The 72,089-nt window shown below is 46.6% G+C and overlaps 1 protein-coding gene, 1 long non-coding RNA gene and 1 pseudogene across 2 annotated transcripts in view; 2 read left to right on the forward strand and 1 right to left on the reverse strand.

Annotated features, from left to right (window-relative positions):
- LOC135915908 (putative nuclease HARBI1) overlaps positions 1-1,443 on the forward strand; it is a 4,062-nt gene extending 2,619 nt beyond the window's left edge. Inside the window, exons 3-4 of the mRNA XM_065449098.1 lie at positions 1-19; positions 525-1,443. The exon at positions 1-19 is cut by the window's left edge and continues 95 nt beyond it. Of these exons, the coding sequence (XP_065305170.1) occupies positions 1-19; positions 525-1,443 (938 nt within the window). The remainder of the gene's footprint in view (positions 20-524) is intronic.
- Positions 1,444-37,881: 36,438 nt separating this feature from the next.
- Positions 37,882-42,229, reverse strand: LOC135915952 (uncharacterized). The gene is made up of 5 exons (XR_010568795.1): positions 42,128-42,229; positions 41,802-41,851; positions 41,402-41,489; positions 38,818-39,020; positions 37,882-38,198 (listed from the first exon to the last, which is right to left on the reverse strand). It is a non-coding gene; the product is annotated as an uncharacterized lncRNA (long non-coding RNA).
- A 13,743-nt stretch (positions 42,230-55,972) lies between these two features.
- On the forward strand, positions 55,973-59,017 carry LOC135915909 (putative nuclease HARBI1; annotated as a pseudogene).
- The last annotated feature ends 13,072 nt before the right edge of the window (positions 59,018-72,089 follow it).

Here is a 72,089-nt window from a genome sequence, read left to right on the forward strand (position 1 = left end):
GGCTCGCGGTGACGTTGAGGTAAAGTATATGTTGATCATATTTCCTAGAATTTAGCCAGTTCGGCCTCGAGCCGACGTGCATCCATGTGCACTGTAGCTTTAGAAAATTACTGTTTTGGTAACATTCGCAACAATTCGTTCCCTAGAAAATATGTTTTTTTTTCGTGTTCCCAACTTTTCCTAATTTCAGAAATACGGAACCTACGTATTCACCTCCCTGAACTTCCCCATGCATGAGAATAAAGAAAATACTGGTTCGTGTTAAGTTTTCTTTCTTTTTTAAGTGATCGCTTATATTTCCGAAAATCTTCTCCGCGTTTAATAATAGTGCTTTCTAGGTTATGCTTATACTGAGTCACCGACGAGCCATTCTTGCTACTATTCGTGGCCCTATGGTGTCTGTAAAACGCGATGCAGGCATTAACGAATAGAATTATGCTGATAACAAATTGGTTCAGTGTAAACATAGATGTCGAAATATTGGAACCATAATTTTACGGACTGCTCTTTTAGCATCTTTGCAGATTTTTGGCCACAGGAGGGTCCATGGAGGACATTGCATTGAGCTACCGAATGCATGCATCTACTGTAGCTAACGTACTGAAGGAGACATTACCAGCGATCTGGGACTGCTTGAGGCCCCTGGTACTCGCACGCCCAAGCACACTGAGGGGGCGCGACATAGCAGAGGAATACTATGACAAACGGGATTTTCCAAACACAATAGGGAGCATTGACGGCAAGCATTTTGCGATCAAATGTCCTAACAAGAGCGGCTCAGACTTCTACAATTACAAAGGTTTCTATTCACTAATTGTGCTGGCTTTAGCAGACGCAAACTATAGATTGATAATGGTGGACATGGGAGCCCAAGGCCGATATTCAGACGCCTCTTTTTTTAAGAGAAGTCTCCTCCAGGCAGTATTTGAAGAGGGTGCTCTGGGGCTGCCTTCAAGTATTTCGAAGTGGCCACCTTGTTTCGTTGGCGATGCAGCCTTCCCTTTGCGGACTTACCTGATGCGGCCCTACCCTGGGAGGAAGCTGGATGATAGGAAAAAGGTCTTCCATTACCGCTTTTCGAGGGCACGCAGGTGCATTGAAAATGCTTTCGGCATTCTAGTCTCCCGTTGGCGGGTGTTTCTTGGAACGGTGGAAGGCGCACCAGAGCTCCTCAACAACATGATTCAGGCTGCCGTGTGCTTGCACAATTTTCTTAAGGCAGACGCTGCCTACTGCCCTGATGAGTACAGCGACACGCTGTGCGGCAAGACGGTGTATGACGGAGAATGGCGCCGCACTGTCACTGAAATCGGCACAAAGACAGTGCCGTCAAACAACTGCCCCACTTCAGCTGCCATGGTAATGAGGGACGAATTAGCAGACTATTTTATGTCTGCAGAAGGCTCACTGCCGTGGCAGCGGAGGCTTGTCAGGCGATGCTAAAACATCCTGTAAATATGCATGCATAGTTTTTACCCTTAATGTTCTCTTTATTCCTAGCAGAACACAGCCCGTTCGAGTGCTGTGTTTTGTAAGACTGTATTATATGTAATATTTTTTTTTATTTTTGCCGCATTTCTCTTAAGTTTAGCACTGCCTTACAAGCTGATTTTTTGTAGCTTATTGATTGCTGTTTGTTTATGTATTTTAACTACGTGCACATTTCGCTGGTTTTATACGCATGTAATCCACCGCTTCTTATGTTACCAAGAATTGTATTTTTCATTCTTTTTCTGAGTAATGTTATTTTTTCTTCATTCAGTTGTATTTGTAACACTCTTCTTCAAGCGCGTTATTACTGCAAGCATTTTTGGCTCTCATGTGTTTTTCTGTGGTGCCCCCCTTATTAAAGTATCTTGAAATAAACAAATAAAGCGTTTACTTTTTTTTCGTCTTTGAACTAATCAATCCCCCTCCCCTACGTTGGGCTGCGAGTATCGTCCCCTGATGTCCTCCTCTTTTCACCTGCAAGCTGCGAGAATGTTCCCATATGAAACCACGGCTCAGTACTGGCTGCCCAGCCAGTACTGATAAAACTGTCTCCCATGCAGCTGTGTGCCGGTTCGCTTGAAATCCAAACACCATAATTGGGAACCGACGGCGATCGCACATAAAAGCATAGATAGGTCGTAGCCGGCCAAGTGGTATTAAAGCTACCGCCGTTTTCACCGGCATTCTCAGAAGGCGCACGCGGATACCAAACATCAAACCGGCTGGGCAGTGTCGCGTCGCCCAATTTCCGTGACCGAGAATGTCTACGGGACACTTGGGAAGCGCCCCTACCTTTCCATTTCACGCTCGTCTACTCTTTTGCTCCGAGCGAGCGTGCAGATCTAGTGCCTTTTCTACGGCGAAGCCATTATTCCGTTTGCTCTGCACGCGTGGCTGTTTCCCGCGTCCCCTCTTCGCAGAACCCACATGCGTGCTTCGTTTCCGGTTATTGGCCGATGCAGCAGGTGCGAACTCGTCCTGCGCGTTGCTGTAGTCGCCTGAACTGGGTCACAGCAAGGCCAAGTCCCTAATCTCAAACTGACTCCTTTTTACGTAGGATTTGCCAGCAATGTACGCCAGTAAGTGCAAATGAATGAGCAACAAGCTGTTATTTTGTTATGTAGAAGCACGCTGTAGCCAATTTTTGAACCACGAGGCAATTGCGTGTCTTTTTATATCAAGTGTACATTGCAGTGGTCTGTGAGCACATTGTTTAAAAACATTCACTGCATGCATAGATAACACAGAGAGCACCACGTAGAAAAAATGGTCTTTAATGATAAGGTTCAAATGAAGTGCACAAACAACCAAGAGCAGTTACAGTTACGTATGTAATACCATTATATATTTGTGTGCAACACAAAGATAAAAATGCAGCAAGTGTAATAAAAAATGCAGATATTCAGATATTCACACACACACACGTGTGTGTGTGTTATCTCAACTGTCAGCCTGTGTGCTCCTTTTCCTTGTTCTGGTATGTTGCATTGGAATAATCTGATCAAACCTCTGAAGTGTGTAGGAAAAACACCTGAGAATAACATATTTATCGTCACAGTGCAATTGAGCGTTTTGTTTGATGCGGCATGCAAATTGTTGCGTATGTATTAGACTGATGTTGAACTGTTGTACTACTGTATACGGTGCTCAATATACCTTGCGCGTGGCAAAAATGAAACTTTCTATAAGGTTCACAATGACATTAAAATACGTAAGAATATATATCACATATTGTAACATATTCCCACATTAATAAGACCGACAAGAAATGCAAAACAAGTGCACTTTCTGAAGCATGTCATGCTGAAAATTGTTGCACCTCAGGGCGATCCCTCCGTTAGCAACCAGTTTGTTGCATTTGTAGGTGATCCCACTGCTAGCGACCTGTCTCTCGAAGCTCCACCGACATTACTTATTGGGTAGCGCGGCGCTGTCGGCGAGCTGCAGGCATCCGGTAGACCATGGCGACCGAGCAAGGGCGACACGACGTTTTGCTAGTGCGAAACTTGCACTGCTTATCCCAAGGTAGTTGAAAGAAAATAAGAAGAGAATGAAGTATGAAGTCTATCACAAGTACATTTCGGAACCCCTTAAATAGGCTCTCTTTCAATCGCGTGGGTGGGATCTTTCTTTCGTCGATGACACGTGCGGCACTACTTACAGAGGAAAAATATCACAGAATTATCACAAGCAAAGTTTAATTAATGCTGATGGTTTGCACATTGTCTTCATCCTCCATTTGTGCAATTAGTGCCATTATCTGCGCTTTGCATTTCAGTGCCACCTTACGGGGCATCTTGTCCAGGCTGAGGCCGATAGATACTCCAAATCCCTCATTTTCTGACATCTTGCTGTCAAGTCTACACAACAGCTGCTCTTCAAAGTGGTCATTTTTTTTTTTCACTTTCTTGTGATTCGCTGCAGCCTCGTGTTTACCGGCTACCGACGGTCGTTCTGCCAATGGTGGCGGCGTTGCTGCCATTGGTAGCTCCTGTGGGGATTCCTCGAAACTTTCAACGCCTGAGGGTGATGGCGGCGTATTAGCCATAGATGCGAAGATGGTCTCAGCGGTCTCGCCATCATCACCACAAATGGCTGGCTCCAGGCTGCATGTCGTTCTGCAGAGAAAAAGCCTACATTGTTGCAAAGGGAAGCAGGTGCACGACTGTAAACTAACTGTAAACTATAGAGACATGCTTCTGTCCCCTTTACATTTGGATTTATCGCTCGCTCAGAATGCCGAAGGATTTTTTGGGCCAATAGTATCATATGTAAACTATACTACCGCTCTACTCACTTTTAAAAGAAAGCGGGTTTAAGAAGTCGCGTGCAAGTCATAGACGCCGTCCACACGCGGATAACTCCATTGAGACCGGAAATTAGTCGAAGTACACAGTGTTCATTTGATATTTCGTGCAAGGATTAAAGGGACAGTTGCATAGTACCCTGAACAGTCTGTGGAGGAAGAAATAAATGGCCGCAGGAGGAGGCAAGCACAACAAACTTGTATATCTTCAGTGAAAACACACTCAAAATGTTAATGATGCGCACTCGGAAAACGCAAAACGAATCACGATCGCGTAAAAGGCCAAGCAAACTCCGTCTGCTTCACTGCATGGCATAATTGTCGTGAGCAACAAACCAAGTCATCAAAACATAGTCATCTAAGTGAACGCAATACTAAGCAGGTATGAATGTGATCACACAACTTCGAAAATGCATAACTTACCTCCTCGGACGGCCGCAATGTTTGTAAAAGGCCATGCACTCCGTGAATTCCTAGGCCCGCCGAGACACGTAGCCGCTGCCACTCCTTTTTGCAGCTTCAATGGCTTTCAACTCGCGGGTATAGCGGTCCCTCAGCCGCTTCCATAATTTCAGGCGCTCTTCGACTGAAACAGGGAAAACAAGACAAACAAACCGGCGCTGAGTGCATAGCACGTCCGGAGACGTATACACACACGTGCGAAGCATTTACACACCTGTCGAGAGGCCAGAGTACAGGCGTATCTGCTGCCACGCGTTGTTTTTCCGCTGTGCATCCCGGTAATCCATTCTTTTCGTGTCCTAGACGCACAGGTATTGCTGGACGGCGTCCAGAAACCTTTCAATTTCGGAGCCGCACAGGTCGGGCACGCTGTCTTGGGAAGAGGCCATCTCGTTCTTGCCCAGCCCGGCGACATAGCGAAGGAAATTTTAACAAGAGCGGGCACTCCCATAAAGCCCAGCGGCCGAATTGACTGTAGCACACCAAGCGGATGTTGTTCACTCCTTCCGATTTCGGTTTTGGGCGCGCGCGTTTTGCACACCAGTTGGTACACGCCGCGCCGGCTCCGCTGCTCGGCGCGGCATTCATTTTTTTTTTTTTTGCTTCTGCTGAACCTTGCGTAGCCTTGGCGTGGAATCGTTTCATTATTAAGTAGAAATTATTGCGATTGACCTTTGCGAGACTGCGCCGAATCTGTCAGGTGCAATTTCATAAAGAAAACGAAAGACGTCTTCTGAAATGATGAAATGTTTATTTTGCTCTATGTAAATGCTCGTTCCGGGCTTCTTGTGCATTCATGCAAAATTGTGGCACCAGGTAAGCAGCAGTCGTTGCCGTAAGATGCTACACCGGATACCATCAGCTGAAAGAAAGTAAATTACAAGCATGTATCATTTCGGTATATTGACCTAACAGGAGTATTGCGTGTAGAGGCGAAACGTGCGTAAGTGGTGAATGAGCGGCATTGCAGATAATTTCACTTTTACGTACATTTCGCAGCAAACGCTCCTCCCAAACAAAGCCATAAAATCTGAACATCCGATTTTCAAGCACCTCACCTTTCCCGGACATTATTTCCTGCACTTTAGGTGCATAAATACACGGGTGACTGCGCGTTTCCAAAACAACTTGGCCTCAGTCAACACGATGGTACGCCAAGTACTATCGGCCAAAAAAGTAAACGGACCACGGCACAGCTGGCCGGAGCGGCTGCGGGGCCACACCGGGGCGCTGTTATCTCGCTCCACGCGCTGACGGCGAGAGTGCCCCGAGTGACGCCAGACTTCGCCCTCTCTCTCGCGCGGATCCTTGTCTCGCTTGATAAATTTCTAGTGCGCCGTTCGGTTGCTCTGCTGCTGACGGTCGCGACGAAGGGGACTGTGCATCGCCGGTAGTTTAGAACACGGCGCTGTCGAACAGTATTGGACGGCCACGGGGAGTCAAACCGCGCCACTGAGGAGGAACAAAGACTCGTTCTTAATGTTGTTTTGCTTATATTCACCATACCTCTCATATTAGTGCATTTCGCTGGCGTCCACCGCTGCTCGATTTTAGGCAACACAACGAAAGCAGCCGCAACGGCGGCTACGGTGACGCGCGATCGGCACCCGAGATGGCATTTTTGCTCGTTCTTAAACATTTCCTAGTCTTCCAGTGTCCGATGGCTGGACAGAATATATCTGGATAGCAGCGCGCACTGCAAAGCGCGTCGCCGACACCGTTCCAGAGAATAAAAAGGAAATATTGAACGCCGGTGTCCTATTGGCACCTTGGCTGTGGCACCGCGGATCAGCTTTGGCATGCCGTGAAGGAAGAGTGGGAAGCGCTGCGCAGACGACCGGAGCTAGTAGCAGCGCTCTATGACTCGATGCCAAGGCGAGTAGGCCAAGTAATAGCGGTCGACGGCGAATTTTCATCCCATTGAGGACCTCTTCCACGCATGGAACCCCATTTTTTATTTTCTTCCGTGAATAAACTTTCACGAGCGACTTGTTTTTCCGATTAATTCTTTCCAATCATCTCTTTCTGACGGTACTTTTGTAAAGAAAGTTTCATAACGGACTCTGTATTCTAGTAGCGAATTAAAGCAGTGTGGAGAGGCGCACTGCTATAGTTAATAAACCCACTGCTGGAGACAATGCCGGAAAAGTAATATCGACAGAGAACCCGCGCCGGCAGTAAACCTTGGCACCTGCAAGCGCGCGTCCCCGTAGCCGCCATTGCGGCTGCTTTCGTTGTGTTGCCTAAAATCGAGCAGCGGTGGACGCCAGCGAAATGCACTAATATGAGAGGTATGGTGAATATAAGCAAAACAACATTAAGAACGAGTCTTCGTTCCTTCTCAGTGGCGCGGTTTGACTCCCCGTGGCCGTCCACTACTGTTCGACAGCGCCATGTTCTAAACTACCGGCGATGAACAGTCCCCTTCGTCGCGACCGTCAGCAGCAGAGCAACGGAACGGCGCACTAGAAATTTATCAAGAGTGACAAGGATCCGCGCGAGAGAGAGGGCGAAGTCTGGCGTCACTCGGGGCACTCTCGCCGTCAGCGCGCGGAGCTAAAGCCCCTCAGTTTTCCAAAAGTAGCGCCATTCTTAGATCTTTCCGCCACCCCGCTCACCCAGGCGCTTCCTCCTCCACTCCTCCTGTCGCCCCAGCCTCCTCCGCTCCCCCATTGGCCAATCTGTGTCACGTGAAAGCGGGCCCCGCGCTTTTGTATATTTTTTTCTTTCCGGCGCAGAGCAGGCGCCGCGCTTTTGTATATCTTTTCTTTCCAGCGCGCTGCGACCCCCAATCTTGGGCCTGCGACCCCCATTTTTGGGCCTCCGCGACGAAGTACGGCAGGCGGTTTGAAGGAGCGCGGTAGTTTTATACAATGTGTTAGGGCCGAGTGCTTAATTGCGATGCCGTGCTGCTGCGCCTACGGTTGCCACAACAGACCCAGTGACGGCAAAAAGCTTTTTGTTTTACCATCCGCCGGGCGCAACGCAAAACGAAGAAAAGTGTGGATTCACAAGATCGGGCGGGCTGACTTCGAGCAAGTGGCAAAGAACGCGCGGCTTTGTTAAGTGACACGGCTCCTCCAACCTCTTCTTTTGACGCCCGTGTCAAAACGGGCCCGTGTCCAGTGCATTGGGGGTGCGTTAAAGAACCCCAGCTGCAAAAAAAATTAATCCAGAGCCCCCATTATGGCGTGCCTTATGAGATCGTGGTGTTGGGATGTAAAACCCAAGAATCAACTTTTCTTCTGTCTTGTGTGCCTTGACTGTTCCAGTTAACGCAACACTGCTTCCTTGTGAAAACTTACAACGCAAAGGAATACAGACGCACGTAGTATACAGAGATAAAATTAGCACTTCAACAAAAGTGTTGCTGGTGCCAATGAGGGAGGGGGATAATTATTTTCTGAACCTCTTTCCAGTTGTCCCATCAAGTTCCTTCTTTCTTTTCTATCAAATTCTAACCATTTGCACTGTAATAAATAAATAACGATTTCATATGCTGGTAAGTTGTTAAAATTATCTATACCGCCTATGTGTGAAAACGTTGCTCATGGCCACCACAACCTGTGCATGAGCTACGTACATCTGTAAAAGGCGCGGAACAGAAACGGCCCTGCTGCCAGGCATTGCTGACCGCAGACAGTCGGAATCTCTCACGCGCCGGCCGAACAAAAGCATCCTGCAGGTACGTAAATTAACCTACGAAACCACGTGCACATACTTTCGCGCTGTCAAAACCTGAAACTCTGGTAATTACTCGCGTGTCTGAGCACACCGCGTGCTTGTGTCGTGTTTCAGCAACACGAACTTTCAACGTGCGCGCGCTTTACGCCTTAAATACGCCTTGAATAATGGTGCTTTTCTCTATTTCTTCCGCAAATCCGACACGACATTCTTAAGGCCAGTTACCGACTGACAAAGCAAGATCTAGATTGAAAAAACTGCTCCGCAGGACTCGAACGAACTTTTCCGCGGATTTCCTCCCGTAGCGTGTTAGCCGTCGTCTGCTACGGCAGGCCCACTGCCGGCGGCGCCACCGTCGAGGCCGCGCCGAGCGGAGGAGGAGAGAAGTGAATGGCGCTACTTTGGGAGATTGAGGGGCTTTACGCGGAGCGACATAGCAGCGCCCCGGTGCGGCCCCGCAGCCGCTCCGGCCAGCTGTGCCGTGGTCCGTTTACTTTTTTGGCCGATAGTACACAAAAGTAGCTACAACACAGGCTCAGCCAGACCCTGTTACACGCTCGCAGAATGCCTTCTAATCGCACCTAAGCCAGACTCGTGGGTGCAAAGCCTGTTTTCAGTCGCTCAGAATACATAAATGTCATGTTCTTGAGCTCCTCCGTGTTATCTTATACGCGTCCTGCCGGCTCATGCAACCCTCCAGTGTTATCACTCTCGGCAATCGCTCGTCGCGTTTTCGAGAAGCGTGAGTACCGAAATAAGGTATATGTTGTTGCGGCGCTATAAAATGCGTCACAAACTTGTCACACTAAAATTTAATACACGCAAAACTAACTCACTATGGCCGGCTTGCTTTTTTTGCTAACAGCTTCACAACCCCAGGCGCGGCGAGCAATCCTCAATATATCCCAAAAAGTTACCAAATAAATTACTATACTTTTTCGGGTCAGAGAATGCACCACGAACTTCTACCAGTAAGATTCAGTACACGCGAAACTAACTGCGGCATACAGCCGAGCTTCTTTTCGCTAACTGCGTCAAAAGCCGGGCGCGGCAACCGTCCTTCTAAACTACCCCAAATATAATGACGTTAGTTACAATATTGTTGGGGGCTACAGAATGCGCGAAAACTTGTCTGTCTTAGGCGCTACGACGTAGTAAACGCATGTAGTACACACGCAAATGCGTCACACGGCCGAGCCGGTTTTCGCTTACTGCGTCAATAAGCCGGGCGCGGCAAGCCTGGCCAAAAACTACCGAAATAAGTTATAGTAATGTTCGGGCTCATAGAAAGCGTCGCAAACATCCCCCAGGACGAGGCATTAACACCAATTAACTGCGCCAGGACGGCGGAGCTGTTTTTCGCTAACTGCACCACTCGAACTAAGCCTAAATGTCAAACACAATTTCTCACCTTGCCGTAGTCCAGTGGTGCCGTGTCGAAATGCAGACGATACGCAAGAGAAGCATAGAGAACGCCGAGAGCCCAAAAAATGGGCTGTATCTAAAACAGACGGGTCGCCGAGCACGCGAGCTTCGCACGTATACGAACGGCCTCGCTCACTCCTGCGGCTTGTCTGGCGCATGACGTATGCACGCGGGTCTGGCGTGCCGCTAGCTTGTTGCTAGGCAACGCAACAAAATTTGCAAAATATACGTTCATTTACACGAAAAACTTTTTCACTTTTAGTGTGAAGGAATAAAAAAAGAAAACGTTGTCTGGAAGTTCATTTTACATTCTTTTTTTCTGATGCTCGCGTCAACTAACGGTTGGTGTTGAAACTAGGTGTGACGTGTTTCCTGTTGTCAGTTTTTGAAGAGTGTCCCCTCTTGTTGAAGTTCTTTCTTTATGCCGGTGACGAGGTAGTGAGTCTCTACCTCGACGAGAGAGGGCGCTAGGCGCTAACTTGCTCGGCGCGGTCGGCGCGAAATGCAGTCGGTCGCATTCGGCGCCAGACGACGTCCGAGCGCGCTGGATGCTGCGAGTCGTGTCGGCGCCGGATGCCGCCGGACTGTAGAGGGTCGTGTTTTCGCCAACGTAACGTCGTCATGACGCGCGCGCTCGCGTGCACGGAAACTCTCCGTTTGCCGTTCGCGGGCCCCCGTGCGGCGGCGGTTTTGCTCGCGAACGGCGAGATTTCCTTGCCGTAGAGAGGACGGGCCCGGGACCCATTTGTGCGGCAGCCGTGCGGCGAAACGGCCAATCAGCGACCGAGGATGGTCACTCTGGCACTGGCGGCAGCTTCCCCGCCCCTGATCGTTCGGCGCCGCCGATATCGTCGCTAGGCCTTTTCCGGTTCACTTCAAAGCTACAGCTTACGGCGCTTCGGAATGAATCACCGACTCTCACAAGCCGCAATATTTTCTTACCGTTGTTGCCGCTCTTCGCAATAATTATAATAATCGCGACATGCACTTCGAATCGCCAGTTGTTCACCTCTGCTGGCAGAGCACGCGTATGCGCGCGCAGACGACACAGCATAGTTTTACGTCACTATTTCTTGTGGCCCACGTGACCAGGCCATGTTACGTTTCCTTCTCTGTGACGTCATCGAATCCCCCGGAGCCCAGAAACCGAAATCGCTTGGTATAATAATGCTAATATTAAATTATTTTTCGGGTATATATTAATCCCGCTGTGTGTATCGTGCTCCCTGAAGCATGACGCAACGTTTGAATCAACAAACGCATGAACTAAAATGTTGATGTCCCTACCCCTTTAACATTTGTCCCCCATACGACCTAGTAGCATAGTGTAAAAATTTGTCAGTGTGTGTGAACATGTTGGTAAAAGGCAGTATGCAACCTAGAAGGTGCATGCAATGGAAAACAAATGCAAGTTTGCACTGAAAGAAGTTTATTCACATAAAAATATTTACACAGATTTGTGAGAGAAGTAATACAGCAATTAATAAAAATAATAAATTAATGATTATTTGGTTGATTACGGCATGGCAGCTGTCACATAATCTCTAGAAAGCATCGATCATAATGTACTGTTTACATTTAGAGCTGGTCTCGCAGTATGTTTGCAGGATGAACCAACCCTGCACAGAAACAAGATGGTCACTGTTAACATCATGTTTAGGTTAGCATGTCACATATATAGAACAGCTTTTTAACAAGGTTCACACAAATGCTAAAATTGTAACCGTCATTGCTGTTTACTTGCAAAAGAAATGGCAAGGATGGGGCCCATTTTGCAATGCATATCCTTTACTGCGCTGTATTTACTACGTGTTATTAAAATTAGAAAGGTGTCCAAAATGTTTTCTTAACCAGTTATCTGCATAAATAATTTGCTCACTCAAGCAGTCAATTATATGGTTTATTCATAGTGAAATTTGTAGCGCGTACAATAGACACGGACGGAGACAAGGTGGACACGCGAGCGCTTACTCACAACTGTTTATTTTTCGAAAGAGAGAACGTCACAGCGCCAGCTAGCTGCACCGAGCATGCGCAAAACATGTCATCCATTTTTATATAAGCAGATTACAGAACTTGAGCAGTATTCATGAATACAAATGCTTTGTCAGTGAGAGCAGCCAATGGCTGACTGACGTATTTTTAAGCACTCCTTGTTATACGGAACGCTTTTGTAATTTGACCTGTTCGTTTCTTTTTACTCGAAAACAAAATATCAGTGTCAGAAAAAACCGGTTCGCAATCACAGCGGTTGCAGGGGTCAGACAAGGGCAAATGACATTCTTTCACATTCGCACTTGTCTAACCAGTGAAACCTATGTCATGGTGAACCGTGAAACTATACGCTCAATATTTCACTATCTCTCATCCTGTGCAGCCAGAGTAGGAAAGAGCAAAGAATGACTTCATAATCAGACAATATTTATCAGAGAGTAAGTCACTGTGGACGCTTTGAAAACGAAGTATTTGTACGCTTCTTGTTTATGGCAACTTCAAGCGAATCGCATGATGCGGGACATCTGAAAAATGTAAGAAAATTGTTCTTAAAACATTTCACGTCTTTACAGTTCACGCTATAATAACCTGCCAAAATGCGGCATAAGAAACTGAAATAAAATAACATAAAAATAATATGTTTATGAAAAATGACGGAAAAGAACGTACCTTTTATTATAATGTGGAGAAAGGGAAAACTTCGGCGCATAGCAGTCTTGAAGGACAGCTGTTCGCTATTTGTGCAGTGTGCAGTTTAAAACAAGGACAGTACCAATATTTAATTACTTCACACTTGACTGCATCGCAGCTTGAAGCGAAGTTCCAGAAACGTTCACATCACGGAACGAAGAAAGCACCGTGGGCTTCGCAAACACGTTGTTGGTTGGCTTGCATCGATGAATTTGCCATAACACAGCATAAGCATAAACAGTAGCGAAAGCAGATAGATTACATCGCTCCGACCATATCATGCCGGCGTCTCAAAGAAACTGATGGCGATTGTGATGGTCTCCCTCTTTAGCCGCGTTTACATGAATGCGACAGTGTCGCATCGCATCGCATTTCTAGCGCATCACATTCATGTAAACAGCAGTAATGCGCTAGAAAGGCGCATCGCATTAATGCGCCAGGCGAGGGTAGATTTACGGGCGCGAGTCGACTCTCGCGGAGCATGTAAACGCAGGATCGTCGCATAAGGAATGATGGGAAGGAATTGCCAAACAACATGGCGGCGGTCCCGGCTGCCCGCTTCGAAATGACTTTGGCGTTGCTTTTGTAAAATGCACTTCGTTCGCAGCAAATGAATGTGTAAACGGCTTTCGCTTAGTCTCAGGCCGCTTCGACGACAGGGTATTATGGATAACCTTGTGGTGTTTTCGAGATCGCTTCTCGATTCGAACGAGGCGAAGCCTAATGAAAGAAACATTCTAGATGTCAGCGCTACCTATCGCTATAGTCGGAAAGTAGCCGCAACGACGACTAATGGCCTCCGAGATCCGAAGATCTCGCTGGCCAGCTAAAGCTGCAAAAAACGTGCGCTGCTTCGCGTCCGCTACACTATAGCGTATAGCGTACGCTATAAGTTGCGTACGCTAAACTAAAACTGTCTATTTCTCGGCACTCAACCACCAACGTGCACTCGGCCCACAACCGGAAACCAGTTGCACCGGAAGTCGGGTTGCACTTCACTTATACGACGCCATGTGGCGCTACGTTTTTGCGAGAGTTAAGGCGCTACATGTAAACGGCGTCGCATCACCTTTCCCAAATGCGCTTGGAAATGCGATGCGGCATTCTTTCCATCCACCCGCTTCGCCTTGAGCGCCGCGGAACTAAAGCCCTTCTTTACGCCGAAACAGCCCCCCCCCCCTCCCTCTACCTTGCGATGGTTGACTCACACCTAGACATTTGTCGCATCTCGGTGAAAGCTGTGGCCGGCCTTTATGTGCGCATCCCTTTCTGGGAACTTCACTTCGAGGAATTTACCTCGTGGCCGAGGTTGAAAAAAAAATCTTGGCAAGACAGCCGGCTCAATTTTGTTGTGCATTAGGGGCTGTATAGCTTTCTTTCGAGACAATTACTGTTATGAAAACCGGCTCTTTTCTCCAAATGTAATAAACATAGAACAATAAAATCATATTGGGTAAATTATGTGGTTATTCTATTTTGCGCAAGAACATCCTTTAGCACTTCTCGCTTTAAAAAACTAAACTTAGCTCCATGGCGCCCAGCGCAAAATGTAGCTAAGCTTATTGTAGTAGTATTTTTATGGTCAAATACATGTCCAAACTGTGGCGCCTATGGCGTTAGCGGTTTTCAGACGTCCGAAGAACGACAAAATCATGGCCTTTGATATCCTGGCTCTTGGTATCCGGATTGCCATGATAACCCCTTGTCCGAGCTCAAAACTTTGTCGCCATGTTGTGAAGCAAGTTCACTGAATATTAAGAGTGCTTATTATTTCTTTTCAATCTGTTTTTACACACAGCAAGCTACCATGACCTTAAAGTACATCAGTTGACATAGTTACTTTGCCGTCACTTTGATGCAACGTTCTATTAGTTTCCTTTAATGTGCAGAAGCCGTCGGTAAGAGGCAGGGACTAAAGCGCGCGAATAGGGACCTGTACAAAGCTTCATTTTTTATACAGTAAGGGTAATTTTATTCTTTTCTCACAGAAAGGTGTTATACTTGCACAGAGTTCAGCTTGTCTTTCTATTCGACCTGTGCGCCTCTCAGTTCAATACTCCCTCTCTCTCAGCAGCAGCTGTATTTTGCAGCCTTTTGGACATTTGAGCGGCAACGTTCCAGCGCCGTGTTACCCTGAGTTTCGGCTCTTTTTTTTATTTTTGTCAAATATCGTGACGCTACTATGCTGACACGTTCTAGCTTAGGCCGTACTATTTATATCGCGGAGTGCACTGAGCTCATTATTTCGCTGCAAAGCTAATTGCTGGCATTGCAATAGCAGTGCGTGGTAATGGCAAATTTACGCTCGAATTTTCACATTTCGCAGACGGGTACACACATTTCGGTTTACACTGCATGTGCAAGCCCAGTGTATACCAAAATTTGTGAGCCAGTGTGCGAAATGTGGAGTTTTCTGCACGACCGCACGCGTCACGGCTCAAGGGTAAATCGGCCTTTAATTAACCAGCCCCAATGCCGGGATAAAGCTGTGCAACCGGTGCGCGGCCTGCGCAGTATTCCGCTGTCACAGCAGTCAGGTGGTGTAGCGCAAGCAGATTTTCTCGGAGTGTGCTGACGTTACCACACGCTCACGTAGTCCAGTAGTACCATTAAAGAGATTTGTGCTAACAGTTTACGAACATCTTTCTTAAAACATTTTAGTAGTACTCCGTGTAAGAGTTGTCGGACGATCCCACCGCTGTCAACCAGATGTAGGAGTCGTTGGACGATCTCGCCGCTGCCACCATTTGAAGGAGTTGAAGGTCGTAGAGAGGAACTCGGTGAACATGATTTATTTGCAGTATTTACAGTTGAAACATGAGGTACATCGACATTCTAGCGTGACTCCCATATGGAGCCCGCGTGACAACCATACAGCAAACAGCTCACGAGCACACAGCTCACGAGTACATCTCGAGCACGACAACGAGCACTCACCTCCCGACGACGAGCACACACTAGCAGCCGACAATCGCTGCTTCAATCCTCTCCGCTCAACGTCATAGTTCGATGTCATTGAAGATGACCCGCCCTTTTGGAGGAGGCGGCCTCACATACACGTGTTGCACAGGTTTCAGTGCCGCGCACACACACAGGTGTAAAGGTCCGGAGCCGACGTCAGAGGCGCTTCGTAGAACTCTGCTCCGTCCCGGGTGGCACGCCGGGTAGCACATTCCTGAGCTGACATCGCGCCACGTGGCTGCCGGTTATTCGCAGTTCTCTGAAGTGCGCCCCGTCTGGTTGGATTGGAACACGTGCAGCGGGCTGAAATAGCTGGCACGTTGTCACCCCGTACGACCATTCCTAACATCCGTCAAATATTCGCTACCGACTTGGATTGCGACTATGAGTTAAAAAAAGAGCTTGATTCCTGTGTATGTCATATATCTGCATTAATGTGTTTTAGAAAAATTTATCAAAAACTCTCAAGTTACTTCCCATTCTAAATATTTTTCGGCAAACAGTGCGAGCTGTGGACGTACTGAGGATACATGGCCTTCAGAAAAAAAAAAACTTTGACGATGTATAGGAAAACATTCTTTACACTTAAGGAACGAGTCTTTTGACACAGTACTAAAGTTGTTATGCACACAATAGCTAGAAAAAGACATGTTGATGGGGCACTTAAGATATTCTATGTGCAAAAGTAAGAAGGAAGTCTTTTAACGGCGTACTTAAAATATTCTTTATACAAAAGTAAGATGGAAGTCTGTTAACGGTCTATTTAAACAATTGTTTACGCAAAAGTAAGAAGGAAGTGTTTTAACGGTGCATTTAAAATATTCTTTATACAAACTAAGAAGGAAGTCTTTTAACGGTGTATTTAAGATATTCGTTATACAAAAGTAAGAAGGAAGTTTTTTAACAGTGTATGAACGAATGGTAATAGAATGTAAATGTAAATAGACTGTCAATAAAGTAAATAGAAAGTCAATAGAAGTTCTAAATAATGTTAATAGGCATTTTTGTAAGGGTGTGGTCAAAGCTCACACATGTCTGCAGACGTCAGGAGTCCTGAGCACTGCTCTTTCTGCGCCAAAGGTCCGCATTTAAAACGTTCTTCTTCCCTAGTTCCCTATAGAAGGGAAATCGATGACCTCGTTTCGGCTATTCAGAGGTGTAAGATAGTTCGCAGGACTCCGCCTCCGATATCCAACCTTCAAAGCAATGACGAGGCAATCCGGAACCAGATATCGTTCGCGCTCTTTCCACGAGACAGTTCACGCTCGCTACTCGGTCGCTTCTAAGAGAGCAGCTTGTTTGTCCATCACGGTTGTTGTCGGTCAGTGCTGTCCGGGCGGTGCCGCTGCCTCGGGGGGAAACACCCAAAGAATGCGCACTGCAGATTTGGGGCGCTACGTTACCTAAATTTAAGTACTAGCTTGCTTTTACATTTCGCCGTATTGACAATGCAGCTGATCAAGCGAAATTGCGATGTAGCTAATGCAGTGACGAGGCCTCACGCGAGTCCAGTCACGGTTAAATTAAGTCGAGCATTTTCGGCACAGACAATACGCATGCATCTCTCCGGCATATTGTGTCATCGCGTGCCCGTAGTCTCTGAAATGACATCAAATTTCCACGTTGATCTGTCTAGTTCATGAAGACTGACAGTACCTCGCTACTAGCAAAAAAAAAAATTAAGAATTTACCGGGTATCAGTGGAGGACCCTGGATTAAGCATAGATTTTGACTACCTGGCGTTATTTAGTGTGCACGTTAATGAAAATATACGACGGTTTTCGCATTTCGCCCTCATTGAAAGGTGGCTGCTGCAGCATGACCCAGTAGCCAAAAAGAGAATATTGGATCATATCTTTGCGGAGAACTTGATACGCCAACTGGCTCGTAGGTACTATTAGATTTGTCGGACGATCCTACCGCTGTCATGCAGATGTAGGACTCGTCGGACTACCTCCCGCTGCCACCATTTGAAGGAGTCGAAGGTCGTAGAGATGAATTCAGTGAACAGGATTTATTTACATATTAACATATTTTAAGACAAGACATACATCGGCAGTCTAGCGCGACTCCCATATGGAGCCCGCAAGATTAACATTCAGCAAACAGCATTCGAGCGCACAGCTCACTACTACATTTTGAGCATAAGAACGAGCACTCAGCTCCCAACGACGAGCACGACACGAGCACGCTCTAGCAGCCGGCAAATGCTGTTTATAAGCTCTCCGCTTGACGTCGTAGTTCGACGTCATCGTTCGGCGTGGACGGAGTCCGAGTGGTCGGGAATGTTCGTCCAATCATTGTAAACTTGCCGCCGCCCTGCAGTACGGCCCACACACACCAAGGCACACAAGTTCGAGTGCCCACACACAAAGGCTCCGGAGTCGACGGCCGAGGGCTTCGTAGAACTGTGCTCCGTCTCGGGTGGCGCGACGGAGTACCACATTCCTGAGCTGACCGCGCGCCACGTGGCTGCCGGTCATCCGCAGTTCTCGGAAGGGCGCCTCGTCTGGTGGGCTTGGAACACATGCAGCGGGCTGAGAGCTGGCACGTTGCCACCCCGTACGGCCATTCCTAACAGTACAGGCGCCGTAAATAGTTGGCGTAAGGTGACTGTCAGCCGGTGACATGCAGCTTCCCCACGAGTGGGGCATTCGAATAAACTTTATTTCTTATGCTACAGAAAATCTTTTTTTTTACAGTGCCACCTCTTAACATTATTTGTAATGCCACGTTTTGTAAGTTATCCACAAGGGAAATGCGTGTTGACATGCCAGACGGAAAAAACAAATCCAGAATACCCCACACCGTTGGATTCGACATCGTTTACAAAAAAACAAGCTGCTGGTCTTTTTTCCAAACTCACTATACAATTCCTACACAGCGCGCATGTTACTTCATTAAACTAGGTTACCTCGGCAGCAGCGCCACCTTTCGAAAGCGCCCGTGCCGTATTCGTGTGGCATGTGTGACTCTCAGGCCCGCTCGTGTGCGGCTCTTCCCCCTCTCCGGACGCCTGCATTCTCCAGCTTATCTTTGGCTAGCGTTTGTGTAGATGTGTGTGTGTGTGTCACTTGGGAGGAGGGGGGCAGTCGTGCGTATGTATTACACATAAAGGCGAAAGCCTTAGATGGCTCATGGGTCGAAAGCTTCGATGACGGTTCAGCATTATGGCAGAAAAATTTAAGCGCACGCAACACTAAGCCATCAAGGTTTTATGAAAAAAAGAGCTCGATTATCTCATTTCGCGGTGAACGGACACCCTTCTAAATTATCAGTGTGGCATTTTGATGTACATTTTCCATTGTACTTCAATATTCTAGTTTTGCACATACATTAGTTATGACAAATTAGTCTATATGCGAGCTAAAGCATGCCTATCTATGAAATATATTTACATGTGTGTTTTTGTTTTCCGGCTGCCAGCAGTAGTGGCAAGAATCATGTCAAGCGGCTACTTAGCAGCTTTTTGTTCTTGATCTCTCGTTCTTGTGTCATGATACCGTAATAAGATCCAAATAAATTGATTGATTGAGATAAGGAAGTCACTGGTTCTTGATGGCGGGCCTACCAAAACACGTGGCTTTTTCTTCCCTATACCGAGTGGGCGAAAAGTTGCAGAAGAATGCTGCACAACGTCTCTCCTTTCGTTTTCAATGACCCCCCCCCCCCCCCACCCCATCCGCCTTCGTCTTAACTCAAAGGCATGCATTCCCCTGCCCTCTTTAGGTTTCCGCGAAGTCTACATTCTCAGCATTCTCACCCACTCCGTGGAATGTCGCCAAGGCTAACAGATGTGTTTTCTTGGAGACTGGCTGAATCTCAAAAAAAAAGAAAAGACCACTGCTTTTGTGCGCCACTGACACTTCGGTGAAGCTTCTATTCAGAAGGGGTCACGTGGAGGGAAATCATAGGCAGACAATAAGACCCTTTCCCGGAACATCACCCTAGTTCACTGATCCCGTCCCTCTGGATGCGATTCGCTTACCCTGCCCCACAGAAGGTGAGCGGTGCTTCCACTAACGACTGAAGAAACATAACCCTTTCCCCTATACAAACCCCTTCCCTCACTCGCAGTCGAGTACACGTGATGCGAGTTGGTTCAGTCATTGGTGTCATAGCCGTCCATACGAACGCCGAGATCATGGCCGAGAAGATTTTGTCTGCTTCGGTCGGGAAACTGGGCAAGTGCGACAAGGACACTCAAGACCTCCGACGTCGGTTTCTTGTGACTGCTACGGCTCAAAAGGCGCACGATGCCGTTCCCAGCAGGCGAAAGGCCGCTGTTAATCAACAACACGGAGAGGCGCTGAAGCTTGTTATGCCCGCGCTGAAGTTTGTGGATGGTGCCACGGTCGAGGATGTATGGCCGCAGGAAGGTGCGCGTCGCCTACGCGGAAACAACTCACCACCATGCAGTGCACTCCAGAGAGGTGCGCTTCCAGATCGGGCGGACCCGTTGCGAAGCCCGAAGGATATGGTTCAGCTACCGTTTGGAATGCGCGAAGGTGAGTGATGCATTGTTTCTTGATAAGGGTCAGAGCTTTGACACTGTCGCTGTGTGCTTTTCGTCGACTCGGCGTGGACCGAGGCTTTCTGCGCTATTAACTTAGAGAAACGGGTGTCTGAACAACACTTGTGCATGGTGTTCTAACCAATATTGGATGCTATTACGACTGAACACTTGTAGTGATAATTATTGTTTCCCACGCGCAACTTATCTGCATAAGCACCTTGTATTTCACGCTGTAATGTATGCTACTTAATGATCCAGAGGTCATATGCATTAAGTACCTTATATTCAATTTACGTAAGAATAAGGTAAATGTCATTTATTACGCTCATTTGGTTGAGCAGTGCAAAGCGCGGCTGGACAAGAGACTTTGAAGAGTCTTGGCTCGAGAAAGATGTCCCCCACCATGTTTATCCTCGTAATCAACGTCTTGCCTATTCTTTTTTCTACACCCATTCCTTTTCCCCCAACGCCTAGTAGCAGGTCAGAACATTGGTTCAGGCTTATTTTACCCCAAGAGATATGCGCGATTCGCGCATACCGGAGGCACTTCATAAGCGTTGCTTGTTTGGGAAACAGGTTCGAGCTTGTTTCGGAGAAAGAAGATTGTGCCACGCGCAAATATAGCGATGAAAAGGCAGTGATATGTTCTTTTTGGGAGGAGTGAATTATGTTTGTACGTGCCGGGAATGTATGGCATCTTCAAAAGCGCCTGCAAGAGGGGTGCTGTGGGTGAGGACAGCTAGGAAGAGCGATTTGGGGCATTTTCAACGGCGTCTATTAGCATGATTCACTCCAGGCAAGGGCAGGACATATCATGTGTCCATGAAGGCTCTCGGTCAGGATAGGCGATTGCGTCGGCTTGAAATTGGAACAGAGCGACATTCCAGAAATCTGAAGGGCGCCTACAATCATTTAACGACCAGCGGCCCCCTTGTCAGCGAAGCACCACGGGCCCGCACAAAAGCCCCCCACGGGTTCACGCAGGTTTGGGCGCCTGCCAAGGTCAATGCACCAAATCATGACGGGCTGATGAATACAATTCCGCTGCCCGTATCAATATGGCGCGTCTAGGAAGGTTTCTGAAGTGTGCACATACTTTGCCTCCGCCACTCCTTACTCCTCAGAAGCGTGAGCCGATATCCTACACACATGTCGTCAATCGTGCATCTGCGCCCATGAGACTTTATGGCAAAAGAGATAGAGAGATGAAATATTTATTGCACAAATCTTTTTCAGTTCTTTAGCAAGAAATGTTATACACACTATGTCCCTGACGGTGTCTGTGCGCGAGAACATTTTTTAAATCGAGGTTTCTTTTCCCTTTTGCTTCGAATTTCTCAGTGCTGCTGTAGTCTGGCACACGACGTCGGGAATTCTTCATAGCGTGTGTATACATGACAGTAGCATGGCAGAGAAGCAAGGCGACGTTTGGAAACACGTTTGGGGCTTTCCAAGGGGTCCCATGTGCACAATACCCTCTGGAGCTGCCTCTGCGTCGCCACATTAGGCTCTTGACAGCTGTAATTATCCGTGACCTCCCACTCAAAGCATTGCAGAAACTTCAGAGATTACCTTTTTGATAACGTGCAAGACCAGAGGGAAAAGGAGCACAGAATAGGTAGATCCGACACAGTCGCGAAACAAGGGATAAACAGCCGTGCTGCTCTTCGCTCTCACTACCCATATGCAAGAAAAGGGGGGGGGGGAGGAGATAGGGAGGAGGTGACGCGGGAAGGTTAGGAAACGCTACTACTATAGACAGGACAGTGTTTGCGGGCCCATTCCATAAAATTTAAGTTCACGGTACCGCACGACTCTGCTATTTCTGAAAAATGAAAAACCAACTGTGTCAAGCGGACCACTTACGCAGGACGTGCAACAGCTGAGCTGCATTAGAGCACACTGTTGGGTCTAGGTGACACTACGGAACCGGTCACACCCCAAGTCAACACTTCTGTCCCCGCGCGATTGCTTCGCAGGCATTGCATTGCTAGAGGCTACGGCTTTGGTACCGACTGCGGCATCCGCATTTGAACGGGGGCGAAAGAAAAAACACTCGTTCCTTTAGACTTGCGGACAGGTTAAGTAGCGCCACGGTGTGAAAACTGATTCGTATGGAGTGCAGCAACGTCTCAAGCAAACAGCACAGAAAGCTTCGCCTACGTCGATTGCCAGTGCATGGGATTCGAATATTTTTCTTAGGCGAAATCTTCCTTTGCGAACTATTGCAGAAGTGTAAAGCACGGTGCGTTAGGAAAGGAAGCAAGGCACAAAGGTTAACCAGTCAAGTATCCGGCTAGCTAGGCCAAGAGAAAGAATGGAGACAGAAAGGAATGCGATGAATGTGAGCACGAGCCTGGACAGCACTGGTCCATGTGTAGTCAAAACAAGGGCAATTTCAAAAGAGCAGGTGTCATTAAATCGCGGTAACATATATATATGCACTAAATAGGTTCTGTGACTTTGTGTGAAGCATTCTAATACATTGAGTGAGATACGTATTCAGGTGGCGATCCCACTTCAGCGCCGCGGACTCCGCATTTTATTCATTGTTTGCGCAAGCACTGTGCTTTCTGCGTTCAGTAGACGGATGGTAAATATACTGCATTACAATGCTTTCTCTCTGCGCTTCCTAATGACATCTTGCATTATCGACTAGCCTGAAGCGTTGTCAAACGGCAATCAGAACAGTGTGAGGAACAAACGACGTTCTTGCTGCACTGGCTTCTGTTGTACTGTATTTCCGGCAAAAATATCCAACATAAAAAAATGAAGATTGCTGTGCCTTTAACTGAAATGTTATACACGTTTTCTATGAAAAGAGAATATTTGTAATTATTTAGAAAATTATGCTGGCCCTAATTAAGATGGGTAAAACGATAAACCTTTATGAATAAATATATTTCTTCCTTTTGAACACAGAAGAGCAATGTTCAGTGGTTTTCTAGGTTACTTTGCACTTATCATCTATGCGAAGTAGTTTTTTGTTCTAATCAACACGTCGTGAGTTATTGCTTCGAATTGACATTTGATGGTTTTACTTGGCCCCACTTTGGCGAAGGAGAGGCGATACTATTCAACCTGAAATTCTGAAATTTTCGATAATCAAGCAGCAAGCACTTTTCTGCGATTCTAAGACAAAATTGCTGTATGCTTGTTGAGGAATCTAAACGGGGGCAGTGATTTTAGCTAACTTTTCTCCTGGCCGGGTTGTCGCAAATTTACATTCTTTTTCATGTGCATGCAAACTCACAACACATTCTGTACAATATTGGAGCCACACAATGGGTTCTAATTATTAGCACTCAGGAGTTTTACCAAGCAGTGCTCGAAACAAAAAAATTCCAATGAATATCACAGGCGTTCTTGCTGGTCGGGCCATATCTGTAATAAAATATCAGGCTGCTTCACAGCAGTTCCAACATTTATCAATTGTGACGCCACTGAAAATTGCAAAGCGGGCCAACCGTGGATGGACTCCTCCAGATTGGAGTGTTTGGCTAAGCCTAGTCGCCACGCCTAACCCACATTCCTTCAAGCATGCATACCTGCAACCATGGCTTCAACGCGGTCCTGATGCAGCTCACTCATTTGTGGCTGCTGGAAAGAAAGCACCTTGCACGGTATATCATGAGTGCATGCCCGCTAGCCAGGAGGTTAAGGTATTGTGGGACTGTGCCCAGAACAATTGCAGATAAAGTAGTATTCCAGAAATTTCCTGCGGGCTCATTTTTGTTCACAGGCGACAGTGGAACCGTTTTCGAAGTGCACACAGATGTTTCCTTCGCCTCCTCATAGTTCCGAGACTCGTATGACAATTTCTGGAAACTTACTTTCCCAACGTGGTGACTGCGATCTGTTTGGCACAGTGGCACAGTACTGTGTTTGCCCTAATCTTACGTGCCATCGGTTGAATGATAGCATTAGCAGTAGCCAATGAGCGAGCTTGTATTTCCCCAGCTGGAGCTAAATATGCGCATTGCTGCATGTCCTGTAGCATACCAAAGCGTGCGCAACGTACCGAATCTCCCGACGCGCAGTGAAGATTTAAAGCACCTGATTTCCCAGGTGCAAAACCTGCAGGCATCTTCAAAGTGACATTAAAAATTAAAGGCACCGCAAATAGTTATACACAAGAAGGAAAAACTAGCTTTACGTGTACAAGTTCGGATGTGATTTATATGCTTGAATGTTCCTTATGTCAGAAACAATATATCGGTGAAACGGGGGCAATCAACAAACGTCAGATTTAGTGGACATCGCGCGGACACAGCTAGAAAGCTTCCCAAGGCCGTCGCTGAGGACTTCAACCAACCGGGTTACGATTTTCATGAACTTGAACTCCCCATTTTATAGTCAAATTTCTGTTCTGAACAAGAAAGAAATGTGGATAATCATACCTTATCTATACGTTCAAGACATTGCAAGCAATAGACATACACGTTTCAAAGGGATCTTTAGAATCAATTCGCTCTGCGAAATTTAAAGCCATAGACAATAGCATTAAGTTTGGTTGCGTAGTTGGTTTGCTTGCTTTTAATGCGAAACTTTCGTTGCCTCTTCGACTTTGCCACTGCTGATGCTGCTGCTGTCGCGCCGGGGGGGGGCAGGGGGGGGAGTCTCATCGTGTATATACAAGACAGGTGGGAGTAAGAGAGAAAAGGCGACGGTAGAAACTCGTTTTCACCCCACCGCGTCGAATGTGCACGTGTGGCGCACATAGTCTTTAAGTTCTGTGTGCTCTGTTGTTGTAGCGCAGTTATAGGTGGCGGTTTGCATTTTTTACGCTGTAGCTTCATTTGAATTTGCGCAGTAGTCTTTTCTTTGCAATATTATAAGTGACCGCACGCCTCAAGCGCATGATGCGAGATCGTGTCGCCCTGCGTTTGTCTCATTCATTAAAATTTTATGGTGGCATTGTGACTCAAGCAATTTTACAAATTGCATTTGGCGTCGTTTGAAAGAAACGAAGTGCTTGTTTAAAAAAAAAAACGATGTGGTCGCTACGAAACCTGAACGCAATTCATTAGCGATTCCTTGACGTGATGCGTTGACCATTGCACAATATTTGTGACATCACGAAACATCAACGAGGTTGCGTGAGATCACTCAGCAGTAGGAAAGCTCATCTTTAGCGTTCATATGATGTCGCAGGATACAATTAATCTTATGCGTATAATGGCATGACTGTGATCGTGGTTATCGGTTACGCAACAATGCTTGGTTGCTCCTGAGGTGCCGTTTTGATATGTGGACATGCCACAACGCAGAAATAATTTTGTACCGGAAGTCAATTTTCTCGCTTTGGTACTTTTAGTATCTGCAACAAAACCGAAGCGGAAAGAAAATATTGAATGAGGATAACGTGTATCATTCCACTCGTTAGACAGAGGACGTCGGAAGGCTGAGTTGCTGGTGGCTAATATTGGCGAATGACAATATAATGCGCTCTTTTGCGTGGTGCTTTAACTTGACAGTAGGTATCAGCCATTACTTTCACAAAAAAATAAAACAACGCGGTATGGTTAGCTCCTAAAGAATTATAAATTTCTTCGGACTATTCTCAAGACTATGAAGGCTCGTGAACGGTGCCCTCGAACAATTCTCATCCTTCAATGCAATCATGCCAGGCTCCGTTGCGATAAAATGCTGTTCATGCTGTTACTGCGGGCAAAAAACACGCGTGTGAAGCCACATGGCGATCCTGCCACTACGCTCTCATTCATAGTAACGTACCTTGTACTAAAGCTAGCACCTATCTTGTATTTGACATGTTATCAAAAAAGAAGTAAAAGGTATTTAGGTATGCATTGAAGCGGTGAAGTAGAGCCACATTAACTACCAGCTTTAACTTCACTGTGCAGGACTACACGCAGTTTTGTAACCAGTGCTAGAATGGAAGAAAGTCGAGTTCCGCAAAACCAGCTTCATCAGAATGGGCTGAACACAATCGTACACCAACAAAAAGCACCATGCATGTACTGGGACTGAAACGGCGTGTTGCTCTCCTTTTATGTATGCTAGTAATGTTCCATGCGTTTCGCGCAAAAGTGAAGTATTGGAGGGTAACATATCATAAGTTCACTGCAGTCAGCGCGTTTCATTGCTCACAACGAAACGCCGCCGTGTACATTTCACTGCGCGCGCCGAACGCCCATCCGCACTAAAATCCGCACTAACGCGGCGACGGTGCTGCCACATATAGCCCGATCTGGCGGCCAATACGCTTTTTACACTTTCGCCGTACGCTCCTCATAGATAGCGTCGCTTTTCATCCGCCGTTGAGCTCCACGTTCGGTCTTTCATCCTTCGCTGTGCTCGTTCGCTCGGTTACCCCGAGGGAAGCCGACGCTCAACGCAGGAACGGGTGCCCGAGAGCTGCGCTATGAAACGTTTCAGACGCGTTGTAGTGGCGCGTACCACCACGCGATGTTGCTATTGGCGCTGAAGTTGCCGATGACCCTCTATTCCGTAACGGTTAATGCATTCACGAACAAGCTAAAACTTCTAATAGCGACCGACAATGACGACTGGGGTGCGCTAGACTTCTTCTGAATATACAGTTTCAACAAAACGTTTGTTTCGTTCCGCTCAGCCTGCGAGCGGGGGCGCAAGTGCGCATGCGCCGAACGCTCAGTCGCGAGCGCGTGAGTGGACGGTCTCCTCCGTTCCGCTAGAGGGCTCGCCGAGCAGAGCACGACCAGCGAAAAAAATATGCATGTCCCAGGCGCTGTGGGGATAGATGTAAGCGAAGCTCTGTCACCTGGCCCGCTCTGCTCCACGCTTTATGCGAGCCTTCGTCAGGGCGAAACTATGTGCACGCTTCGGCGCATTTTTGGGTTGTAGCGTTGTAGCTCACAAAACTGCCTCCTCTCTTGAATTGCGTAACGCGAAGTGACACAGGGACTAGAAGCAGACAGGACGAGCGCTATCAAGATCATGTTACCGTACCAACTCGCCCAACTTTCTAGCATTTTGCCTCCTCTTGCTCTCTCTGTAATCCCTCGCTAACATTCCCCCCATCACCTCCCTCTACTGTCGTTGATGTTGCCGCTGAGCACGGAGACAAGCGCGGCAGCTCCTGCACAACATTTGAGAGGAGTCACGCGTACTTCACATGGCCACGTCTCGACCACGTCCACGCGACGCGACCGGCGTTAGTCGCGTGCTTCTCAACTACGCCCTGACGTGGCTGGCGTTAGCGGCATGGCGGATAGCAGCAGCAGCAGCAGTGGTAAAGTCGAAGGAAGAGGCAAAGAAAGCTTCGGTTTATAACGAAATGGCTGCAGCCACTGCCGCGGTAGAGTGGCTGGCTTAGCCACGGGATGGTGGATCTGAACGGGACAGGCTATCCATCTTCGACTGAGTGCCTAATGAAACGAGATGAGGGTACCAAAAGCAAGGTTGGGAATACGACCATTCGTTGACGAATACAAAAGTGGCACATCAAGTGTTCGTCTCGGGCAGACTCGCAGCCTTCGTGTGACAATGCACCCCCCCCCCACGTAAAAAAACAACGAAATAAACCCCAACAATAATCGTTTGAAAGATTGCAACATTAGAACATTTCGCTGCTTGGCACTTATGAACTTGAATATGTTGTATACTTTTGGCTGTAGTCTCATCTTCTACGACCAGGCGACACAGCATGTGACTGCACGGCCGCCGAACACGTGAGCGCTCAGCTAACACAGATTATTTTCCCGTTCAACCGCTGGCGTGCAGTTGTACGAGAGCGGAGCGAGGAACAGAAAACATTCAGCTAATACCCATGTCACACGGGCGTTTGGAAGGCCTTCCAACCGATAGTCAGTTGACTCAAAGGTCAAGTTTGAGCTGCTACACGGGCGGTTTCGAAGGCCGGCGAGTCAATAGACTATCGAGTCAACGGAGCACATTACAACTCTATCGAAATCTCGATGGCCTTTGAGGAACGGAAACGGAAACAGCGCGAACATGCCCTCTCGTTCACAGAGTGCCCGTACTCACGGTTAGAAAGAACAAATCAAACCAAAATGCTCTAAAATACTATATATGAGTGTTATTAATTATTCAATACAGTATTTTTGCCACTTGATATGTGCGAACTGCACGTACTCTCCACAACAGCGACGTGCAGCGACGCAAACGTTGCCGCAGTTTCGCTACTCAATAACTTAGAACTAATCATATATGTATGGCAATGCATGAGCAATTTTTTTAAATGTATAAACAAACATGAAATAAATTATAGCGCTTTTAGGTAGTTTTAATGTTGTTTAACTTATTGTGACATGAAAGCGTAAGTAAAGATCCGCAGCGCCACACAATTTTGCGAGAAACACCTGAACCACTCAGCGGCATTTCAAGTGTGCCGTTTAGCAGCGTGACAACTCCTTTGAGTCGATAGAGTTGTGGCGTTTCGAAGGCCGTCGACTGGAAGGCCTTCCAAATGTGCCCCTGTGACACAGGTATAAGAGTGTCTAATGTCCCAAGCACATAGACTGTGACGAAGGGGCCGACCATGCGCGCTTCTGGCGGATAGCCTGGTTTGAACGACCTCCGTACGGTGGACCCTTGCAGCGAAGTCTTTCTCTACGTCGCAGCCGAACGCGTGTGTAACCTCATTTAGAAACAGAATGACGTAACCAATATTTGAGAAATACTTTAATGAACCATAGTGATTTATCCAGTGATAAACGCTGGGGCCGCATGTTTCAGCTTTGCTGGTTAACCATCTGTACGGAGTGTTTGGGCTGATAATTTTTTTTGCTATGCTAGTAATAAACGGCCAAAAAATGAAGAAAAGAAACTAAACGCTCCATAACTGTAATTTTCAACGTTTCCGTATGATATTTGAGAACATACGTCAACTGATATAGGACTTATTTGATACGCTAGCGAAACAATATGCCTCTGATTTTTCGTATATTTTGGGCTGTTCTTTTCCTGTGCCGACAAAAGCTTTCTCAACAATACTTGTTGCCCAACTAGTTTATTCATCTTATTCCGCGAAGCTAAGACGCAACCAAGGGCAGAAAGAAGCTTTAGGACTGGAAAGAGCGTCACTTGACATAAGTTTATTGAAAGCAGACAGGATCTTATGGTTTTGATCAAAGCTTTTTTCCGCCCTTGTTTGCGCCTTCGGGGAAAACGCTTTCCTAATGTTATTGGAGACAGCGTAACCTATCGTTAGCAGGAGTGCTACTTGGGCCGTTGACGCCTTTTTTACCATCGATATGTTACGATTAATGATTGATTATTCATAGAGCCGATTGAAGATCGTCACTTTGACCAAATATTTATCCTTCTTTTCCGCTCTCGTCTCATCTAGTACATCTCAATTTCTTTTCTTGTGTATTGCAGCTGTCAACGTCGCAGCTCCCAGTTCCACCGAGGGCGCATCGAGCCACCCCGCTCACGTTGACGATGAGCTTCGGCCACCGTTAGCAGTTAAGCGTCTGAGGTCAATGGAGCCCGGAGAAGAACCTTGCGAAGCTCAGTGCGCCCCTTTGGATGTTGCCGAAAGTTTTCAAGATATCCAAGATATGGACCTTTCTTAGAGTGTCGGTGGCATTGTTACAATTCTGGGATGTATGTATTTCACTCGGTGTAGTCAAATATGTCGATATTTCACCAACTGGGCTCTCTGATGTGGCTCTATCATTTATTGGTTTATCATGTTCAAACTAAATTGCTTTGAGTACGTTATGAAGGTACCTATGTGACACCGTGTGTTCTTTTTTTTTTACTGAAATGTTTTAAAGCATTGTATTGCGCCTTTTTGTATTCTCCTTCTTATTTGTACTTTTTTATTGCGCGTGTAGCTTCGGCTATTCGATCTCCCCGTGATATGTTGTCATACGCTTGTAGTCATTTTCCGCATCCGCAACTGCTGGAAAGATGTCGGCCGATCCCGGTGGCAGCGCAGAGCCAAGAGCAGTGGGTCGTAGCTCCGTAAGGCAGACGCTTCAAGCACTCAGCTAAGTGCACATTAATTGGAATCACGCATACAGATGAAGCAGGAAACAAGCATCTGGACCACACAATTAATGATTAGGCACTGCTGATATCAATGGGAAGCACCCACTGCTCCCGCCATACGTTTCCCGGTAACGATTGTTGTTGCACAACGTGCCGCTAAGACGCCAGCTTGCGGCGTGGCGGGCGACATCCCTAGTCTTTCGAATATACATGAACTGGCCTAGTCACTCATTTCAGTGTTGTTGCGGCTCCACTATGGGCGGTGGTGTGCTGTCAAAATACCGGTTACTCACATTACTCTAAAAAACTATCACTCCATAGCACTAAAGCATTCCATAACCCGCCCACCCTTCAGTCCTAATTAAGTACAATGACCGTGCGCATATTCACACTCCCGTCCGGCCCGCGGTGGATTAACGCAATTACACGTGCTCATGTTGTACGAGGAAAACGCTCAGTGGTGAGACCCACAGACACTGCTCTCATATTTTGTTTTAGTCCTAGTCTCAAATTCATTTACCGTGCAATGTGTTGGTTTGCCGGTGCGCTGAAAAATGAGAGCGAATACTAAGTTCCGTTGGTGTGATTGCATGGTTAAAGTAGTTTCCACCCGCTAAAATTTACCTACCCCTCTGCATGACCTTTCTTCTCTGGCTTGTAGACAACATCTAGCTTTCGAAGTCATTTATATCGAAGAAAGAGCGATAAAAACGATGACTTGTAGTAAACTCAAACGTTTACAGAAGCAGCCATGGCCAATACCTTCTCGAAGCATACCCTGTGGTCGACAACCTAAAGAGTGAAAAGGATATTTTAGTTTGACATGCTTCCAAACCAAAAAAAAATTATATCTAAACTAACACATTACTTTGTTGCGACTTTGTTCTGCGACAGCTAGTGGACTTGTCTAGCCGTTAATAATGCACCTCGTCTTTCGTACAGCGACAGACCAAAGTGAGCCACCAGAAGAAAAAGTGACTCAGTAAGGGAAAAGTTGACAGTATAAAACATTAGGTGATTATCTAGCTTTGTATATGATTGTCTGTCGTGATTGCTTTGTTTCGCATGTCTAGCTAAAACAAGAAAACCTTTCTATGCACTGTTTTAACCAACTGTTTTCTCGTGCGGGTATTTTAATTCCATCTTCGAGTTTACACTGTTATTCATTGGGAATGTGCATAGTTTTATTTATGCAAAGGTGTTAACGTAATAATATCTCTGTATTTATTGTATTAGGCTGTAATGGTCTCTTAAAGATGTATTCTGGACTGTCACAAGCTGAATAAACATTTTTGTGGCCAATTTGACTGTCTGCGTACTTCTTATCAATAACTGAGAATTGAGTGCAAACACTAAGTTACACTGTGAGTAACACTTTGTAAATATTTGGCGTCCCTCTGTCATTACAAGAAGAAGAAGAAGAAACTTTATTAATGAGTGGTCCGGTAGTTTTTTGTTCTGGAGGCCTCAGGTGGCGGCTCGAAATCCTTGGACTCGGGTGGCATTACAAACTTTTTGGCAATAAACTTGGTTACAAGAAAAAAAATGTGCATGCGTCTAGAATATGATAGAGACCGACTGCCTCGCTTGTACGGGAAAACTCAAGTTGAGAATCTTATTTTAAGTGTATAGAAACTCGCTTTATTGCCCATACATCAAATGAATCCTGTGGAGTCATTTGAATTTCACTATCGAAATAAGTACATCTAGATTGAAAAGAGACGCAATCAGCGCTTAATTAAATGCTCAAAAACCCAGCGCAAGCGGGTTTTTCAAAAATATCACAGTTTCGCCATAAGGGCGAAGCAATAAATGCCGTAGCAGCATGTTAGCATACTACACGAAGTCTGGGACTCGTAGCTTTCGTGGCAGTACGAATTGAAGTAAACACAGGCTGCCTAAGTAAATACGAGCTGGCTGTGCAAGGGGTCCTGTTTTAAGGTGAAAGCCTTTAATGGCTCATGCTCGCGGCCACGGCGGCGTCCGTTCGCAGAGTATGTCGCACTCCGCTAGAGGGTACTTGTGATGTCACCGGAGTGGCGCGCGTACTGGGCATGCGCCCAGTATATGGCGCCACCCTCGCGCTCCAAAATGGCGACACACCTGGCTAGCCTAGTCAATTCAATGTCTCCGAAGTGCACTCCCGTTTCTCCATCAACCAAGTACGCTCGCGCTGCCGAGCGAAAGCCGCGGCAGGCTCAGCGCCAAGATTCGAGTGGAAAGGAACAGCTTCTTCCAGAGGCCCCAACACAAGAAGGTTGAAAGCCAATTAACGGATGTGACTGAAGCGACTTCAACCGGTCGAACTCGGAGAACAAATTCGGAACAAGCTCCACCAACAGCAGCAACAGCAACAAGCCACTTCGAGTGGGGACTGCTAGCTTCCAAATTCTGCCAACAGCAGAAGATTGAAGATTAACTAAAGAAAGCGCTTAAAGCGACTCAACACTTCGCCCGGGACGAGTGCTAAAGAGGCAGAACGCAAGCGACAACACTGGTTGGCATCAGAACCACAACCAAATACATCATCGGAAAGAGAGAGTTACCCGTTTCAAAACGCCCCCGTCATACTACACTCTCTCCAAGACTGCAGTTTGCTGCAGCGACCGTCTATAGTCACAGACATTCACACAAGGAGAGAGCGAATAGGCTAATAAAGAAGTCGTCGGCTCTGTGCGCAGCTTTAACTGATGGCGGAGGAGGAGGAAAGACCACATCCGTCGGGATGGAGCAAAAAGATGGCGTGAGCCGGCGGACGAAGCGATTCTTTTCGGTGGCAATAATCGTAATTTCTTTGTACGAGCGCCGTTATGCGACTGTGTTCACATTGCAAAGGCATCTGACCACGTCGATGAACGCTCTAGGTGATCTCAGTGATATTCGATTCCGAGTATGTGACCGGAAATTGTAAGAAGCCAGTGCAATTTCGACAGCTCGTGGGAGTACGACCGCAGGGCGACAATCGGCAGTGGTGTGCCTCCAAGTGCGCTGGATCGTCGGGCCCTGGAATGTGTGCTTTACAGCCATGAACCAGTGTGGATTCGGTAGCCTGATTTTTGCTTACCATACTACTACATGTTTAATTTCTGCCATTGCAGTATTATGAGTCAGCAGACAACGAATCTCGGTGATTAAACGTCTGAACATGTAGTGCTAATGCGCACACGCGAATAGAAGTTTTGGCGTGTGAACTACCTATAACTGCAGACGTAGTTCCGTGTCGGTTTTCTGAAGTTGCATTATTCCTGCCGATATTTCTTGCTCGTGTAGCCAGGTATCCCTTCGCTGAAATTCCATGCGCACAGTTTCACAAGAGCTTGCGTTTTATTGCGCCACTAATAATCGCGTGTAGCTTTCTAACCATGAAATCTTCCGTTTTTTTTTTGTATTCCCTTCATCGACTTTGTGAAATGAATCCACTCCCTTTCGTAGTTTATCGAACGACGGTTTTATTTTGAACAGTTTTCTGGTGTTTTACGCACTTTTCTCGGTGTAAATTGTGGATTTGCTTTGGTTTCTGGCTCTCCTGTTCAATGTGTCAAATGGAATTCAAAACCTAGTTTAGCTCGAAGCTTCTTTGACGCAAAATTAACCATTTAACTCTGACGACACAGCAGCAGAGAAAAAGTGTCGGTTTGCGCTAGAATCAGAATTTTCCACAATATCTTTTTGAGATGAGCAGTACACCCATAACATGTAGAAGGTACGAAGGTCCATACCACTGAGAAAATTTCAATGGCGAGATATCTCACGTCAAGCTAGCAGTTCCAAGTTTTATTGCAGGCAGTCAAATCTGTGGATTTCTGTATTTTCGTCGTTTCATAATGCTTTCAGAAAGCAATGCTGCTTTGCTAAAAACTATGAAAGAACAGCAAAAAAACATAGCAACTTGTACATCTTGGTAAATGTCTAGTGATTGCTATGTAGCGTTGATTTTCGGCTTTGAGATACCCACTAGCCCCAAAATAGGCCTTAATAAGACTTGTCTTACGAGTTTTTGTTTCTCGCCTTATCAAATTTCTGCTATTTCTTTTCGTTTTCACCTAACTGATTATTTTTTTCTAGGATAGGATAGGAATAAACTTTATTTGTCCAGCAGTTGATGTTGGTGCCCGGGGCTAGGCTGCCAGTGGACCATCGCCCGAGGAAGATCTTTCGAGATCCTCGGCAACGGCCCTGGCCCGCTGGACGGCCCACTCCTGGTCTTCGGGTGCCTCGCTGAGGAGGGCGGCTTGCCATCTCTCAGCGAGGCGCCCCGCTTCAGAGGGTTCCGCTGTTGTATTCCCCCTGCCTCTTTGTCCTTGTTCCACGTGGCGTTGGCATTCCCAAAGCACATGGGCCATATCAGCCCGTTCGTGCTCGCACCACGGGCAGCCGGGCGACGGGTGCAGCGCGGGCCACAGGCGGTGCAGGTGGTAGGGGTTGGTGAAAGTGCCCGTCTGCAACCGTCTCAGGTCGACCGCCTGGGACCTGTCTAGACGCCCGTGGGGTTCTGGATATTTTCTTCTTTCTTTCCGATAGTGACCAATCACCTCTCTGTACGTTGCCGGAAACTCCCTGACATCGCAGTCGGCGTCCGCGTGATCCCCAGCTCCGTCCGCCGCGATTTGTGTTGTATTGGTAACAACAGCGGCCGCGGCAGACGGGGTGGCAGCCGCCGTCGCCGTCACTCCTCCGCTGGGGTCCCGCACAACAACGGCAGCGGCTGCCCTCTGGGTGACCACGTCGCGGCGGGTAAGCTGCCTCGCGACGAGGTGGGCGCGCTCGTTGTGGTTGGGTGGAGTGTCGTTGCGTCTTCGGCCGTTAGCAATGTTGGTGTCATAGTTGCTGTTACTGCCAAGCTCCCCGACGTGCGCAGGGAACCACTTGAGGGACTTGTTTGTAATGGTGCCGGATCCGAAGTCCCCGGCCCGGGCGTTGAGCATACGCGCCACATCCGCGGACACCCAACCTTTGATGTAATTCCGAATCGCTGATTTGGAGTCGCTGATAATCAGGCTATCCTCTGCACCTCCGTGGAGTACCGCGAGGGCTATGGCCATCTCTTCCGCTGCTTCGGCCGACGGCAGCCTCGCTGATGCCGTGACTCGGATCGTTCCCTTTGTATCTATGACGGCCATGGAAAAGGCGGGCGCCGCCGCCGTCGGTCGGCCGTGTTGATGTTGCCGTTGTTGCTGCTGCCGTTGTTGTCGTAGTAAGAGTAAGGGTGGTGGTGCTGGTAACTGCGGCTCGCCTCGCACGTTCCCTATAATGGAATAAAGCGGGAGACGTCGACACTAATAACAACGCAACCAAAAAAAGCAGAAACGCCGGCTTTGCAGTACAACTGTACAGTGCAGCACAGCAACGGAAAGTGAAAAACTGGCCCAGAATGGCTGTTCATTGCACTACGAAAAGATCATATGCGTATAATGAAGCACAAGCTTCATTTGGGGAAGAAAAAAAAAAGTCGCAGGGTACTTTAGCCTGATAGTATGGACGACGTTCCAGCCTAGTGAAGGAAATGTTTACCAAAAACTCATGCACTGTGATTGCAGGGTGCGCTGGGGCATTATTGTTGTGGAGAGTGCAGCATCCATATTTCGAGAAGTTTCGCCGCACACGGCGCACCGGATTTCTCAGATCCTTCAGGGCTACCAAGTGGAAAGCTACCTTCGCAGCTTGACATTCAGGTGCAGACTCATGGTGACATATTCCATAGCCACCAAAAGAACACGATCAACATACTTTTATTCTTTCTTGACTTTTCCCGCGCGTTTTTCCTTCTATACTTTTTTTTGATTGGGGGGGGGGAGGTTGTATTGCTGATCTTTCCTTTCAATCTGTGCTCTGCGACTTGGTTTCAGTATTTTATTTGTAAATTTACGTTTCGACGCCTATGACGACCTCCTGCAAAAATTTATCGCTCGCACTCCAGTCACTCTTACATTGTTTTCGTGGCAACCACTGCTCAGGAGCCAGCAGTTTCGGCACCACGTTGTCGGAAAAATTTTCCATCTGCAACATTTCAGTCAAAACCGATCAATATAGGTCTTCTGAAATATTTTATAACTTTCTGAATAATTCTTGCCCAGTTTGACAAAAAATTTCGTATTGATCCTTTCTTCCATCCGTTCTTGAACCTCCATTTCGACAGACTAAACATTGGTTGCTCAAAATGTGCTAGCATAAAATTCTGTATTGTACAGCTGTCTCGCCCATACTGAAGATCAACCGTATCCTTTGGAGCGGATAGAAAGACACCGCTGCATCCTCTCCCTCTTCTTTGCTGACTGTATCAACCTTTGAGATAAACCTCGCATGCTCGTGTTGTATTGGTTCGAGAAAGGGTATCTGCAAAAAATAATAAGGTCAATCCGGCCACCACGATCCGGGACCATACACGATCAGTTGAGAAAAGTGAAATTGAAGCCAAGGTGTCGCAACTCCTGACTGCATCCTGTTTCAAGCCAATCCCGTCTTGGGACTGCTTTTCTTCACAATATTTATCAATGTAGCTCTCAGAATGTATCGCAGACTTGCCAATAAAGAAAACATGCAAGAGCATTTGGTGTGCTAAGTACAGCGAAGGCGTACCACGCTAACAGCTCGGATTTGTAGTCAAAATCATGACATCTCGAACTTATGAGAAAGAGAGTAGAAATTGCTTGCCCGGTTTGTTTCCTTAGTTTTTTACCTCTTCTGCCCTTACAATCGCTGCCGCTGCTGCGATCAACCGCATTTCTTTCGTGTTTGAGTCTCCCTCTTTCTTGCTTACTCACGGCATGAAATTTTCAGACAGGCCTCATACATCGGACTGCATCACCTAAATTAAGAAATAAACTATATTTCACTCAAATAAATTTGAGAGTGCGGTTGGAAAAAAGTTGTTTTCTAAAGTTTTTAATTATTCCCGATTCCAAACCGCTATCAACCAGTACGAACCGATTCAAGCTAGTACATTTTGCTTCGGAGCTGAGCCAGAACCGAGCTGGTAAATATCCATGGAAACCCGAACCCGAATGCTTTTGAGTTGGACACCCTGAGCAAAAGTGTATATCAAGAGGAGTGAGGGCTGGTGAGAATAAATGATATAGGCTGAGTACCAACGAGTGTGATCGACTACATAGCCTGTGAGACTATTGGCGAGTGAGTGTGAACTTCGATTCATGCATCTGCATGGCTCTACAGCAGCATACAAAGCGCGCTCTTTCGCGTAACATCGGGCTCGTAGGCAATTTCAGTTTTTTTTTTAGTGGCTAATATCATAGTACGGGCTGACGCAGAGAACCTCAGTTACTTTCACACTTTCATTACAGTTTCGTTAGATGAGCTCTGTCCTGCCGAAAATCGTATTACTGGCTGCTGAGTACCGGTACGTGCACAGCGGCATTGCTGGTGCAACCACATGATTATATGGTTGCACCATCAGTCAATTAGAGCACGCAGATCTATTATTGCAATGAACATACTCCACCTATTGGTCGGTTCGAGGGCGTCAGTAGCAACAGTCTTCAGCCGTATGCTACATTTTTTTTTCCATTTCTGCAAAATCAATGACACAACAGGCTCTCGAGCATTGCGTTTGAATAAAAGCGTCGTAAAATGCGACTACCAGTGCTGCGCTAAATTTGCAACGCATATGGTTATTGTAACAACAGTAACGACTTCCTTCAACAAGCACGGCTGCATGTTGTCTTGAGATAACCTCGTAATGCAAAGACATCCTCCGCTTTACTAAAACAAATTCGTTGGTACGCAACACATGCCGCTCAGCTTGGATACGGTCGGAGGGTCCGTTTGAAGCAGATAAATTGGAGACCTGCGTATATTATGTAGTAAACTAAAAAACGATTTGCGATAGACAAATGTGGCGTATGTGTTTCAATGACGAGCATTTTATTGCACACTCGCAGACATACAGACACTCGCCTTAGATAAAGGCAATGTCATTACACGCCTCATTCTTCGATATCCCTCGTAATGTGATAAACTGTGCAAGTAAATCTAGTAAACGCAAGAAAAACACACACGATCGAGTGCTTATCGATGGATTCTGGAGTTAAAAATGGAAAGCGTACAAAAAACAAGAATTTGCATTTTTTGTTTTTCTTTCTTCTTCAGGCCAGCCACTCTGTTACCATTATTATTCTTGGAAACTTCACAATTTAAGACTCCATGACCACCTCTGAAGTCTCCGGCTTCCTTTTCTTCTTGAAGTACATCCTGAAATGCAACGCAGAAACAAGACTGTACTGAAGTGCGTTAACTTATACCGCAATACCTTCGTACTGAGAATAATTCGTTGCACCGTTGTGCATGAAATTCGTAATGTCGGCAGCGCAACCGCACTGCTTTGTGTCAAGTAACGCACAATGACAACATCTTTATTGGCTTTCGAGAGATACCGTTGCAAGGTATCACAATGACGAAGTAAAAATGCCATGATTATATATTCCACTTCCCTTGTGCAGCCATTCTTCAGCCCTTCCCGTGCATTGATATCCAACTAAATAACGTTGGTACTTTTATTCTCAACTCCCTACCTTCTAACCTCTTGAGCAACGCGCGTTTGTCACGGTACAAGTACAAACATGCTTCTTGCCAGAGTTGCTCCTTCTTTCAGTCTACTAAAGACTAGTGCTACCTCCACGCTTTGCAACAGTGGAGACGTAGCAGAGCTCGTCGTGAAAACGGTATATTACACGGAACTTACTTTTGTGGACGAACCTCGTAATGGCTACATGCCCAGCTGTATTCCTTACTTTATATTAGCGTTATGAGCGCTCCCAATGACGCATATCTCAGCCGCCATGAATTCGGGCGGTAAGCAGTGGTTCCTTACGCGAAACAAGCGATGGGCATTAGGATCCACGCAATCGAGAGCAGGCTCAGAAACACGGACGCGTAGAAGGTCAGCACAGTTGGTATCGCTTTGCGCAGCTCCATGGCCCCCAACCAGGCCAGAGGCAGCGTCAGGGCCACGTTCAGGGAGAACACCGCGCCGTACACCAGCAGACGCCGCGGTGCGTGAGGCTGGGCGGCCTCCTGTTCGAGTGAGTGAGAAGCAGGGCACGCATGAAGTCACGCACGTGTAGAAACACCAATAGCACATAGCTGCTTTAGAGCGAAGATCTTAGGGCCCGTTCCTGCAGCAAGAGTCGGTGCCGGGCTCATTGTAGCCCGAGACACATTGCACAATTTTGGGTGTGATCCGTCGTATGACCATTCACATCGGCAGCATAACTGTGTGCGCGTTGTGCCGAGTAACACAGGCGCTTTGATATACGAGCTGCAAGCGATCGTGTCACAAGCGCCACCGGTGTCGGATTCGATGGCCAAGCGAGCTATGCCTGCCGGCTCCTAGCAGTCGGTGGCTGCCAACGGAGCCGACACTGCAAACGCGGCCTCGCGGTAAAACGTCTGCGGTGTTGGCAAGACGTGTTTATGTTGTCAGCGTTTGTTTCAAAAAAGAGAGCACTGCAAATACGCTTGCGTTCACTTTCTGTTCGAAGTTACGCAGCATTCCGAGCTTCCACGCAGGGGCGCCGGTTCTGGGCGGAGCTACGCGCCGTTCCTCATTCGTACCATGTATCCTGAATCGTCGCATGCGGCAAGTCGGTTGCGATGCGCCGTATGACGGATCGCACGTAAAATCGTACGTAAAATCGTAACGTTGGAGCACACCTAAACATGAAAGCGAATGCGGAGAGCAGTGCGGGTTCGGAATACGCGAGGAGGAATGTGGACACAAGGGTTCAGAGGGGGAGAGTGGTAAGAGCGTGCAATCTGCGGGGAAATAAAGCGCTGGCGTGGGCTTCGGACCCACTGCGCATGCGCTACTTCGCCTCAGGTGCCCCTGCTTGAGAATTATCTCCGCGCGAGCCACGCGTTCCCTTGTTCACGCTTTCTTTCTGAACAGTGAGCGACGCAAGGGCTGAGAATGCTTGGTCTACCGCTACTGGTAAACGGGTCGCCTGAGCAGAGGCTCAGCATGGCCGCCAGTGAGCACCTTGTCCTTCAGAATAAAATTATTTCCGATAATATATCGCGAATTCAAAACACCTAAGTAGCTGCGTTCGAAATTCGTATTATGGAGTATCGTAATCGTCGGAGCATTTTTCTGGTAGCAAGAGCATCGAGTGTCACTCTTGTTTCTTGTGCAGCACTTCCGCTTCACCTCCTCAGACAGGGAGGAAATTCAATATAAATCAGCAAAATTTAGAAAAAAGGCAGTAAATTCAAAATGCACAGGTTTCATTACAAATATTACATCCGATCATAAGTTTAGTTACAAGTCAAGTTACTGAAGTTTCAGGAATAATTAGAAATAATTAGAAATCAATGAGACGACCAGGGATGAAATTCAAAATAAATGTGCAAAATATAAAAAAAAGATAGTAAAGATAGATAAGAACATAAAATAGTTGGAACTTGAGTTACTGAAATGTTTGGAATAATTAGAATTAGAAATCACTGAGACAATCGGGGACGAAATTCTAAAAAAAACAGAAGGAAATAGTACAGTACAAACTTCATGGGTTTCATTATTGATGTAATATCAAAGCGTAAGTTCAGTTACAAGTTGAGCTACTGATGTCTCTGGAATAACTTGAATTAATTAAAAGTTGCTGATTACCACACATCAAAGCACAGAATCGTAGATTTTAGAGACCTGCCACGGGAATCAGACTTTGGCGAAATTCCTGGAAACCCAGAAGTAAAAAACGAGAGCAATGGCGTCACTAATGAGGTAGCACACAAAAAGGTGGCGTGATATCCAACCTGCTAATTAAAGCAGAGCAGTTGCCTCCGACTTCCGTTCGTGCGTTGCGTTCGCCGAAGGTTAACCTAAAGAACACCAACGCCGAGCTGCCAGTGCCACTAAGAGGCATCTAAGTCAATGATTAGTGTCGCTTATCGAATTTTTATGTTGTTCCTTCACAAAATTACATTATTATTGCAGCTACAGCTAATAATTAGGCATAATGAATATTTGTATGGTATGGTAATATACTAACGAATGATACATTGATAATGTGCATATTACAGAGTAGCGAACATTCTTTTTCTTTCTTTAAATTTCTCCTACTGGTAATTAAGCATGGCTTGTTGACGTTTGCATATGAAAATACACATATTTTACGAAAGAAAACAAGCACGCCGAAGAAGAAGCGCCGTGTCATCGTAAGTTACGCCACAGGGGGTCATTGAAAAACAGGGCGAATGGTATGAGGAACAAGGTAAGAAACGATGCGCGCAGTTCGTTTCGTAAATCTTGTCCTATCTACCATTCTTGTTTTGCTGCCAAACCATAGCTATATCCGTCTAAAACATTACAAACTAACCCGATTTTCCCAGAAAGTCAGTAAAGAAAGCCTACCTACGCTTGTCCATCGCATTGGAGGGTGCAACTGCAAACTGCTTACCGGTGCGCTCGGCACACAAGGGGCGGGAAGGACCAGCTTCAGGTAGGAAGAGCGTCGCTTCCACTCGACCGAGGTCTTCAAGAACTCGCTGCGGTCAAAAGGCAAACATTTTTAGTGGTCATGCTAATCATTCCTGCATGGTCCGCCTCAAGCGTAACACTTCAGCTTTGCCGATCAAGTATCTAATTCGAACTGTCTTGCTAAGCCAAAGCTGGCAGTGGTAACCCCCATTCACCAGGGCGCGTTGCGAGACTATGACTGTTTGCTAAAGTTATTAGGCGTTGTAAAGCAGAAAAATGGAAGAATGCAAAAAACATAGCGGACAGAGTTCAAAGTGCTGTTCTGTTTTCACCTCAAGAGAGCGCTCTGCACTGTCTTACCAGATATCGTTTCTACCCACCTGGTCAGTCGGAGCCGTATGCATCCTTGGAGTTACTCGGAAATCAGTAACTGCACGGAAAAGGCAAGTAATTGGCGCAGTAACTTCATTACAATATCGTTGCCCCTTTTCCTATAAACTCGAATTTACTTGAATCATGTCAGCGTAGTGAGGTGGAAATATTCTTCAAAAAGAAAAGTCAATATTAACTTCCTGCAAGCTTTACATTACACTTCTATATGGGAAGGTGGAGGGTGATCGTCATAAAATTCGAGTTTTGCGTTTCTACTTCTCAAAATGCCCATATATACCAATATAATCGGTATCAAATTATTCGTTCAATTTACCTGAGTAAGCATGCGGCACTGCGAAGTGCGGTCCGCGATGCAAGCCTCCTCTAACCAAGGCGGCGTAAAATGAAGCTTCTCCATAGCACCTGATAAGAGCGATGTTTCGCCCCTACTGCGGAGGTAGTAACTGTGCGACTGATCGCGGTTGTCAGAAACGCCAATCCGAATCAGCTGACGGGAAGAGGGAACTGCAATGGGAGCTTCACTTTATGTCACATAGGAGTCGGACGGAGAACCGAGCTTCTCCGTGCCACGTGCGTAATCAGGAAAAGGCAGCGACTAACCTGACGGTAGCGACTAATCTGAGGAAAGCAACGGGGCAAGTGGCCAACTTGGAGGGGTCCCTCAGCGGAAGTCGACAGCGTCGTGCGAGTGCTGTTCGCCTCCGAACAGCGCTGTTAAAAATTTCTCAAATGTGAGCAATGCAGAGCTCCAGCGTCTATATATCGAGTAGAGCCGAAACGGAAAATAATACAAGTAAGCAGTTGTGTTTGCGACCTGCCTTATACATGAAGTCCACTAATGAGCTATGGCAACTTGCTTATCGCGCTTAAAAATCAGCCATGTAATGCAGGCAACGTAGCCTCCAACGCAAAACGACCACCTTCACTGCAGTTTCCCTTGATCTCGGAAAAAAACTATTGAATATTGGTAGAATGTCACTTACGCACGGCTTCCTTTCAACCATAGAGTCCTTATTTGACATTCGAGATCATTGCCTTTTACTTAGCATTGCAGTATTCAGTCTGTAAATGGGCTAGCTGATGAATGATTCGAAAACACGATTTGAAAGTAGGCCGTGCGATTACAATTTTTTCTTTTGTCCCTTGGTGGCACGTGGTTTGTGGATCAAATTAACCTTTCAGCCGGTAGCCAAACGGTTTTTATGATCTTGTTAAAGGAACGATATACACACAGACATAACGAAAGGCGACGGCATTCGAGTCTGTGCGTATTTCGCGCATTTAACCAAGGTAAATAGTTGCCGACTAGTCCAACAAGACGTTCTCTTGAAGGGCCTCTCTCCAGGCACCACAGGAAATTTCGTTTCTACGCTGAAAGCTATTATGTGTGCTTTAGGGAGCGTTCTGCCGCAATTTTTTTTTTCAAATCGGCTCGGTAATAGCCGAGATAGAAACATTTCAGTGCCGCGAACCCATGACTTCAGGAGGCGAGCCCCACTGCATAGCGAGACACTCTCTCCACTCGCCCCGTGTGCCTCCGCAACCAAAATTCCTTCCCTCCGTTCTCCCATACCAGACCTCACGGAATGCGTGCCGCATACGTCACGGGCCCCGCCTTCATTTATTGTTCTCTCGATTTCTTTTTCGGCGCTGAACACGAGCTGTTGTGATTGTCTTGTCTCGCTCAGCGCACGATTTTGCGCGCTGTGCACAAAGTTGGGTTCGCGCTGTGCACGAACGGGTGGATGTCTGATTTTCCCTTCATTAAGGACACGTGACTAGAGCTATAATTCAGTGCTACACTATTACAGAGGCAGAACAAGCGTATAACAGAGCATGATCATGGCGCTAGAACACGGTAGAAAATGGCATAGTTGCAGTACATGCACACGTGACTGCACTACTGTGCGAACAAGCAGACGAAGTGGAAGCAAATCTATCTTGCTTCGGTGGGAAGTAAATAAAAAAGAACACGCAGACAGTTCGCTTGTGTGTATTTTATTTCTCTAAACTTCAATTCCTCAACTCAAGTAACCGATCACACAAATAAGAGATGGTGCTTTGAATAATTCTCGAAGTCACGTGTCACCCCGAGCGCCCTGACCTTGTGGACGTACGTAGGCGCAGGGACGCGAGTATGTCACCGTCCGGCTTGGAGCGCAGCGGCCGCGAGGAGAAGGGAAAACGGCGTTCGGATTGAAACTTAAGGCCTTCCCGCGGCGCGTAGCCATATAATTCTTTGCAAACAGGATCGTTGGCGGGCACTGTATATTCTGCGCTTGTCAGCTCAAGATGGCCAGACCTGGTGAGGGGCCCTTTAATGTCATTATGCGTCTGGCGTGGACAGTAGATTTCTGCTGGCTGGACTACGAGTCGGAAATTCCGCTTTAAAAATAAAGGTCGCAGAATATCAATCTCAGACCTTCACACTGCCGATGCGAAAACTTTGTGTTCTCGTCATATCATAAAGCAGCACACACCTTATCACAACGAATTTTTCATGCAGCTGTGCGACACCCGTCGGACGCCATAGGAGACGACGCAGTTGTCTCCGCCCTGCACGGCATTGGAGGACGGTGGACGGTGGCATATGCGCCTCCGAGGGAATGTCGGGTATCGCAAACAAATGGCACAGAAAGCCAGCTTGCCTCTTTCAAACCCTACAACACTGGTTGCGTCAAAGGCGCACTGCATTCTTCGTCAACATGAATAATAAAAGTTTCGCCTTCACTTTGTGCTCACATTGAACAGACACAAACAAATGTTCCAGCACTCCTGTGCATTTACGGAAAGCTTCGCTCTATGTGGATTCCAACAAGGCACGTTGAATCTGCTGCAATTTTACACCGAATCTGTATGTGGCTGGCCTATTGGTCCATCCGTCCATCCGTCTGTCGTCTGTACGCCGAAAACTGCTCCGGCGCCACCCCATGCGCATGCGGAAAAAAAAAAGAAGAGAAAGAGACGCGCGCTTTGCTGCGCCAGTAGTGACGTCGTTGCAAGGGTCACACGTGTTTCCGGAAGCACTGTGAGGTAGCTATGTTTGAGATGGGATGACCCTATTGGAGTGATCAAGTACGTAGCTCCCGTTATCTATAATCACCTTCTCGTGGCGAAGTTTAAAAGCTTGCCCTAGGGATTTGTCATGGCCTACAAGGTTTCTGCGGGCAATGCGGCAATAGTATGTTAGTGCTAGTGCCCGCTCTCAAAAGTGGGGGTGGGGGGGTGGAGGTAATGACATATTTGTCCTACTTATGAAAATAGGCACTGTCACTTTCAGCTGCACGCTGGAAAGGCCATTAAACTACAACTGAAGCTACATTTTCTGTCTTAGTACTGCGACCGCAAAAGTAATGCTTTTCTTTAGTAAGCACATCCCTGCTTGGACAACGACGGTTGTCGTTTGTGCCCTCTCGGGACGCTGTGTAGCGGACGACGCGAGGGATTCGCCATACACACTAGCGTTGCGGTGAAATCCTGGCGCTGGGCAGTTCCCGCCCTAACATACTCTCAGCTTGCGCAAGTTGGGTCATGTCCACTTTTTTGGGACCGCTAAATCCGTATTCTATCGGCTTCTTATGGTTAACCTCAGGGTGAGGTCCGGATGAAGTACTGTAACCAGCCGCGCCCGACGACAGTTGTGCCTTACAGACTAGATTTGTTGGATTATCAAATGCTGCAACTGTTTAATATCTGTCCGTTGCAGCGTTGTAGTCTCAGTATGTTATCGCCATCAGAAATCTAATCAATTCTCTTACAGGTATAACGGTCGAATTTCATTGTGTAATCACGACTCATCGTAGATATGCTCGTGAAAATGACTTTAATCTAACTCGCAGAACCATTTAAATACCAATAGAACACTGACTTGAGTTTTTTTTCTAAAACTCGTGTCACTTCTGACTGACTATTTCATTTTCAGGCTGTTTCTATATAAACAAGGGCTACCCTGTTACTTGTTTCCCGGTGGGAGGAAAGACGGCAGATATCTCGTATTTTGACAAAATCAGGGCCACTTTTTGGTAATGTGTACCGAAAATGTGCACTGCGTAGGTTGCTTATGTACTCTGAAAACAGTAAATGACTGGTCGCTCTATCCCAATTTTTATGCGTTAAACACGGCATTTGGTTGTTTCCCCCCGGTATCCACGATAGTATACGCGGGGCACCGCGGTGTTTAATATTTATTCGACGTACGCAACAAAGTTCCGAGTGACGAGTTATATATGTTTATTGCCTGTAGGTTCATTACAGCCTTTGTGGAAAGTTATTCATTGAAGTGTTCCACGGTGTCATACTGCGGCTAAACTAGAAGTTTCCTAAACTGCGAAAAGCACGCCCGAGATACGCGCGTGAAATTTCGTGAAAATGGGCAAAACTTAAGCGCACAGCGTTGAGAAATGTTCACTTTCTTGCTGTAAATTCATTTGTCACAGAGAATTATACAAAACCCTTGTTTTTAAAGCGAAGCTTTCTTTGCAGCAGAAGCTTGATGTGGGTGAGTTGGCTTCTCCTGTCCTGTCGTATACATGTTCTTTTAGTCCGCGTCTTAGTAGCGCTCATTTTTTTTCTTCAAACTTTCTTTGCCTCTTCCTTCGACTTCGTCATTGCTGCTACAGCTGCTGCTGCCGCGCACACCGCGTCGGGCGGTGCTTCAGAGCGTAGGCGCGAATAAGAGAGGAAAGGGTATACTAGAAAATCGTTTGCACCCCACCGCGTCGAATGTGCACAGTACCCTCTGGAGCTCCCTAGCCGTCGCCACCTTAGCCCCTCGACAGCTGTAATTATCCGTGACTCCCTTCTAAAGCAGGACAGAAACTGCAGCGCTTCCCTTTCTACTAGCCCGCCAGGCCAGAGGGGACGCAGATAGAACTGCTGAGAGAAGGAGAGGGAGGAGAAGAGGCATTTTCTATACAAGAGAGAGGGGAGAGGTGACCCGAGGGGACAAGGAAACCTTAGAGCAGCACGATTCCCAGTATTGACTCAGGCACAGCGAATTTACATTTAGTCACGCTTTCCTTGCACCTTGTGGGCAAAAGAGAAAGATTGGCGAAACGAAAAAGAAAAGGCAGGGGACGATTTGGCATGCATTAATGGCATTCCAAGGTTCATTTCTTTTTGGTGAACTTCCACTGACCAACCCGTTTTTTCTTTCTTTTTTTCGCAAGAGACACCACGTGTACGGAATCCAGATAGGAGTGTATTAATTAACACCAAGTACTGTTGTTTCAGTGGCACGTGCAGATATGGTGATACTGGCAAAATAATACATTCCTTTGCTACTCATGACAACAGAGTTACAAAATACAACGTACAGTCGCAATGAAAAGTTTGGGGACGACGGCACCAGCAAAACGACGGCACCAGCAAAAGATAAAATATATTCAAATGCAGCTCCGCGACCTGGTATTGGTTTAATACGTTGGATTGGTCAAACATGCACGCTCTTGATTTCTGCCAAAACGACCACGCTGAGGAAAAAAAATTAAAGAATCACGGCACCGTTGATCGTTGTTCCTTAAACTTTTGGTCGCGACTGCATATCTACCAGCAGGCCGAAATTACGCACCAGTACGGTGCACACAACCACGCAACTCTACGTCCTGAATGTGATGCATATAGATGATGCAATGGTGCACAACTGCATCGTAATGGCAATCATAATTGCCCGGCCATCTTTCCAAACCCCACCGATCCGGCACATACTCATGATTTGTTTCCTTTTTTTTTGGGGGGGGGGGGGCACGGGCCCAACACAAAGTAACTCTTCTATGCAATAGAAGGCGGCGGCAGGGGGGAGGGGGGGGTAGTACAATTGTGAATAATGCCCACAGTTCGCCGTAAAGACGCGTAAACGCGCAAAAGAGAAATAAGGTGTATCTCACAGGTACGCCTCTGAGATACACCTCTCCTTTACTTGGCAAACAACGAATCACATCAAATGGACTCGCGCAGGAAAGATGCGCATGAAGAACACTGCCAAGAACACGTCAAGAAGCAAAAATGTAAAGTAAAGATTTCTAGTGAATTAGTTCTGGAAGAATTATAGAAGAATATATATTTTCGGAACAATCCCAGTTCTTTGGGGTGTCTCGTTTACTGCTCTTCCAAGGGTCAAAACCGACTCGTATTGTTATTCAGGAAGTTGCATAACGGTGCATGGCCGCCATTCCCGTTGCAAAAGTGTAATTCAAAGCACACGGAATCATTCTCCACTTCGGGTGGCCGTTTTCTCTACTTCCTTATTAAACAAAAAGATGTTCATCCGTAAATACTTTCACAAAGAACGATTAAATTCGTTAATGACCGCTTTCCGTTCCTGTTTGGCTGTTGCGTCGGCTCTCTCTTAGTAGATCACTTAATTTATCAATTCCTTGCAACTCTTGTTTACAGTTGCCAATTTGACACGAAAAGTGCCGTACAATTATAAAAAAAACCACACGAGGTAAGGAGGAATGTTCATATTGCTTAATAATAATATATAATATTTGGGGCTTTACGTGCCAAAACCACTTTCTGATTATGAGGCACGCCGTAGTGGAGCACTCCGGAAATTTTGACCACCTGGGGTTCTTTAGCGTGCACCTAAATCTAAGCACACGGGTCTTTTCGCATTTCGCCCCCATCGAAATTCGGCCGCCGTGGCCCGGATTCGATCCCGCGACCTCGTGCTCAGCAGCCCAACACCATAGCCACTGAGCAACCACGGCGGGTCATATTGCTTATGAGTTTAACGGTTATTGCAGTGTGTGATGACGGACACTCTTTCGATTGATTATATTATGGGCCTAATCTAACCCATATCACGTGCATATGGTTCCGAGGATCTGGCAGCGTTGCGGTGAGCCATCACTCGAGCAAATAGTGAAGCAAAAGGAAAAGTGAAATGGAAATGGCATTTTCTCCGGTCGCAGCTCGTTTCCCGAGCATACAGCCCAGCTTACTATGAACTGAACCTCTTTCCTGGTCCCTGGGTGAGTCAGAACGAAGGAGGTTGAGCTAACAAAGCACCGCGATGCATGTGATCATTACAAAAGATGGTGACAACTGAACGCACCTCGATTTAATCGTGCAGGCAGCGAATCGATGATAAAATTGGGCTTCGCCCCCTAGGACATGCCGATAACTACCACCATCCAAAAGGAGTAAAAAAGGCAGCAAAATGTTGACCACCGAATAGCTGTCAAGATTCAAGATTGATTTGGCGGCGCTAACGTGTGTGAGGAGTGGTGGCGAGAAGGGGTCCCCCTCGGTTCGTACCTACCACCCATATGTATGTATGTATGTATGTATGTATGTATGTATGTGTACACATACAATAGTTGCACTTGAAACCCTTCGTGGTCGGCGCCTATGGCGCACATCGCCAATGCTAAACAGTTACTATAAGCAAATAACATTCTGAGTGTAGTGGTCCTAGCCACATTGCGTTTCAAATTTTTAAACAATCAAATCTTGATGTTCATTGCCAAGCAATCACTAATGGATACCAACTCAGCACAGTTACCGCTTCATCTTAGCAAAAGTTCACACCAACTAGGGCAAACAGTGTCCACTTCATGGCCATCTTACTATGCAGTTCATTACCATTCGCATATAAACTCCAGGAAGTTCACAGATTTAATGAAGAATGGATAATTTTTTTGCTATGCGATAGATGTGTCACAATGTACTGTTTAAATCGTTTTCTTGTATCTGCTGCTGTGTACTACACACGTATTTGAAAATTGTTTTTGCTTTCTTTTTTTCTTTTTCTATAAAAGGTTTTCTATTATAACAAAGTTACCATCCATACGTTCATGTGTATCAACTTGTTTTTCCATGTTTTCATCTGATTACCATATATTTTGTAATTGTATTTTTTTACATATCACTGTTACTGTCCCCGTAAATTTCTATGTTTTCCAGGTACAGCAGGTCACAATTCAGTCTTTGATTATGTGACCTCCTGTAAACCTTTACCGGTATAGTGTATTGTGAAATAATAAAATTCATTGATTGATTCATCTACGCGGGTGCTACCACTTCCGATCTGTTTAGATATGTATTTGTTTTATCACCTGCACTTGCACCTACACGCTAAACGGGTCTGTGGACCTCGTCAGGCTCATGTGGCGGCTAATATAGCGGAGGTTTGTATGGCTATTTCCTGTAGTTTCCTTGTGGAGTGTCTTTGTCCGCATGGGCACGTTGCACGTGCTAGGCGGCGTCCTGTCTTTCCGACCCCTAGCGCCATCTGACGAATAGTTGCGCGAATGCGGTAGGATTGCTCACGGCGTCAGCAGCCCGCGCTGCGTGTTTGGCGCCCTGTCAAACGGTAGCGATGGCGCGAAACAGCGTGCCGATATTAATTTTAACCGGGTTTCGGGGATTACAAGATCTCCACAGCTTTTTTCGTGAAAAGAATTTAGAGAGAGGAAGTCGTCTATTTGAAGTGGGGCACGTCTACGACGTGAGGGAAGTGTTGAACTCGCACTCATTAGAAGTGACTGCTAGGTGTATTCCGCAAACGAAAAATAACGCACCAGCGAGATGCGTGAAGCTCAGCGTAAGTTACTTCGTTATCTACGGTGTGGACACATGAAATTATAGGCGACAATAATTCTTGAAGATCGGTGACAGCAGACAAATCCTAGCGGAGAGCTGCGATTGCCGTGCTGGCATCGCAGGGAAGTGCAAGGACGGCGCAGTAGCTTCCCTGTACATACAGGACGGCAAATACGAATCGAAAACATCTCATCCAAGAAAGTGGGGCGTACGAACATCTCGCAAGACCTACCCGAGGTATTCTAACGTTGCTCTCCCCAAACACAAAAAAGGGGAGGAGCTTACCAGTTGTGTTAGACTACGCTGGGAAAATATTTTCGGCCAAGTTACTGGAAGTGCGATACTTTTATGTTGCGATCTTCCAGTGCGTGCAAAGGAGGTTCCAATAAACCTCGCCGTCAAAAATTTTTGTGATCTCAACTGCCCCTTAGTTGATATGCTGGGCGCAGAAGGGTGTATGCCAGCTCAAACAGACGCAACCCCTCCTCAAATCTCTCAGCAAGCCCTAGCGCTCTTTGAATGGGAGAGGATTGGGAACGAGTTCCACTGCTTTACTGCGGTACAGTGTGGGAACAAACTACTTTGTTTGCTGCATATCCTGGTACCTGCATATCCTGCAGGTGTCCCGTTGCTGCCATCATTGCTTTAAAAGCAAGGAATTCAGCATTAACACGCTTGGCAAAACACTGGAACATAAAAACAGCTTATGCCGTCGGACGAGCGCTATCCAGTGTTGACGCCGTTCTGCTTCACACGGTCGACTTGGAAACCTGTAAAACTCTCTTCCTCGTGAGTTGGTGTACGTGCTGTTGCAGCCCACTACGTAACAGCTTGTGTTGCACTTCGCCATTGCTCAGAAAAGGCAACAGCTACGCGCGAAACAGTGCGCATACAGGCTTTCCGAACGCAAGCGGGCCGGTCATATCCTGCCGGTGCCGCGCTCGCTGCCGCGAGCGGCGCCCTTGTAGGCGCTGGAACTACGTTCGTAACCTGCCTATGCACTTTATGCATCCGTGAATGCTAACCGGCAAAGTAGTGGTAGTGAGCGCACCTCTGTTCAGAATAATAATGCAATCACCATCAACGGGTTCATACCTATTTCGGGTTCATACCTATTTCAGAAGCACACATACCTCTTAATGGAATAGGACATTATATTGAACGGCTTCTTTGATATCAAATTTGTTATGTTCTTGCTGCCCCATTCTTGGTCAACACTCCTAAATGGTTACGTGCCACTGCAACACAAGGAGTGTGGAATATTGAAATTAATTTAGATGTGTCTTGTACTTCTCAGTGAACACACCTGTTCTCACGATTCTTTCAACAACAGGCATCAAGCAATGTATTTGTCCCTGTAACACTGATATGTCAACATCAAGCATTGTACATCCGCCTGATTTGGTGTATTACTGTCAGTGCAGTTAGTGACTGGAAACTTGCTGTCGACTGTACAAGCTGCGACACTTAGTCTACGCTACAGAACAAGCTATAGAACAAAAAATTGTTGGTGCATGCATTTCAAGTGCAAAATAAAGATGTCTAGAGGGACAGCATGCGCGTATCTGAGGAAGAAAGCTGCTATTGCCACATACAAGCAGGAGGACCGCATTTTACAAAGCAATCTTGATTGACACACAATGCATGCCACATGGAAGTCACCTGCCATGTGGAATGTGCCTCTCTTACATATCACTTTCACCAAAAACACTCAAACAGGCTATTCCTCTTCAGTCTTGATCTACACTGCAGGCATGAACGAGTTTTGCACAAGCAGCAATCACAATGTCGCACTAAAACTTTCAGAAAACGGAAACCGAGAAACAGCACAAGAAATGTATGCTAGGCCCAGTGTTAGGACACCCTGTGGCATCTCATCACGAGTGGTGAAATGCCCACATTTTATAAGACCGTATGATTTTTCAATATTACATTTTGTTCTCATGCTAACTGCATGAGTTGGCGTTACTATTTAATAAGTAGCCTACGCATTTTAAAGGGCCCTCACCAGGCCACATGGCAAATTTCGGTTATATGTTGGAAGTTGTTACGTGCCCTCCAGCGAACGTACAACGTAGGCCCGTAGAATTGTGCGAAAGTGCACACGAGTGGCGGCAGCGCGTCCCTACGGCGTCCACGAAAGGCGTCTAATACGGCATCTTCTACGGCGTCCATCATTCGCGTGGCCAACGTCGTAGTAGACGCCGCGGTTGTCTCAACTCTACGGAGTGTCGGGAGAGAAGGACATCGAGGCACCCTAGCAGCCACCGAAGAAGAACGCCCCTCTTCTCTCGCCTGACCACCCTGCCTCGCGTGCCACGGGAGAGGGCACGCATCCGGGACGCGTCCCTCGCTCGCGTGCGGGCCGCTCTTGATCCCCCTAGGCTCCACCCACCCTCGCCGCGTCGCTATGTTGCCCGATGCTATTTTTATACTCTGCTTTCACTCTCTCCTAGCCAGATCGGCGAAGCTGCCGACGCAATGACGGCCAGCTAGGTTTCACCGCGACATCACGGACAATACCTCGGGCATTGTAGCGTGTGTGAAAGACTGTGGCGCAAATTTAATGAAACTGAGTGTGCATAGCATTTGCAAAACCAATCCAAACAGACCTTTAGCTCGAGATGACTAGGTTTACAATACTTGAATCTCAGCCAGTTTTTTTATCTTGCGCGAGCATCTGCGTTAACCTACTTCAGAGCAATAGCTCTGCGAAGCGCTGCCCATGAGATAGAGTATACTCCACTGAAGGCTAGTTCTTTTTTTTTTATAGCGAAACGTCACCCGCGTCGGAGCACCGAAAGATCTGTATGACCACGCCGTCGGTGCAAACACGCAGCCGGACGCCTCCGTCGGTGTTACATCACAACAAATGTTTCCGCGCTGTAACTATAGACCGCGTTTACTAGATCACAGGGCCTCCGTTTGATTTGCAGTAAACATTTACCACCAATCTGTTTATGTCTAGGTTCTGGCGGATCTCGTCTCTGTAGACATAGACAAACAATTCTTCAGACGTGGGCCGACCCCGCACATAGTGCGATGCGGGCCGACCCGCGGCGGAGGGGAAGCTGGCGTTAAGCACTCCTCATATGTGGACCGTTCCCGAAGATAGTACAATACCGAGAAGACCCGGTATTAGACCAACTGGGGTTCTTTAACTTGAACCTAAATCTAAGCCCACGGGTGTTTTCGCATTTTGCCCCTACCGAAATTTGGCCATCGTGACCGGAATTCGATCCCGCGACCTCGTGTTTAGTAGCCCAACACCGTAGCCACTAAGCAATCACGGCGGATTAACGGGACGGTAGACGTCATGCTAACGTTACCTAATATTTCAATGGGCACTGCCTAACACTCAAGGCTTCGCGTCGATCGCATATCGTGCACCATCGAGGTGCAAGGCCTACAACGCCTCTGGCGCCGCTACTCTTCATACCAGCGTTGGCAGACGCCTGGCATATGCCCGGAGCTGATCGTCCTGCAGAGCAGGAGTTACATTGCGTGTTTCTTCGAGCCAGCATGTAGCACCAGCTTATAGTTAGAACCCTGTCGGAAGAGTTCAAGCGCAGTGATAAACCTTTCTATTGTTTTCGTTGTTTCTAACGTTATTTCCACTTCCATTTTACCGAATATGATTCTTTCCAAAACTTCGGCATACTGCTGGCAAGAGTCTAATCATCGCAAGGGGTACCGTTCTCAGAAGCGGCGAGAAAATAATGAAAATCAAATCGAGAACACAGAGTACTAGAGGTAAACTAGCAAAAGTCTGCTATCTGCTGTCGAGCATTTATCATTCTGATTTGGATTCGGTTGTTGTTCTGTGCTGCTCCATCCCATGGGATGGAGCAGAACGACAAGTTATTTTGCTAGGTGAGTTCGTTCATCTTGCAAATCGTGCACCTTATTTGCCAGATGAACTAGCTCACCTATAACGAGATATCTTTATTGAACTCAGATCCTTATAATCATTCATTTTCTTTATAACATCTGGTGGCTTAACGTGCTGAAACTGAAGACCCGGGAACGGCAAGGAATCCTTCTTGTCATATGGATGAGTACGTTCAAGAGTAGGGGTGAAAGATAAAGGACCCATTTTACATTGTTTACGTCTTGAAACAAGTCGTTAGTTATTGCCCGTATAAAAATTTCTAGCAACATTCTTTTAGACTGTCGTTAGACTGTTGTTACTATAACCTACCAACAGTCAATTCAAATCCTACCAGCTGTCTTTATACATCCTAACAATGCTCTAGTAACACCCTAGAAACAATTGGCCACCAACTCCCAATAGAAATGTGTTCATAGCATGTCTTTAGGCTTCCTACCAATTTAATATGAACGTTTGTCTTTATACACCCTAGTAACATTCCTTCAAAAGAAGAATGTTCATATATTTCGTGCCAACTTCCTACCAACAACCTATTAACATTCTTCCAATTGAAGAATGTGTGTAAACGTTCTGCCAACTTCGTAAGAAAACCTTATTAACAGGCTTTCTTTATACACCATAATAACATTCTTCCAATAGAAGAATGTTTGTAAACGTTCTGCCAACTTCCTACCAATCGCCTATAAACATTTGTCTTTATACACCCTGGTAACATCCTATCAAGAATTGGCCACCCTACTTCAATTGAAGCCCGTTCATAGATGGTCTGTAAACATTCTACTAACCGTCAACCAACACTACATTTTAGGCTCTGTAGTAACACTCTGGCAATATTTTGCTTACATATGCTTATGTACTTGCTACGGACGTCTTACTATTCCCCTATTAAAGGGGTTGGGACACAAAATTTTGAGGATATAAAAAGCATGTTGCAGGCTGCTTCCGTATGCAAGGACACCCAGAACGAGGTATTGGATGCTGCAAACATTTCAAAATCATTTTAATTCAGCTAGCGTTTAACCAATCGCTAGCGCGGCAGTTACTACGTCACAGAGGAAGAGCGAAAATATTGACGTCATAGCACACTAGCAAAAACATGTGACGTATGATGAGTAGCGATGAAATGCCGATTACGGAGCCTGTTGAGCCGAGCGACCGAGCACAACCTCCACTATGACCGAGGTACAGGCATATATAAATCCTTTCTTAATGCAAAGAAGGGATAAGGCGTGCAGACACGGACACAAGAGGAGAGAAGTGGACAACACGAACGCCGCACGGCGGCCCGCGAACGGCAAACTGCGTGCGGCGAGTTGCCGTTCGGATGGGCCTTCACACGTTTGAGTGGCCTTTACACTAGCCGGCCGACTCCGAAAGGGACCAGGATATTCGGCGTTCGTGTTATCCGCTTCTCTCCTCGCATAGTCGCATAGTTCGGCAGCTCGGAGCGGTCTCTCGCTGGCTTGGCCTCCAATACACTTCGACGTGACCCGGCGCGCGCGGTGGTTGCCCTACGTCACGCCACGTCGGCTACACTGTGCCAGGCATATGTCGGTCCACCTACAGTACAACGCCGCGCAGCTGCCGCAGCTGGAGTAGCGCATGCGCAGAACAACGCGCCGCACCGTGCGCGCCTGTCGGGGAACATCCAAACAAATCTTTTCGCGCGCTTTCTCTGTCCGTAGCGATTGCCACTGCGGACCGGACTGTTGCTCGGTGATGGCGCGGACGCAGACACACTCAGCAAGACGAAACATTATTCTCGCTTTGTTGGTGCGTCGTCTGCGTCGCAAGAGGAACAGGTCTCTGTACATAAGGGATATGTTTGACAAGCGTCCAGAGTGTGGAGAGAACCACCACCTAGTACAGGAGCTGCGGAACAGTGATCCTGAATACCATTTCAAGTATTTCAGGTAAATGACAACGTTGCTCCTTTCGGAATGATGCAGCTCCAGCTCGGTTAAATATATTATGCGTAACTTTCATGCATTTGTCACACGCAGGATGACAAAGGCACCGTTTGACAAGCTGCTGAGCCTTCTTTACCGCAGGCTTGTTCATCCTCCAACTCACAGGAGACCCATCTCACCGGCAGAAAGGCTCGCGGTCACGTTGAGGTAAAATATATGTTGATCATATTTCCTAGAATTTAGCCAATGCGGCGTCGAGCCGACGTGCATCCATGTGTACTGGAGCTTTAGAAAATAACTTTTTTGGTAACATGTCGCAACAATTCGTTCCCAAAAATATGCTTTCTTTTTTGTTCGTGTTCCCAACTTTTCGTAACTTCAGAAATACGGAACCCACGTATTCACCTCCCTGAACTTCACCATGCATAAGATTAAAGAAAATACTGGCTCGTGTTAAGTTTTCTTTCTTTTTTAGGTGATCGCTTATATTTCCGAAAATTAGAGAGTTTTAGTATAGCGCAAAACCCTTGCGTTAGCGTTAGCGTGCGACGCAACGCTAACGCAAAGAAAGACTGCACTGCGCGGCACAAGGTAGTGTTTTAGAATAGCGGAAGGGAGAAAAGCGTTAACGTTAACGCAAACAAATACAGCGCCATCTAGATGTAAAGACACAAAGTACTGGAAAGCCAAATCCACACGAAATGTCGAGCTTATCCAATGCCGAATCCGCAAGTGTGTCCCTAAGTCAAGCTTATCGAAAGCCACAGTCGCTGCGTTAATTACGCATGTAGGTGTTTGGTTTGAGCGTTGTTTTGTCGAGAGTCGTGAAACATACCGATTAATCTTGGCATGCTGCGATCGAGTGTTCTGTGGGACCCATATTACGTGTCCTTTTTAAGTTGGGATGACATAGACGCCCTCATGCTTCGGGAATGAGAGCGACCGCGCAGGTTCTACGTGTCCTCAAGATCCACTCAACGTCGAAGCTGTACCGGAGGGGACGTTTCGCCGGCAATTTGTCTTCCAGAAAGCGGATTTCCCACTTCTTTCCACTTTTTTTGCAACGGACGCCCACCTTGACGTCCATCCGAATGGGTTCAAGGCGAAAACCTCCTTCACGAGGTTCATATCGTCGTCGTTGGTAAAACGCACACGCATTGTGACCACAGCACCGACCACACTACTGTGTTTTGCCGCGGAAAACATGACATGCATCGGCTCCACATGCGGCTTTACACCAAGCGAACGAGCGAAATACACTTGGGCGCCATCTCGAGGCGGATACAGCAAACACATTTAGCAAACCCATAGAGTTGTTCTACTAACTCTATGAGGAAACCCTCTCGTTAAGCCTGCTGCACCGCTAATCGAGAACGTATATCGTGAACAACGCCCATTTGTCACCTGTGCACCACTGCCGAAGCATCATCACACAAATCTAAGGCGAACACGAGCATTAGTGGGGAAGGATAGAGCCTAGCAGTGCAGGCAGACGACTCGATAAATCCGAAGCGGGCTGCTCTCACTTCGACTGGCGCCGCCATCTTGCCGTACGTAAGGCTCCCCTTGCGTGCGTTAGCGTTCAACGCTAAATCCTGAAAATAGCGTACGTACGTAAGAGCTCCAGCAGCGTTTACGTATAGCGCATGCGCAGTGTGGTGCACGCAACGCTAACGCTAACGCTAACTCTTTGCGTTTGCTGCTTTACGCTATACTAAAACTCTCTATTTTCGCCGCGTATAATAATAGTGCTTGCTAGGTTATGCTTATACTGAGTCACCGACGAGCCATTCTTGCTACTATTCGTGGCCCTATGGTGTCAGTAAAACGCGATGCAGGCATTAACGAATAGAATTATGCTGATAACAATTTGGTTCAGTGTAAACATAGATGTCGAAATATTGGAACCAATTTTACGGACTGCTCTTTTAACATCTTTGCAGATTTTTGGCCACAGGAGGGTCCATGGAGGACACTGCATTGAGCTACCGAATGCATGCATCTACTGTGGCTAGCGTACTGAAGGAGACATTACCAGCGATCTGGGACTGCTTGAGGCCCCTGGTACTCGCACGCCCAAGCACACAGAGGTGGCGCGACATAGCAGAGGAATACTATGACAAATGGGATTTTCCAAACACAATAGGGAGCATTGACGGCAAGCATTTTGCGTTCAAATGTCCTAACAAGAGCGGCTCAGACTTCTACAATTACAAGGGTTTCTATTCACTAACTATGCTGGCTATAGCAGACGCCAACTATAGATTTATAATGGTGGACATCGGAGCCCAAGGCCAATATTCAGACGCCTCTTTTTTTAAGAGGAGTCCCCTCCAGGCAGTATTTGAAGAGGGTGCTCTGGGGCTGCCTTCAAATATTTCGAAGTGGCCACCTTGTTTGGTTGGCGATGCAGCCTTCCCTTTGCGGACTTACCTGATGCGGCCCTACCCTGGGAGGAAGCTGGATGATAGGAAAAAGGTCTTCAATTACCGCTTGTCGAGGGCACGCAGGTGCATTGAAAATGCTTTCGGCATTCTAGTCTCCCGTTGGCGGGTGTTTCTTGGAACGGTGGAAGGTGCACCAGAGCTCCTCAACAACATGATTCAGGCTGCCGTGTTTGCACAATTTTCTTATGGCAGACGCTGCCTACTGCCCTGATGAGTACAGCGACACGCTGTGCGGCGAGGCGGTGTACGACGGAGAATGGCGCCGCACTGTCACTGAAATTGCCACAAAGACAATGCCGTCAAACAACTGTTCTATTTCAGCTACCATGGCAATGAGGGACGAATTAGCAGACTATTTTATGTCTGCAGAAGGCTCATTGCCGTGGCAGCTGAAAGTTGTCAGGTGATGCTAAAATATCCTGTAAATATGCATTCATAGTTTGTACCCTTAATGTTCTCTTTATTCCTAGCAGAACACAGCCCGTTCGAGTGCTGTGTTTTGTAAGACTGTATTATATGTAATATTTTTTTTTATTTTTGCCGCATTTCTCTTAAGTTTAGCACTCCCTTACAAGCTGATTTTTTGTAGCTTATTGATTGCTGCTTGTTTATGTATTTGAACTACGTGCACATTTCGCTGGTTTTATACGCATGCAATCCACCACTTCTTATATTACCGAGAATTGTATTTTTCATTCTTTTTCTGAGTAATGTTATTTTTTCTTCATTCAGTTGTATTTGTAACACTCTTCTTCAAGCGCGTTATTACTGCAAGCATTTTTGGCTCTCGTGTTTTTCTGTGGTGCACCCCTTATTAATGTACCTTGAAATAAACAAATAAAGCGTTTACTTTTTTTTCGTCTTTGAACTAATCAATCCCCCTCCCCTACGTTGGCCTGCGAGTATCGTCCCCTGATGTCCTCCTCTTTTCACCTGCAAGCTGCGAGAATGTTTCCATGAAACCACGGCTCACTACTGGCTGCCCTGCCAGTACTGAGAAAACTGTCTCGCATGCAGGTGTGTGCCGGTTCGCTTGAAATCCAAACACCATAATTGGGAACCGATGGCGATCGCACATAAAGCCGGCCAAGTGGTATTAAAGCTACCGCCGTTTTCACCGGCATTCTCAGAAGGCGCACGCGGATACCAAACATCAAACCGGCTGGGCAGTGTCGTGTCGCCCAATTTCCGTGACCGAGAATGTCTACGGGACACTTGGGAAGCGCCCCTAACTTTCCATTTCACGCTCGTCTACTCTTTTGCTCCGAGCGAGCGTGCAGATCTAGTGCCTTTTCTACGGCGAAGCCATCAATCCGTTTTCTCTGCACGCGTGGCTGTTTCCCGCGTCCCCTATTCGCGGAACCCACATGCGTGCTTCGTTTCCGGTTATTGGCCGATACAGCAGGTGCGAACTCGTCCTGCACGTTGCTGTAGTCGCCTGAACTGGGCCACAGCAAAGTCAAGTCCCTAATCTCAAACCGACTCCTCCTTTCGTAGGATGTGCCAGCAATGTACGCCAGTAAGTGCAAATGAATGAGCAACAAGCTGTTATTTTGTTATGTATAAGCACGCTGTAGCCAATTTTTGAACCGCGAGGCATTTGCGTGTCTTTTTATATCAAGCGTACATTGCAGTGGTCTGTGAGAACATTGTTTAAAAACAGTCACTGCATGCATAGATAACACAGAGAGCCCCACGTAGAAAAAATGGTCTTTAATGATAAGGTTCAAATGAAGTGCACAAAAACCAAGAGCAGTTACAGTTACGTATGTAATAACATGATATATTTGTGTGCAACACAAAGATAAAAATGCAGCACGTGTAAACAAAAATGCAGATATTCAGATATTCACACACACACACGTGTGTGCGTGTTATCTCAACTGCCAGCCTGTGTGCTCCGTTTCCTTGTTCTGGTATGTTGCATTGGAACAATCTGAACAAACCTCTGAAATGTGTCGGAAAAACACCTGAGAATAACATATCCATCGTCCCAGTGGAATTGAGCGTTTTGTTTGATGCTGCATGCAAATTGTTATCTATGTAATAGACTGATGTTGAACATTTCTACTACTGTATACGGTGCTCAATATACCTTGCGCGTGGCAAAAATGAAACTTTCTATAAGGTTCACAATGACATTAAAATAGGTAAGAATATATGTCACATATTGTAAAATATTCCCACATTAGAAAGACCGACAAGAAATGCAAAACAAGTGCACTTTCTGAAGCATGTCATGCTGAAAATTGTTGCACCTCAGGGCGATCCCTCCGTTAGCAACCAGTTTGTTGCATTTGCAGGTGATCCCACTGCTAGCGACCTGACTCTCGAAGCTCCACCGACATTACTTATTGGGTAGCGTGGCGTTGTCGGCGAACTGCAGGCATCCCGTAGACCATGGCGACCGAGCAAGGGCGAGACGACGTTTTGCTAGTGCGAAACTTGCACTGTTTATTCAAAGGTAGATGAAAGAAAATAAGAAGAGAATGAAGTACGAAGTCTATCACAAGTACATTTCGGAGCCACTTAAATAGGCTCTCTTACAATCGCGTGGGCGGGATCTTGCTTTCGTCGATGACACGTGCGGCACTACTTAGAGAAAAAATATCACAGAATTATCACAAGCAAAGTTTAATTAATGCTGATGGTTTGCACATTGTCTTCGTCCTCCATTTGTGCAATTAGTGCCATTATCTGCGCTTTGCATTTCAGTGCCACCTTACGGGGCATCTTGTCCAGGCTGAGGCCGATAGATACTCCAAATGCCTCATTTTCTGACATCTTGCTGTCAAGTCTACACAACAGCTGCTCTTCAAAGTGGTCATTTTTTTTTTACTTTCTCGTGCTTCGCTGCAGCCTCGTGTTTACCGGCTACCGACGGTCGTTCTACCAATGGTGGCGGCGTTGCTGGCATTGGCAGCTCCTGTGGGGATTCCTCGAAACTTTCAACGCCTGAGGGTGATGGCGGCGTATTAGCCATAGATGCGAAGATGGTCTCAGCGGTCTCGCCATCATCACCACAAATGGCTGGCTCCAGGCTGCATGTCGTTCTGCAGAGAAAAAGCCTACATTGTTGCAAAGAGAAGCAGGTGCACGACTGTGAACTAACTGTAAACCAAAGACATGCTTCTGTCCCCTTTACATCTGGATTTATCGCTCGCTCAGAATGCCGAAGGATTTTTTGGGCCAATAGTATCATATGTAGACTATACTACCGCTCTACTCACTTTTAAAAGAAAGCGGGTTTAAGAAGTCACGTGCTAGTCATAGACGCCGTCCACACGCAAATAACTCCATTGAGAACGGAAATCTAGTCGAAGTACACAGTGTTCATTTGATATTTCGTGCAAGGATTAAAGGGACAGTCGTATAGTACCCTGAACAGTCTGTGGAGGAAGAAATAAATGCCCGCAGGAGGAGGCAAGCACAACAAACTTGTACATCTTAAGTGAAAACACCCTCAAAATGTTAATGATGAGCACTCGGAAAACGCAAAACGAATCACGATCGCGTAAAGGGCCAAGCAAACTCCGTCTGCTTCACTGCATGGCATAATTGTCGTGAGCAACAAACCAAGTCATCAAAACATAGTCATCTAAGTGAACGCAATACTAAGCAGGTATGAATGTGATCACACAACTTCGAAAATGCATAACTTACTTCCTCGGACGGCCGCAATGTTTGTAAAAGGCCATGAACTCCGTGAATTCCTAGGCCCGCCGAGACACGTAGCCGCTGCCACTCCTTTTTGTAGCTTCAATGGCTTTCAACTCCCGGGTATAGCGGTCCCTCAGCCGCTTCCATAATTTCAGGCGCTCTTCGACTGAAACAAGGAAAACAAGACAAACAAACCGGCGCTGAGTGCATAGCATGTCCGGAGACGTATACACACACGTGCGAAGAATTTACACACCTGTCGAGAGGCCAGAGTACACGCGTATCTGCTCCCACGCGTTGTTTTTCCGCTCTGCATCCCGGTAATCCATTCTTTTCGTGTCGTAGACGCACAGGTGTTGCTGGACGGCGTCCAGAAACCTTTCAATTTCGGAGCCGCACAGGTCGGGCACGCTGTCTTGGGAAGAGGCCATCTCGTTCTGGCCCTGCCCGGCGACATAGCGAAGGAAATTTTAACAAAAGCGGACACTCCCATAAAGCCCAGCGGCCGAATTGACTGTAGCACACCAAGCGGATGTTGTTGACTCCTTCCGATTTCCGTTTTAGGCGCGCTCGTTTTGAACACCAGCAGTTGGTACACGCCGCGCCGGCTCCGCTGCTGGGCGCGGCATTCATTTTTTTTTTTTCAGTTCAGTTCAGTTTTATTCCTTAAAGGCACCCATTTCAGGGGGTGTTACATAAGGGGTGGGATTACATTTGTAGTGAGGAAAACAAACAGCAATGGTGATTTAACATTGCAGGTGATCTGTTACACGTTCTTGAAAAGCAGGTGTTGAAGCGATGGCGACGATGTCATGGGGTAGGCCGTTCCAGTCCGTGGCTGCTCGAAGAAATAACGAAGCTGAAAACGTAGTAGTACTTGATAGTGGGCGGGCAACTTGAAGGGGATGACTGGTGCGGTGAGATATGCGTGATGCGGCGGCGATATACGGTGCTTGATTGAGAGGAGAATAAAAGAATTTGTGATAAAGGGTGAGGCTAGCAATGCGACGACGAAAAGAGAGGGGTGACAGTCCGGATGTAGCTTTCAAGGATGAAACACTGACGTCATATGAGTATGAGGAATGAATGAATCGAGCAGCACAATTCTGCACAGCTTCCAATGCGGTGATTAGAACCGCATTGGAAAGTTCTGCTGAACCTTGCGTAGCATTGGCGTGGAATCGTTTCATTATTAAGTAGAAATGATTGCGATTGACCTTTACAAGACTGCGCCGAATCTGTCAGGTGCAATTTCATAAAGAAAACGAAAGACGTCTTCTGAAATGATGAAATGTTTATTTTGCTCTATATAAATGCTCGTTCCGGGCTGCTTCTGCATTCATCCAAAATTGTGGCACCAGGTAAGCAGCAGTCGTTGCCGTACGATGCTCCACCGGATGCCATCAGCTGAAAGAAAGTAAATTACAAGCATGTATCATTTCGGTATATTGACCTAACAGGAGTATTGCGTGTAGATGCGAAACGTGCGTAAGTGGTGAATGAGCGGCATTACAGATAAATTCACTTTTACGTACATTTCGCAGCAAAGACTCCTCCCAAACAATACCATAAAATCTGAACATCCGATTTTCAAGCACCTCTCCTTTACCGGGCATTATTTCCTGCACTTTAGGTGCACAAATACACGGGTGACTGCGCATTTCCAAAACAACTTGGCCTCAGTACACACAAGTGGCTACAACACAGGCTCAGCCAGACCATGTTACACGCTCGCAGAATGCCTTCTAATCGCACCTAAGTCAGACGCGTGGGTGCAAAGCCTGTTTTCAGTCGCTCAGAATACATAAATGTCATGTTCTTGAGCTCCTCCGTGTTATCTTTTACGCGTCCTGCCGGCGCATGCAACCCTCCCGTGTTATCACTCTCGGCAATTGCTCGTCGCGTTTTCGAGAAGCGTGAATACCGAAATAAGGTATATGTTGTTGCAGCGCTATAAAATGCGACACAAACTTGTCACACTAAAATTCAATACGCGCAAAACTCACTATGGCCAGCTTGCTTTTTTTGCTAACAGCTTCACAACCCCAGGCGCGGCGAGCAATCCTCAAGATATCCCAAAAAGTTACCAAATAAATTACAATACTTTTTCGGGTCAGAGAATGCGTCACGAACTTATACCAGTAAGATTCAGTACACGCGAAACTGCGGCACACAGCCGAGCTTCTTTTCGCTGCGTCAATAAGCCGGGCGCGGCAACCGTCCTTCTAAACCACCCCAAATATAACGACGTTAGTTACAATATTGTTGGGGGCTACAGAATGTGCAAAAACTTGTCTGTCTTAGGCGCTACGACGTAGTACACGCATGTAGTACACGCGCACATGCGTCACACGGCCGAGCCGGTTTTCGCTTACTGCGTCAATAAGCCGGGCGCGGTAAGCGTGCCCAAAAACTACCGAAATAAGTTATAGTAATATTGGGGCTCATAGAAAGCGTCGCAAGCATCTCCCAGGACGAGGCATTAACACCAATTAACTGCGCCAGGACGGCGGAGGTGTTTTTCGCTAACTGCACCACTCGAAGTAAGCCTAAATGTCAAACACAATTTCTCACCTTGCCGTAGTCCAGTGGTGCCGTGTCGAAATGCAGACGATACGCAAGAGAAGCATAGAGAACGCCGGGAGCCCAAAAAATGGGCTATATCTAAAACAGACGGGTCGCCGAGCACGCGAGCTTCGCACGTACGACCGGCCTCGCTCACTCCTGCGGCTTGTCTGGCGCATGACGTATGCACGCGCGTCTGGCGTGCCGCTAGCTTGTTGCTAGGCAACGCAACAAAAAGTTGCAAAATATACGTTCATTTACACGCAAAACTTTTTCACTTTTAGTGGGGAGGAATAAAAAAAAAAAGAAAACCTTGTCTGGAAGTTTATTTTACATTCTTTTTTTCTGATGCTCGCGTCAACTAACGGATGGTGTTGAAACTAGGCGTGACGTGTTTCCTGTTGCCAGTTTTTGAAGAGTGTCCCCTCTTGTTGAATTTCTTTCTCTATGCCGGCGACGAGGTAGAGAGTCTCTACCTCGACGAGAGAGGGCGCTGGGCGCTAACTTGCTCGGCGCGGTCGGCGTGAAATGCAGTCGGTCGCCTACGGCGCCAGGTGACGTCCGAGCGCGCTGGATGCTGCTAGTCGTGTCGGCGCCGGATGCCGCCGGACTGTAGGGGGTCGTGTTTTCGCCAACGTAACGTCGTCAAGAAGCGCGCGCGCCCGCGTCCCGTTACCGGCACGGAAACTCGCCGCACGCCGTTTGCCGTTCGCGGGCCCCCGTGCTACGGCGGTTTTGCTCGCGAACGGCGAGATTTCCTCGCCGTAGAGAGGACGGGCCCGGGACCCATTTGTGCGGCAGCCGTACGGCGAAGCGGCCAATCAGCGACCGAGGATGGTCACTCTGGCATTGGCGGCAGCTTCACCGCCCCTGATCGTCCGGCGCCGCCGATATCGTCGCTAGGCCTTTTCCGGTTCACTTCAAAGCTACAGCATATGGCGCTTCGGAATAAATCACCGACTCTCACAAGCCGCAATATTTTCTTACCGTTGTTGCCGCTCTTCGCAATAATTATAATATTCGCGACATGCACCTCGAATCGCCAGTTGTTGACATCTGCTGGCAGAGCACGCGTATGCGCGCGCAGACGACGCAGCATAATTTTACGTCACTATTTCTTGTGGCCCACGTGACCAGGCCATGTTACGTTTCCTTCTCTGTGACGTCATCGAATCCCCCGGAGCCCAGAAACTGAAATCGCTCGGTATAATAATGCTAATATTAAATTATTTATCGGGTATGTATTAATCCCGCTGTGTGTATCGTGCTCCCTGAAGCATGACGCAACGTTTGAATCAACAAACGCATGAACTAAAATGTTGCTGTCTCTACCCCTTTAACATTTGTGTAAAAGCATAGTGTAAAAATTTGTCAGTGTGTGTGAACATGTTGGTAAAAGGCAGTATGCAACCTAGAAGGTGCATGCAATGGAAAACAAATGCAAGTTTGCACTGAAAGAAGTTTATTCACATAAAAATATTTACACAGATTTGTGAGAGAAGTAATATAGCAATTAATAAAAATAATAAATTAATGATTATTTAGTTGATTAAGGCATGGCAGCTGTCACATAATCTCTAGAAAGCATCGATCATAATGTACTGTTTACATTTAGAGCTGGTCTCGCAGTATGTTTGCAGGATGAACCAACCCTGCACAGAAACAAGATGGTCACTGTTAACATCATGTTTAGGTTAGCGTGTCACATATATAGAACAGCTTTTTAACAAGGTTCACACAAATGCTAAAATTGTAACCGTCATTGCTGTTTACTTGCAAAAGAAATGGCAAGGATGGGGCCCATTTTGCAATGCATATCCTTTACTGCGCTGTATTTACTACGTGTTATTAAAATTAGAAAGGTGTCCAAAATGTTTTCTTAACCAGTTATCTGCATAAATAATTTGCTCACTCAAGCAGTCAATTATATGGTTTATTCATAGTGAAATTTGTAGCGCGTACAATAGACACGGACGGAGACAAGGTGGACACGCGAGCGCTTACTCACAACTGTTTATTTTTCGAAAGAGAGAACGTCACAGCGCCAGCTAGCTGCACCGAGCATGCGCAAAACATGTCATCCATTTTTATATAAGCAGATTACAGAACTTGAGCAGTATTCATGAATACAAATGCTTTGTCAGTGAGAGCAGCCAATGGCTGACTGACGTATTTTTAAGCACTCCTTGTTATACGGAACGCTTTTGTAATTTGACGTGTTCGTTTCTTTTTACTCGAAAACAAAATATCAGTGTCAGAAAAAACCGGTTCGCAATCCCAGCGGTTGCAGTGGTTAGACAAGGGCAAATGACATTCCTTCACATTCGCACTTGTCTAACCAGTGAAACCTATGTCATGGTGAACCGTGAAACTATACGCTCAATATTTTACTATCTCTCATCCTGTGCAGCCAGAGTAGGAAAGAGCAAAGAATGACTTCATAATCAGACAATATTTATCAGACATTAAGTCACTGTGGACGCTTTGAAAACGAAGTATTTGTACGCTTCTTGTTTATGGCAACTTCAAGCGAACCGCATGATGCGGGACATCTGAAAAATGTAAGAAAATTGTTCTTAAAACATTTCACGTCTTTACAGTTCACGCTATAATAACCTGCCAAAATGCGGCATAAGAAACTGAAATAAAATAACAAAAAAATAATATGTTTGTGAAAAATGACGGAAAAGAACGTACCTTTTATTATAATGTGGAGATAGGGAGAACTTCGGCGCATAGCAGTCTTGTAGAACAGCTGTTCGCTATTTGTGCAGTGTGCAGTTTAAAACGCGGACAGCGCCAATATTAAATTACTTCACACGACACTGCATCGCAGCTTGCAGCGAAGTTCCAGAAACGTTCACATCACGGACCGAAGAAAGCACCGTGGGCTTCGCAAACGCGTTGTTGGTTGGCTTGCATCGATGAATTTGCCATAACACAGCATAAGCATAAACAGTAGCGAAAACAGATAGATTGCTGCTACAATACGCGACGAAACACCTACATCGCTTCGATCGTACCATGCCGGCGTCTCAAAGGAACTGACGGCGATTGCGATGGTCTCCCTCTTTGCCTCGACTCGGACCACTGTCGAATTTGTTCGCATGCGTGGGAGGCATGTGGCATTCTTTCCATCCACCCGCTTCGCCTTGAGCGCCGCGGAATTAAATCCCCTCTTTACGCCGAAACAAGCCCCCCCCCCCCCCCTCCCCCTACCTTGCGATGGTTGACTCACACCTAGACATTTCTCGCCTCTCGGTGAAAGCTGTGGCCGGCCTTTGTGTGCGCATCCCTTTCTGGGAAATTCACTTCGAGGAATTTACCTTGTGGCCGAGGTTGAAAAAAAAAATCTTGGCAAGACAGCCGGCTCAATTTTGTTGTGCATTAGGGGCTGTATAGCTTTCTTTCGAGACAATTACTGTTCTGAAAACCGGCTTTTTTCTCCAAATGTAATAAACATAGAAAAATAAAATCATATTGGGTAAATTATGTGGTTATTCTATTGTGCCAAAGAACATCCTTTAGCACTTGTCGCTTTAAAAAATAAAACTTTGCTCCATGGCGCCCAGCGCAAAATATAGCTAAGTATATTATAGTAGTATTTGTATAGTCAAATACATGTTCAAAGCATGGCGGCTATGACGTTAGCAGTTTTCAGACGCCCGAAGAACGGCAAAGTCATGGCCTTTGATATCCTGGCTCTTGGTATCCGGAATGCCATGATAACCCCTTGTCGGAGCTCAAAACTTTGTCGCCGTGTTGTGAAGCAAGTTCACTGAATATTATGAGTGCATATTATTTCTTTTCAATCTGTTTTTACACACAGCAAGCTACCATGACCTTAAAGCACATCAGTTGACATAGTTACTTTGCCGTCACTTTGATGCAACGTTCTATTAGTGTCCTTTAATGTGCAGAAGCTGTCGATAGGAGGGAGGGACTAAAGCGTGCGAATAGGGACCCGTACAAAACTTCATTTTTTATACAGTAAGGGTAATTTCATTCATTTTTCACAGAAAGGTGGTATACTTGCACAGAGTTCAGCTTGTCTTTCTATTCGACCTGTGCGCCTCTCAGTTCAATACTCGCTCTCACTCAGCAGCAGCTGCATTTTGCAGCCTTTTGCACATTTGAGCGGTAACGTTCCAGCGCCGTGTTACCCTGAGTTTCGGCTCTTTTTTTATTTTTATCAGATATCGTGACGCTATTATGCTGACACGGTCCAGCTTAGGGCGTACTAATTATATCGCGGAGTGCACTGACCTGATTATCTCGTTGCAAAGCTAGTTGCTGGCATTGCAATAGCAGTGCGTGCTAATGGCAAATTTACGCTCGAATTTTCACATTTCGCAGACGGGTAGATACATTTCGGTTTGCACTGCATGTGCAAGCCCAGTGTATACCAAAATTTGTGAGCCAGTGTGCGAAATGTGCAGTTTTCTGCACGACCGCACGCGTCACGGCTCAAGGGTAAATCGGCCTTTAATTAACTAGCCCCAATGCAGGGATAAAGCTGTGCAACTGGTTCGCGGCCTGCACAGTACTCCGCTGTCACAACGGTCAGGTGGTATAGCGCAAGCAGAGTTTCTCGGAGTGTGCTGACGTTACCGCACGCTCGCGTAGTCCAGTAGTACCTTTAAAAAGATTTGTGCTAACAGTTTACGAACATATTTCTTTAAACATTTTAGTAGCACTCCGTGTAAGAGTTGTCGGACGATCCCACCGCTGTAAACCAGATGTAGGAGTCGTCGGACGATCTCGCCGCTGCCACCATTTGAAGGAGTTGAAGGTCGTAGAGAGGAACTCGGTGAACATGATTTATTTGCAGTATTTACAGTTGAAACATGAGGTACATCGACATTCTAGCGTGACTCCCATATGGAGCCCGCAAGACTAACATACAGCAAACAGCTTACGAGCACACAGCTCACGAGTACATCTCAAGCACGACAACGAGCACTCCGCTCCCGACGACGAGCACACACTAGAAGCCGACAATCACTGCTTATATCCTCTCCGCTCGACGTCATAGTTCGACGTCATTGAAGATGACCCGCCCTTTTGGAGGAGGCGGGCTCACATACACGTGTTGCACAGGTTTCAGTGCCGCACACACACACAGGTGTAAAAGTCCGGAGCCGACGTCAGAGGCGCTTCGTAGAACTCTGCTCCGTCCCGGGTGGCACGTCGGGTAGCACATTCTTGAGCTGACCCCGCGCCACGTGGCTGCCGGTTAGTGCGCCCCGTCTGGTTGGATTGGAACACGTGCAGCGGGCTGAAATAGCTGGCACGTTGTCACCCCGTACGGCCATTCCTAACATCCGTCAAATATTCGCTACCGACTTGGATTGCGACTATGAGTTAAAAAAAGAGCTTGATTCCTGTGTATGTCATATATCTGCATTAATGTTAGAAAAATTTATCAAAAACTCTCAAGTTACTTCCCATTCTAAATATTTTTCGGCAAACAGTGCGAGCTGTGGACGTACTGAGGATACATGGCCTTCAGAAAAAAAAAAACTTTGACGATGTATAGGAAAACATTCTTTACACTTAAGGAACGAGTCTTTTGACACAGTACTAAAGTTGTTATGCACACAATAGCTAGAAAAAGACATGTTGATGGGGCATTTAAGATATTCTATGTGCAAAAGTAAGAAGGAAGTCTTTTAACGGCGTATTTAAAATATTCCTTATACAAAAGTAAGAAGGAAGTCTGTTAACGGTCTATTTAAACAATTGTTTACGCAAAAGTAAGAAGGAAGTGTTTTAACGGTGCATTTAAAATATTCTTTATACAAACTAAGAAGGAAGTTTTAACGGTGTATTTAGGATATTCGTTATGCAAAAGTAAGAAGGAAATCTGTTAACGGTCAATTTAAAATATTGTTTATGCAAAAGTAAGAAGGAAGACTTTTAACGGTGCAATTGAAATATTCTTTATACAAATTAAGAAGGAAGTCTTTTAACGGTGTATTTAAGATATTCGTTATACAAAAGTAAGAAGGAAGTTTTTTAACAGTGTATGAACGAATGGTAATAGAATGTAAATGTAAATAGACTGTCAATAAAGTAAATAGAAAGTCAATAGAAGTTCTAAATAATGTTAATAGGCATTTTTGTAAGGGTGTGGTCAAAGCTCACACATGTCTGCAGACGTCAGGAGTCCTGAGCACTGCTCTTTCTGCGCCAAAGGTCCGCATTTAAAACGTTCTTCTTCCCTAGTTCCTTATAGAAGGGAAATCGATGACCTCGTTTCGGCTATTCAGAGGTGTAAGATAGTTCGCAGGACTCCGCCTCCGATATCCAACCTTCAAATCAATGACGAGGCAATCCGGAACCAAATATCGTTCGCGCTCTTTCCACGAGACAGTTCACGCTCGCTACTCGGTCGCTTCTAAGAGAGCAGCTTGTTTGTCCATCACGGTTGTTGTCGGTCACTGCTGTCCGGGCGGTGCCGCTGCCTCGGGGGGAAACAGCCAAAGAATGCGCACTGCAGATTTGGGGCGCTACGTTACCTAAATTTAAGTACTAGCTTGCTTTTACATTTCGCCGTATTGACAATGCAGCTGATCAAGCGAAATTGCGATGTAGCTAATGCAGTGACGAGGCCTCACGCGAGTCCAGTCACGGTTAAATTAAGTCGAGCATTTTCGGCACAGACAATACGCATGCATCTCTCCGGCATATTGTGTCATCGCGTGCCCGTAGTCTCTGAAATGACATCAAATTTCCACGTTGACCTCTCTAGTTCATGAAGACTGACAGTACTGCGCTACTAGCAAAAAAAAATTAAGAATTTACCGGGTATCAGTGGAGGACCCTGGATTAAGCATAGATTTTGACTACCTGGCGTTATTTAGTGTGCACGTTAATGAAAATATACGACGGTTTTCGCATTTCGCCCTCATTGAAAGGTGGCTGCTGCAGCATGAACCAGTAGCCAAAAAGAGAATATTGGATCATATCTTTGCGGAGAACTTGATACGCTAAGTGGCTCGTAGGTACTATTAGATTTGTCGGACGATCCTACCGCTGTCATGCAGATGTAGGACTCGTCGGACTACCTCCCGCTGCCACCATTTGAAGGAGTCGAAGGTCGTAGAGATGAATTCAGTGAACAGGATTTATTTACATATTTACATATTTTAAGACAAGACATACATCGGCAGTCTAGCGCGACTCCCATATGGAGCCCGCAAGATTAACATTCAGCAAACAGCATTCGAGCACACAGCTCACTACTACATT

Source organism: Dermacentor albipictus, chromosome 2 (assembly GCF_038994185.2).
Source record: "Dermacentor albipictus isolate Rhodes 1998 colony chromosome 2, USDA_Dalb.pri_finalv2, whole genome shotgun sequence".
NCBI classification, from domain to species: domain Eukaryota; kingdom Metazoa; phylum Arthropoda; class Arachnida; order Ixodida; family Ixodidae; genus Dermacentor; species Dermacentor albipictus.